The following is a 72,089-nucleotide window of genomic DNA, read 5'->3' on the forward strand; positions in this document are numbered from 1 at the left end:
TCACATTTTATAAAAGCTAATAGGCAAAAATAGGGAAAACTACAAAAATATGGCCAGATGAAAAGTTTTCAGGAGATGATATGAAATTACATTAAATTAAACATGAGATTTGAGGATTTTTATGACCATGTCCATAGGAAATATGGATGCAGTGGTTTATAAATAAGGGTATGAAATGGATGGTTTTGAAGGAACTGACATTATCATCATGGTGAATTCACTCAGATCTGATATTAATCAAGATTACCACTTTTCCCCAAGGCTTAAATAGCCTCATGTCTTAATTGTCCAATCGAAATTCTCCAGGATATACAGACTGTGTGTTGGCTCTTGCTAATGTTTTGGACTCACAGTGGCACCTAAATCTAGAAAACAAATGGCAAATTATGCCAAATTTATTCCTTAAGTTAATTCTTTGCTTTTAAATTTCATTCTACAGAAAGCACACACTACATCAAAAACTAGCATTTACACATAGCATCACATGTGCATCCTGAGGTAGATTGTCACTGTTCCGAATCTTAATAGTGGATGTCAAATGTTAACAAAAGACAAATTATAGTGGGACCAGGAATATCAACATAAGTTCATCCAACCCCTTTCGATAATGCTCATATCTTAGAAATAATTCTTAGGAATAAAACCAAGGCGGTTTTACATTTTAGTTGTTTATCATTTCTTTTTAATCGAAAGTTGAAGACTTTTCTCTAAAATGTAGAGTCCAGGTCTTCTTGCATTTCTTGGTAATCATCAATATCTATAGCTGTTTATTCCAAAATGTCTACTACTTTTGCTCCCATCCATGATTTGTATGTGCACTCTGACCAATAAAATAAAAATAAAGACTGTTCATTGTAATCATGTTTTTCATGAGCAGTCATGGTTGTTACATTGTCCAGAGGCTGGCTCTGGGATTTTATTTGGATCACACATCTCTGGTTCAACAGTCTTCCCCATGTAGTCTATGCAGAACACGCTGCGGCGGCGCTCGCCCTGACCGCAAGTTCGTGAGCAGGCAGACCAAGGACCCATCTGCCAGATGGGACACGGTGCATCTCCGCAAGGCCGGATGTCTGTGGGCTTCAGCTCCCTGTCGCATTGGCTGGAGAAGAAGCCGTCACCGTCTCTGCATTCGATGCTCCTCCTTGACCACCCAGAGCCACAGCTCTTGGAGCACTCAGACCACTCTCCCAGCACCCAGTCAGAGACATCGCTGATGATATGCAGAGACAAGTACAAGCCCTTTTTCTCTTTAGATTTGTTAAATGCTATGTCCTTAGGGATGAAAAAGGTATATTTAATCTTGGGGGGATTGGCATCCCCTCCTGTGGCCAGGACCTGGATGGTTATGGCTTCCTTCAGCTGCCTGAAGCTCTGGATCCTCTCTAATGTGGTGGAGGATCCGCTGTACTTCAGCACAGCTCCCAGTATGGGAATATCCTGCTCCACTGTGGATACGGAAAAGTTACCATTGAGGATGTAAGCTCCGTTTTCTCGCTTCACAGCCAGGTAGTTCCCATCATGCTTGATTCCTCTATGGCTCCTCTGCTTGATGTCAATGTTGGTGGCACCAATGGGAATGGTGACAATGTCGCTGTAGCCATAGCTAGTAGAGCAAAAAGGAAACACATTTAGATAACACTCCCACTTGCTAAATTTATGTTTCATCAACGTCAGGTGCTAAGAAAGTTTGGTGGCACTTTATAATAACTACACTTTATTTAGCCATATTGAACTATTAATAAAAAGTTCATTAACAACATTAAGGATGATTTATACTTAATAAGCTATAAATTAACACATTTATGAATGCTTTACCTATAATGACTAATTACTCCCAAAACCAACACACTCAATGCTTATTCATGAATAAAGATTGAGTATTAACTATTTATTATTGGCTATTTACGGCTAAATAAGGTCTAGTTATAAAGTGCTACCAAAGGTTTTTTACTTCAGCTGATATATTAACTGTTAGTAAAGTCTTATATTACTCTACTGTATGCTAAGCTAAGCTAGGTTATCCTGTGATAACATTGATAAGCTTCAAACTGCCTTTCTAAAATGAGCTCACAGGGTTATTGCTGTTTTGTTTGATTAGCAAGCAGAGACTTCAGTAGTTGTTCCAACTTTTGTCATTTCTAATGAAAGCAGATTTTAATGTGTCCGCTTGTTGTTGTGGTCTTACATTCCTTTGTTGTAGGAGCCTGTTATCTTTCTGCAGCTGAGCCCAGTTCCTCCACACTCTCCACACTTATCCACCCTCTTGTTAGATCCTATCACCTGGTCGCAGCCTGCTTTCACACACTGGCCTTGAACGCATACTGATGTGGTGTCAGGGCCACAGGTTGTCCCGTCAATCACCTGCTGGGGCGCGGAGAGAAATTGCACTGGTATCATTATAGATGTAATGCACCAGCAGTATTCAAATAAAACCGCATTTTTATTTAAAAAAGAAAAACAACAAAAAAACTTAGCAATGATACAGGGAAGACAACCTTGTTAAACTTTTCACAATGACTGTCTCATTAATGAGACAGATAATCTGTGAAAAAATTGAGCAATTCTGCTTCCTCTAACCTGTGGAGGCAGAAATCCACCCCTGTCGCTCACACCCTCCTTCTTGCTCTCTGGATAGTTAGCTTGGCCACCGATTATGACAAATAAACAGTTTCCTGTAACTGTTGGTTGTTTCTCAGCCATTAGCACATTGAGCAAGGAGTACACAAGATTGATTGACAGCACTAAGACCCTCCTCCTGGCTCTGAGTGGACGTTTCTGACTGAGCAGTGCATTTCTGCAGTTGGACTAAAGGGGGACCGGGGGAGATCAATTTATTTCACAGATGATCTGTCATATAGTCTACTGTCATGACATAGTTGACAAATATGTAAAAAACATACTTTTATAAAAGTTAAATACTGAAGCTTTAAGGATAGTTTTAACTCCAAGATTTCATCAGCGAATTCAGATGAAAATAAACATTCAAGCTTAGGTCTGATTATAACCCTCACAGTTAAAGGTATAAATGAGAGCAGAAAGCTAATGAAACAGCTACTGAATCAGTAACATTTTTCAGAAGACCCCCCAAATTTTCCTAACATTACAATAAAGGACATTAGTGCAGGCTAGATCTATACTGTGAAATAAATCACTACTTAAAAATATATCTGATAGCAAATAATATAAAAAAATATGTTTGCACAATTATTTTATTAATCTCAAAAAATCGAACCAAATTGATATTTCACTTGTGTTGCGCAGTTCCATGTAGATACTGTACCTTTGACTCAAATACTTTAAACTCACTGCTGCCCCTGGCCCTGCAGAACAGCTTACAGCGGTCTCTGGGGGAAACTCCTGCATACTTTGGGATCCATTGTTTGACATTTCCATTGTAGTCCAGGTAGTTAGGGCTGTTGTATTTCTCACACTGCTCTTCTCTGAAACTTTTACCTACACATGGGATATAGAACTTTTGCTTAGAACTCTTATAATCAAATCATCTCATTATTAGCAAAGATGTCACAACATGTCTTTTTTAAAATGTATTTTGAATTGCTCTAGAAATGCTGCAGATTGACTTGCAGTAAAGGGTTCATATGTCAAAAACTTTCAACTCTGAAGTTGGGCTACTGACTAATGACTTATGACCAAAAAAATCCTGGATTGTTGTATGAAGTTTCCACCATCACTTAAAGCATGGATTCATTTTTGTTGTTGGGACAACCTGTAATAAATCAAAATAAAAATCAGTTGAAAAGCTGGAGACCAATCATTAATACGCCATGCTGGTAAGGCCAGAAGAGGTTACTTGACTCTTTTGATGCCAATGGAACTGTGATACTTTTTGTGTACAAACTTGATCTTGCTTCTAAACTTGGCTCTAGTATAAATATAGATGTTCCGTGAACAAATATATGTGCTCCATTGCAGTGGTCTGGTACACAAAATTCCAATAAAATACAAACTATGCCTGTGTGTGCGTGGGCGTGTGTACACAGCAAATTCAAAAGTGTTAGATTTCCAGTGTTGGTGCTGTATGTTAAAAATCCAGTGTTAATTCAACACTTGTTTAGTTTAATTCAACAACATCAGTGTTAGTTTCCCTACAGAGTTGGTGTTATTCCAGAGAGTTAAATTTAAGCAACTCTTGTCTGGTGTTGATTCTGAAATCAATTTATTTATTTATGTTGATTCTGAAATCAACACCAGACAGAATTGCTCCCACAATTGTAACGTATATGTGACGTCACGTGTTAGCAGGAGCGGGGACAGCAGCATGGCGTCTTCTCTGGAGCTTATTGTAACAAAGTAAGTTCCATATTAAGATGATCATGTTTTTCATTATTTTTTATGGATGCATTAATTTTCTGTTTGAGAGTATCGAGTCATATACATTGCTCGCTTAACATAATTTATTTGTTTGGATATCACGGTATATACGACACAGGGGAGTTCAAGTCCAGTCCTCCGGAGCTACCATCCTGCAACTTTCAGATGCTTCCCTGCTCCAACACACCTGAATCAAACGAATGGCTCGTTAGCAGGTCTGTTCTGATCCTGGTCTGTTGGAATAAGGATGCATCTAAAAGTTGCAGGATGGTAGCTCTGGAGGACTGAACTTCAGCACCCCTGGTTTGGTATTTTTGTTAGCAGCTAGAGCTAGCCAAGCAGGTGTAGCACAAGGTGTTGGGTGGTTAACTAGTGATGAGCAAATAAAACATCATGAAGCAATGAAGCTTTCCAACCCTTTGCTTTGCAAACAGGTTCTTTACTCGATGCTTCACTCATCACTCACTAGTGACATCTGCTGGTGAAACTGTAACAGCCTCGTCACTCAGTTGGATCATATTTCCAAAAATTAGTAAATGCAATATTGTCACAAGGTTTTCATCAAACTCATGTGGAGAATCAATTAAATCATATTTAATTGTCATATATGGTGGCCCTGAGGTGCAAACTACTTCAGCAAATTGAAAGCACAATTACAAATGACAAAAGCACTACAACATTAACAAAACGGAAGAGGTATGTCCCAGTGGGAGACATAAGAAATAGCTGATTGGACTACAGCTCTTTTTAAATTTTGAACAGGAAGTTACTCTGGTGTGCTTCGTTTTAATGAGAAGCAAAGCAAGCGGGAATACGGTCACGTCGCCATGTATTGCCCAAACTGTGGAAAAGAGCTGGTTGAGCCGTTACCAAACTTTTCTAGCAGTTGTGGCAAGAGGCTTTGGATCACTGAGAACATTCATGTTTTTAAAAAACACGTTAAAGCCAGAATAACTTCCGGTTCAAAAGTAAAAACAAGCTGTAGTCCAATCAGCGGTTTCTTAGGTCTACCACTGGGACATATTGTACCTCTTCTGTTTTGTTAATGTTGTAGTTCTTTTGTAATTTGCAATTGTGCTTTCAGTTTGCTGAAGTGGTTTGCACCTCAGGGCCACCGTAGTCATATGTTTTAATTATGAAAATGATTTGTAGCCAATCTAATCCTGGTATATGTTGACCATCAGTGGTTGTCTTGGGTTTTCTTTTATGTCATATACTGATTTGACAATAAATACATTTGATGTTTTAGTGTCTTGGGAGTGCAGTGCTTGTTGGGGAATTCACTTTTTCTTGGATTTCTAATTGGCTCTGATCCCTTATATTTGGCTACATGCAGAATTTTAGTCTTGCAACAGCATTAAATTTGTTTCTGCTGTGCAAGACTGATATATCTTTGCTGATCAGATTACAAATAATAGTGGAAATTTCCAGAAGGTGAGAAATTGGGAGGTGGAGGGGTTAATTATTTTTACTTAAGAAGAATTTTATTGTGAGTGATCATCTCAAAGTATTCCCATATGTCAGAGATTTTCCTCTTGCTGTCTCCATTTCAGACAATCAATCGAGTTTATTTGTGTTACACATTTCAACAACAATGTAGTTCAAAGAGCTTTACATCATAAAGTCATAAAAAACACCATAATCGACAATTGAGAAAGCCAGTACCAAACATTACATTTTGATGAGTGCCATCATCAGTACACATCAAATATGTTGGTCAATGTTACTTTTATCTTGGCCACTGAAGACAAATATTCTCCTCTGATGCGTGATCAAATGACCTACAACAACCCATGAAGCAACATGGCTCATTGTGCTTTTATTTTGAAAACCAACACGCAAAATGAAGCAGTCAGGTGATCTATGCGATCAAAAGTTTCTGAGTTTTGATTTTGCATGAAATCAAATTGTACATGCGATAAGTAATTGCAAATTACACTGTTAGCCTTTGCTGTATTTTCTACAGTTAAATACCACAAAATGCCCAGTGTAGCATGTAATGTAATTATGTAGCAGAATTAATTTTATTTATTTATTTTATTTTTCTTTATGAACCTTCTCAAAACTAATTTTCTTTGAATTGACATGTATGTAATATATTATTTCTGTTTTATCTTGCTTTCATTTTTGGCCCCTAGTGTGTAAAAGGCCATCCTCATCTATGAATATTGGTTTTCCTTTGTTTTTTAATTGTATTTTGTTTTGGTGGGGAAGCTTTTATTTTCTTACTTCCTGTTTGTGCGCTACATCCTGTGCGTTCCCGCTGCCCTCCTCAGTTCGCGCCAAGCTGCGCTGGGGAGAGGTAAGTGTACAGAGTTGTCTTTCATTCGAGTATTAAAATATTGAAAACGTTCTAAAAATGTTGTAAACTCACATATATATATTCATGTTTAGCGCAGCACTATGATGGGCATTTGTCTCCCACATTGGTGACACCCATCAAGTTTTCCGTATCAACGTGGTTATTTTTTTTTTCCTTTTGGTTGATTAGGGTACGGTGGCCGACAGGTGCAAATGCGCAGCAAAAGAGAAAACATGCAAACAAAAAAAAAACACGCGCACAAATTAAATGCGGCAAGCAAAAAGCGAACAAAATGCAGCAAACAAAAAAGAAAACACCCCCGAATGAAATGCAGCAAACAAAAAGAGAGACGCAAACAAAAAAAGAAGACACCCCCGAATGAAATGCAGCAAACAAAAAGTGTTGAAAACGGAAGTGCTCCAGACCACTAGGGGGAGTCAAAGAAAATCGAGACCGAGCCCAGAACGGTATGACTGACACAAAGTCTATCACGCTACCCATAAATTATTCTGTTATTCTATAATATTATAAAAGACGGCGTATCTTTTTATAATATAAGTACGTATAGTATTTATACGTACTAAATATAGTTATATAGTACGTATAACTATATTTCTGAAAAGAAATATAGTTATACGTACCTTTACTTTCTTTCAAATTTCTTTCTCTGAATCTTGCATCTGGTCCCATAGAAATGAATACTATTTTCTTTGACTCCCCCTAGTGGTCTGGAGCACTTCCGTTTTCAACACTTTTTGTTTGCTGCATTTCATTCGGGGGTGTTTTCTTTTTTGTTTGCGTCTTACTTTTTGTTTGCTGCATTTTATTCGCTTTTTGCTTGCCGCATTTAATTTATGCGCGTGTTTTTTGTTTGTTTGCATGTTTTCTCTTTTGCTGCGCATTTGCACCTGTCGGCCACCGTATTAGGGTGTTTGGAGAATCCGAAGCCCAGGAGCTGCTGTGCTTAAAATGTTCTTGTTTTGAACAGGTATGTGGGTTGTTTCAGATTTTATTCTGATGTTAAATTAATGTATTTAGCATATTTCTATGTTATGGTGGAAAATTGTAATTGTAGGGCAGATTATTTCTGTTTAGGTTTTATTTTAATTGCTTTGTATGTCAGAGAATTTTAGTTTTGTTTAATGCATTTCTATGAGTTCGCGCCAAGCTGCGCTGGGGAGAGGGTGTTTGGAGAATCCGAAGCCCAGGAGCTGCTGTGCTTAAAATGTTCTTGTTTTGAACAGGAATAAAATTATCCTGAATCCTGGTTCCGAGGTGGTCCTGACTCCCTGTTCCACAACCGTTACATCTGGTGCCGTGACCCGGATACTCAGATCAGCCGCTGCCGATCACCAGCAGCCGTGTGCTTGGAACATCGAATGCTCAAGTTGGTGGACAAGTGGGTTCTGTCAGGCTCCATGCTGGTTGCTATTCTGCAACTGTATGTAACTGTTTATGAGCAAAAAGAAAAAGAAGTATCTACTGCCTCCTGTATATTTACCTTTTGTTAAGGGACGTTTTTATAGCAAGATTGTTTTCTGTGTTTTGTTTTATACACTATGGCAGAGAAACATAATCAAACATATGATGTATTTTCATCCCCTGTTGGAAGAGGGAGAGGTTTACTTAGCCTAGAGAAAACCTTTGTTAATGACACTCCAGGAGCTACCTCTAAAGCGCAGTTTGCGTCGGATGATGGTAGAGACAGACATGAACCATTGTATTCGACACCCATTGATTCCAGTGAGCGCACCACTACACATCAGTTACGTGAACTTATTGGAGAATTAGGAAGTCAAATCGGTGAATCCATAGCTAGCCAGCTCTTAGCTCACAGGCTCCTCTCAATAAATCATCTAGAGCTGAATCATTCACAGCAACTGCCGACACCTCCAAATTGAGTCTGATAGTCAGACCTGATATTAAGAACCCATCCATGTTTCGTGGTGATGACGCAGACAAGTACTCCATTCATGAGTGGATAGACACAGTTGAAGTGTACTTACAGAAACGAGACCTCCCACCTTGTGAACAAGCAGAGGAAGTTTTAAACCATCTCTGTGGCAAAGCTAAAAGTATTGTCAAAGTGGGCCTGAAGAGTAGCTCAACCGGCAACACCCCAGTAGCACCGGAGGCGATATACAGTATTCTGAGGCGCTACTTCAGTGATACTCCTGGCTCGTGTCTACCTTTGGCCGATTTCTACGCCACCCAGCCGAAAGCTAAGGAAACGCCTGTTGACTATTGGATCAGATTAAATACTGCTGCAGAAGTGGCAGACAGGCATCTAAAGTCCCAGGGGGGTAAAATGGACAACATGGACTCAGAAATTGCCATGATGTTTGTCAGAAATTGTCCAGACCCCAACCTTGCTAGTGTCTTTAAATGCAAGCCCACAAGCAAATGGTCCCTGGCTGATGTGCAAGAAGCTATTGATGAGCATCAGAGGGAGTACCAAGCTAAAAAACCAACCACAACCCTGCCCAATACACATGCTCTTCGTGTAGCTGCTGCTGCAATGGCCAGTGAACCCCTAGAAAATAACGCAGAGTACACCAATGTAAACACAGCCAAGCTCTCTGACCCTGTTAAACCAAGTACAGCTGTTGTTTCAGAGTCAAATGCTTTGGAGAGAGTACTTAGCATGCTAGAAAGAGTACTAGAGCGTACAAGCCAGTCTAGTCCTTCTGTTGTCCGACCAGAGACTGTCACATTCAGCCATGGTTCCCCCTGCAGGGTCTGCAGACACACCTCACATTCCACACGTACACATTGTATGAGGGAGAAAAGATGTCTGGAATGCTTAGAGATTGGGCATCAAAGAAAGGACTGTCCCAAGGGATCTTCAAATCGACCAGGCAACACCTCACCACATCAGGGAAACTAGTACACTCACATGAGGGAGGGGATAATGTGAGTGGGAGAGACAAAACCCTCGAACTTGAAGATGATGTGCAGACCGTATATTCTGAGTGTGTAAATTCCTTTCCGCCTAACACCACTGTTCTATTCCAGAACATAAATAGGCTTGACAAAGTTGACAGTCTGTTCTATACAGACGCTGAGGTGGAGGATGAAGTGTCATTGAAAGCCCTGCTTGACACTGGTTCGATGACATGTACTATCAGCGAAGGAGCTGAACAGATGTTAATTTGTTCAGATTCAGTCTCCATGTCCAGAGATGTTTGCCCTGACATCACGCTTGTTGGTTGTGGCGGGATGAAAATTAAGCCTAAATGCATTTATGACCTAAAGATGAAAGTGTATGGCTGCACCTTCAGGGTCCCTGTACTGGTTGTTCCTGGGCAGCAAGATGAAATTATTCTAGGAACAAATGTTATCAAGTACCTCCTTAAGCAGTTTAAACAATCTAAACAGTTTTGGCAGGTTCTGAGTAAGCCTGATTCAGAAGAAGCACCCGAAGTAATGCAATTCCTCAACATGCTGTCAGGCATTGAGAGATGGAATGGAGAAACCATCCCTGATGTTATTGGGACAGCCAAGTTAATGCAGGCTGTTACTCTTCTGCCCAGGCAGGAACATTTAATCTGGAGCAAGTTGCCGGCAGCTTCATCCTGTTCTGAAGGCAGTGCTGTCTTGATAGAACCAGCCAAAGCAATGACCCATAAGAATGACATAATGGTTTGTAGATCCATTGCCACTATGAACGGTGAGAGGTTGGTTCCAGTCAGAGTCCTAAATACTTCAAGTCAGCCAGTACCTCTGAGACACAATACAAAGGTGGCACAGGTGTCGGTTTGCATTGCTGTGGAGGATCTGGACGAAACCTCTGAGCTGACTGAAGCTAACTCATTTGAGGTAAAAAACCAGGCAATGCACAGTGAAATGACTGATGACGCAAAAGACTTTCACTCATCGGACTACCAAGAGTCCTTAGTCAAACTTGGACTCGTGAGTTTGGACATTGAATCCTGTGAGGTGTCAGACTATTGGAAGGGCCAGCTGTTGCAACTCATCCGAAAGTATGAGACTGTTTTCTCAAAAACTAAGCTTGACTGCGGCTCAGCAAAGGATGTTGTTCACAGGATCCATCTGTCTGACTCCCGACCCTTCAGGCTCCCATACCGCCGTGTGCCACCTGGGCACTACCATAAACTCAGACAGGTGCTCTCAGAGATGGAAGAACTTGAAATAATCCGCAAGTCAAAGAGTGAATGGGCATCACCGCTGGTCCTTGTGTGGAAAAAGAATGGGGACCTTAGGATCTGTGTAGATTATCGATGGTTAAATGCTCGCACAATAAAGGATGCCCATCCTTTGCCACACCAAGCAGACTGTCTCGCAGCCTTGGGTGGTAGCACTATATTCAGTGCTATGGATCTCACCTCCGGCTTCTACAATGTTGCTGTGGCAGAAGAGGACAGGAAGTTGACGGCCTTCACAACACCCATGGGGCTCTATGAGTTCAACCATCTTCCCCAGGGATTGTGCAATAGTCCAGCTAGTTTTATGCGACTGATGATGAGTATATTTGGAGATCAAAACTTCCTGACCCTTCTTTGCTACTTGGATGATGTGCTAGTCTATGCATCCAATGAGGCTGAGGCCCTGAGAAGGTTGGAAATGGTCTTCAGCAGACTGAGAGACCATGGGCTAAAGTTAGCCCCTAAAAAATGTCAGTTTCTTAAAAAGAGCGTAAAGTTCCTCGGACACATTGTGGACAGTAATGGTGTCTCGACTGATCCAGACAAGGTTAGGGCTATAACATCAATGACGGTTGCGGACCTTATGATGGAGGACGGGGTGACACCCTCTCAAAGGAAAGTCAAATCATTCTTGGGCATGGTAATGTACTATCAGCAGTTCATTCAGGACTGTTCCAAGCTAGCTAAACCCCTTTTTGCTCTTACAGCTGCCCCGAGAGGGAGGAAAGGCAACCCACGTGGTGTCGCTTCATTCAAAAAACTACATGCAAGTGACTGGAAGCAGGAACAGGAAAACTCATTCGAGCTGCTGAAGTCTGCACTTTTGAAATCTGTTGTTCTTGCACATCCTGATTTTAACAAACCGTTCATCCTCTCAACTGATGCCTCCACTGATGGACTCGGGGCTGTATTATCCCAGGTTCAAGAAGGGGAGAGCAAAGCCCGACCAGTCGCTTTTGCTAGTAAAGCACTGACCCGTGCCCAGAGCAATTACCCTGCCCATCGATTAGAGTTTCTTGCACTCAAATGGTCGGTTTGCGATAAGTTTAGTCATTGGCTCAAAGGACACACATTCACCGTTTGGACGGATAACAATCCCTTGACGTATATCCTCACTAAACCTAAACTCGACGCATGTGAGCAAAGATGGGTGGCGAAGTTATCCCCTTACAGCTTCAGCATCAAATACATACCTGGAAGTAAAAATGTAGTCGCTGACGCTTTGAGCAGACAACCATTCATCAAGAATAAAGTCTCCCAAAGGTTGGTGACTGAGTCCTATGAAGCTTTATTGGAAGAATCACAACAAGTGAGGCAGGATGCAGTTCAGGAGGTCTTCCGGGTCAGTACCGACCATCAAGGGGATGAATACCTCCAGTCTCTTCAACGCCCAGAACATCAGTCGCTGAGTGAAGAAGAGGTATCTGCAGTTCTGCTGGGACATGCAAAGTGGGACCTCAGCCACGAGCAAAGGGTGTTGACTTGGCTGGCTCAAGACGTAGAGGGGTTAGTGCCGACTGGTTCGGTGCCTCTACCTGTGCTCTCCCTTCAGGCCCTCCAGGAGGCACAACAAAATGACCCTGTACTATCGCAGGTCATCCCGTTCGTCATGCAAGGCAGGCGGCCATCCAGGAGAGGAAAATCTAGCTTGCTGCCAGTAGCTGTGAAGCTCCTGAAACAGTGGGAGAAACTAAGGATGCTTGACAACATTCTATATAGGGTGTGTAAAGATCTAAGTACTGGCAAGAAACGATACCAGTTTGTGACTCCCTTGTCTCTGATTGACCAAGCACTTCATGGCGTTCACAATGAGGCTGGACATCAAGGCCAACACCGGACATTACACCTGGCCAGGCAACAATTCTTTTGGCTCGGTATGGAGCACAGTGTTCGTGAATATGTCAAATGCTGCAAATGTTGCGTTGTGAGCAAAACTCCTGAACCCGAGGGTCGAGCCCCCCTAGAGAGCATAAAAACCACAAGCCCTCTGGAGTTGGTGTGCCTCGACTTCTGGTCTGCAGAAGATGCAAGGGGTCGAACTGTTGATGTGTTGGTGGTAACTGACCATTTTACCAAGATGGCCCACGCTTTCCAGTGCCCGGATCAAACCGCCAAACAAGTGGCCCGCAAGCTATGGGACAGATATTTCTGTATTTATGGTTTCCCTCAAAGAATCCATTCGGATCAGGGGGCAAATTTCGAGAGTCAGTTGATCCAAGAATTGCTGCAAGTGGCAGGGGTAAAGAAGTCGAGGACCACTCCATATCATCCGATGGGCAACGGTCAGACCGAGAGGTTTAATAGAACCCTTGGTAATATGATCAGAGCCTTGCCACCCCGCGATAAGTGCATGTGGCCACGGATGTTACAAACATTGACTTTTGCTTACAATTGTACTGTCCATGAGTCAACCGGTTATGCGCCTTTCTATTTGATGTTTGGTCGGATTCCTCGCCTCCCAGTCGATGTCATGTTCCACAATGTGGAAAGGGATAATGAAGTCACGGATTACCACAGCTACACAAAAAGAGTCAGAGAGGACCTTAAAGAGGCTTTAGCTGCTGCTCAGGCTAATGCCTACTCCAGCCAGCAACATCAGGCCCAGTTGTACAATCTGAAAACAAGGGGCACGGACATAGTTGACGGGGATCGAGTACTCTTGGCTAATAAAGGGGAACGTGGCCGTAGGAAGCTTGCAGACAAGTGGTCTTCTAACATCTACATTGTTGTGTCTCATGATCCCAGATGCCATACTTACCGCATCAGAGATGCAGCAACTGGACAAGAGAAAGTAGTCCATCGCAACTTACTTCTGGCAGCAAACTTCCTGCCACTTGAGTTGGACACAGAGCAAGAGTCGGTGTTTTCCTCTGACATCACCCCAGATCCAAGTACTGCTAACGGTGGTGGCCAGGATGTCTCAGTTGTGTATTCGGAGAGTAATGGATTGGACCGCACTGCTGATTGGGTGGCCAATACCACCTCAAACCCTGAAGACCTCCAGGATGCTGAAAGTTGTGTCGGGAATCTCCAACCAGGAGCAAGCGATGCTGAGAGTCTTGGAGAGACTAAGTGCCCAGACTCGCCACATAACCAGCCAGGAACTGACGAAGAAGCAGTTGCTATAAGTCCTGGTAGGCCAACAACTCCAACAACTGGTGCTGTAAGTCTTGTCAGATCCAGGGCTGGCAGGATAATCAAACCAGTTAACAGACTGATACAACACATGGCACAAAGGAACACACAGACACGTAATGCAGTCTCTGGATTTGCAAGGAGTTTATTTTTGTAGGAGTAAACAACTTTTGTTTGTGAATGGAGTATGGTAGTATTACACCTCTGTAAATAAGTCGACACCCATTAGCTAAACTGCGTGGGAGAGTAACAGCCACTGTGAGATTGTGTTTACGGCACAATCTTTTAGCAAGCAGGCATTGTTGAGTCTGGCCAACTTTCCAATGTCGCTTTTCCTTTCCTAGAGGAAGACCTTTAATGTCGCTCAAGTGTGTGTGGTCGTTGTCTGTCAGATGGCAAGAATGTTATTCTGTGTCCAGTCTTGATTAATGTTGGGACGGTTTTGAGAAGTTCAGGGGGGAGTATGTAGCATGTAATGTAATTATGTAGCAGAATTAATTTTATTTATTTATTTTATTTTTCTTTATGAACCTTCTCAAAACTAATTTTCTTTGAATTGACATGTATGTAATATATTATTTCTGTTTTATCTTGCTTTCATTTTTGGCCCCTAGTGTGTAAAAGGCCATCCTCATCTATGAATATTGGTTTTCCTTTGTTTTTTAATTGTATTTTGTTTTGGTGGGGAAGCTTTTATTTTCTTACTTCCTGTTTGTGCGCTACATCCTGTGCGTTCCCGCTGCCCTCCTCAGTTCGCGCCAAGCTGCGCTGGGGAGAGGTAAGTGTACAGAGTTGTCTTTCATTCGAGTATTAAAATATTGAAAACGTTCTAAAAATGTTGTAAACTCACATATATATATTCATGTTTAGCGCAGCACTATGATGGGCATTTGTCTCCCACATTGGTGACACCCATCAAGTTTTCCGTATCAACGTGGTTATTTTTTTTTTCCTTTTGGTTGATTAGGGTGTTTGGAGAATCCGAAGCCCAGGAGCTGCTGTGCTTAAAATGTTCTTGTTTTGAACAGGAATAAAATTATCCTGAATCCTGGTTCCGAGGTGGTCCTGACTCCCTGTTCCACAACCGTTACACCAGTAAAGCTACCATAAGACATCTTTACAAGTAGTTACTGTAATTTGCATTGCATTATGGGTATAGTACATAGTATTACAGTAACTTACTGTATGTTTTGAATTTGCAGTAATTTACTGTTTACACATTACAGTAGTGGTACTGTACTTATAATATACAGTAAGAATTGTATTTGATTTCCAACGGTCATCATAGCTGCTTCATGTTTCTCCCTGTTTCTGTATTTTTACTCCTTTAGTGGTTAACATATTTTTAAGGCAGAAAGAGAGCATGTACTTTTGTTTTTTTCACATCCTAGCTAACATTAATGCAGTTTATCTAGCTACGTCATCAAGGGTGACTTCGCTTCCAACCAGCTTTTTCTCTCCAAGTGCAAGTGCAGCTCTGTCTCCGTGCTGTGGGCTCACAATGCTTCAGCTCTTCAAGACAGGTAAAAAACCACTTCTTAGAAAACTGTTTGAAGCCAAAACCTAGTCTGGAAATGTACATTTTAGATGGAGTTAACGTAGCTTATAGCATCATGCTATAACTTAGCATGATAGCATGAGCTCGTTTGTGCTGGTTAGCCTGGTAAAATAGTTACCTTTACGTTACTAACTCTGGTGTTTTATATAACTGGCATATTGTAACGTTATAAGTTACGTGTCTGTAAATGAGGTGAAAGAAAGGAAAATATGATGTTGTTATTTTTTGAGCTGGTTCGGAATTAACATTAGCTAAGGTGCTAATTTTACCGTTGAAGGTTTTAGCTTGACTTTTGCCTTTTAATCTTCCTCGGGCGGCTTTGGGTTGAGATGAGCTCAGTGCTGAGTGTCTGTTAGCATTGTTGTTACAGCCTTTGTCGAACAATATAACCTTAACTGATAATTGATCCCCCCCTGCCCCCCATCGTTTTCTTTTTTTTTTTTTTTACATCTAATGACTGTTCATTTGTTTAAACCATGACCTTGCAAATGTTAAAAGTGCAGATTAGCTACGTAGGTCAGCAAGGATGAATTCTAACGTTGTTCTTTTTTTTTCTTTTCTTCATATGACTTTTTGTTTTAACTCCCAAGCTTTTTCCCTCCAAGTTTCTGTGCAGTTCTGTCCTGCTGACTGCTAACATAGCTTCATCTCTTCAAAAGACAAGACAACAGGTAAAAAGACAGCTCTTCAAACATATTTGAAGCCACAAAATAGTCTGGAAATGTAGAGGAGCAGCTAACCTAATCTATAACTTTGAGCTTGCTACAGCTGGTTAGCCTGCTAAAGTACCATTACATCTCCAACATAGTGTATAAGAGTCTGTAAATGAGGACAAAGGTGAAAAACATTAAAGTGGTTTCTGTTATTTTTTGAGTTTGTTCAGCCACAGTGGCAGGTGGACAAAAAAGTTAATTTCCAACCCTGGTTACATATAAGGACTGTTCACATGTTTAAACCATGCTCCTGCAAATTTAAAGTTAAGTCAGTACTAACAGGTGCAACTATGTACAGGTGTAAATTCTGCAGCATTTGTACTTCAGAATTTACAGAATTTTGTAGTCATGTGAAGAAACATCAACACACAGCTAATTATCGGTTTGCATGTGGAATACAGCAATGTCCTGCTTCCTTCAGAACATTTTCTGCATTCAGGTCCCACATGCACAGGAGTCACCGCCATTGCAGAAGTCAGACTGAACACTTGTGGAACTGTACTTGTGGAATGTAATGCTTTAAAAAATACATTTAGCCCCACAAACTGTCATTCACATCCGCTGTTTCAGAGTGGTAGCAGGATGTAGGGGTAAAGTCTAGTCTAGTCTCCGGGATGAGGTTCTCAAAAACCTGTTGTAATCTGGGTGAACTGGCCCTTTAAATATAAATTACTACCAGTAATTCATATTTAAGAGAGTTTTCCTTTTATGTTTTAAAGGTATCTTCCACCAAGATGTCTGTTGAAATGGAAATGACCTTACCCACTACACCAAGGGTAATCATGCTTGGTAAGAGGAATATTTTCTATCACTATAATTTTTTTGTAGCAATGTATGTAATTGTTATGGTAGTCTGTACTTTTACTCACTAGCGTTAGCCTGACAAGGGTTTGTCTATTTTAGGAAATAGCTTGATGTCTGCAACCCGGTGGATGGTCAGTATGGAGGAGAAGGTATTTTTCGAGCCTGAGCAACTACATGACTTTGCCAGCGTCCTTGCTGTCGTTTTTGGGTCATATTATGACTTCAATCTGGAGTATCAGGAGTCAGCATCCACCACGCTGGAGATGATACAATGGCAAGTACTCTACACCAAGCCATTTATGAATTAAATTTAATGACAGTTTAACTGATGATGAAGAACCATAGCTGATTGCTGTATTGTACGTCTTCATTAAAAAATACAATTAATATATTTTATTTCTGTTAAAAGATTCTTTGTGAGGATCAATCCAGATGTTGGTACCAAATGCACAGCCAAAGTCGGTACAAGCAGCAAGACGGGAAGTCTTGTCAAGAGGAAAGTAGTCAGTGTCAACTCCCAGATCACCACCTTCTTCCAACAACTTGCTGAATTTGAATGGAGGACTTCCAACTAGGTAAGTATTTTACCAAATGTAAATGTTTATTATTTTGTTGTCTTTTCCTCCTATCTTGCATGCTCTGACTTTACTTTAGCCTTTTTAATCTGATTTTAATAATTATTTATAAATGGCATGTGATTCCTACACAATAGCCCTTTAGAGTAGCCTGCATCTTTTCTGTGTCCGTGGTAAAAAGTGGATGTCGCTGCATCTCTTAATAAATCACAGAAATGTATAAGTGTGTAGTCGTTTAAGTGTGGTGTATGTTTATACTATGCAGTTTTCAGTTTATTAGGCACACCTTTGCAGTAATCCGTCAGCACCAACAAAATGACTAAAAAGATTGTTGTACTTCATCGTCCCCTTGGGGACATTTGTAGGACGCAATCTTTTGAATTACTGAAGACTGACTGACTGCTTTTGCCATAAACAATCCAAAAACCTGAAGTGAAGCCAGTCCTGCTCATTCTTTATGCAGCTTCTATTATCACTTCAGTCCAATTGATTTTTTTTTTAAACAAATTATCAACTTAATGCTGCTTTATGACAAAGATTTTATGCATGTGAACATTGTCACTTCAGCTTAATTTGTCAACCTTCCTGTCGATTTGAAAATGTAGATAACGTCCTGACCATCTCATGACCTCCCACATTGTCTGTCTTATTCTTTACAGTTCAGCTTCCACAAGATGGATCCCACTGATTTTGTTTGACGAATGAAATAAAAGTTCTTCTGATGTAGGAAATGTGTTCTATGGTTTTGTTGTTTTACAGCACATTATATTGTATTGTGACATTGTTCTTTATGACATTGCAAATATATAAATGGATTTTATTTCTACAAATCTGCTGAAAATAAACACCTGTTATTCACAGTACTTGGACTAAAATTTCTTTTATGAAATTTTTCGGTTTATGGTAAAATATTCTTATATTAAAAAAATGTAAACTTGAATTTACAGTAAAACTCTGACATTATGTTGTGAAACAAGTTTACAGTAGACCAGCTTTCCTATAAAATACAATTACAGTATTATACTATAAACTACATTTACAGTAAAGCAGTTATAACTGTAAAGCACACTCACAGTAAAAATTAACTGTGAAATATCATAACAGTAAAGGTACTGTAGAATGGTAATTACAGTATCCTTACTGGAGTTACCATTCTACAGTACCCTTACTGTAGAATGGTAATTACAGTAACTTACTGGCAACAGTGTTGCCAGTAAGTTACTGTAAAATTACAATAAAAGGTCTAACAGTGTATGGCAGTGATGGACGTACGTAAGATATATTCATAATTCAGCTATTCTGCTAGCACTCCTCATCGATCAGCAACTTATTCAGGCGTTGGAGCATCATACCCCTTATACTTTCAACCAGCTTATGCGACATTTTGGGGAATCTGTCGGCCATTTTACAGAAGAGCTATGGAGTCGAATGATTCCATAGCTCCTACATCCAACCTACATCAGCATACCGGTGAAATGCTATGTATCCTAATAGTACCCTCAAAACAAAAGTTCTGCAACTTAACCAGAAAAACGAAAAAATATTCCTGCAGACATGCATTACATGGCGTTGTTTTCTTTCCACTCAATAGCTCTTCTTTTGAATGATCTGGTTTTAAGCCACTTATCCATTGTTATTTTTAAACACAATCCTTTGTGTTTGCCATGAAGTGAGCTCATACTTTGAGCTCACTTCATGGCAAATAAATGGCCGTTGACATGCTGTATCTTGTGAACCACTAGGGGGCGCCCGCGGACCCGCTGTGATCTGGGGACCACAGTTTGACAGACAGTTCTAGTGTAAAGTGTCCATTGACCTTTTTAAAGTTAAATTGATATTACCTTCACTGGTGTCACAAGACTCTGTGTTGCAGGACTGGTATCGAACTCTCTGTCCCTCACAGTACTTCCCGCCATTCTGAGGCACAGGATCAGTGCACTCCCTGTAGGAGAACTCCACCCCACCTCCACAGGTCCTGGAGCACTGCTGCCATGGTCCCCATAAGCTCCAGCTGCCATCCACAGCCCTCTGTGGTTAAACACAGAGAACGAAAAGAAGGAGTCACAGTGGTTGGTTTGAGCTCCAAGCCGTAGGCTGTGCAGCCATAACCACAGTCTGGGCTTCTGGGTTTGAGGCTGCACAGTGTGTTAGAATGCTCAGACTCAGGGCTAAATTTGTGTTGAAGTGCGGCACGCGCCCCGTCTCTGTCTGCCCACATTCTTGCCGCATGTGTCACTCACAGCTAGTAGAAGCTGCCCATGTTTTAAGACTTTATGTGGCAACTAAGTGTGTTTTTGTTTGGTGTTGCGGTTTTGGTTTCATTTCTGGAGGCTTTATAAGTTCAGACCAGCAAATATCCCAGCTGGATCAACACAGAGATGTGTGTATGTATCAGAACAATCAAGTTCAAATGGAACAGGGCGATGGAACCATGCAGGATAAACAAAAGCGTAAAAGGTACCAAGAAATCCTTTTTTTCTTTTTTTTTTTTTGCCACTAAGGGCCCCATCAGTGGAGCTGATTGGGGTTTTTTTGTAATAATTTCTATGTCATCATGATTATATCAAAAACATACAATTTCACTATGAACTGATTTGTTTTTACAATAATATATATATATTTGATAATGTATGTAGAAATCATTATTTTACGGATAAAAAGAAAAAAGTGGGTCTTTGTGTTTGTGTGAAACTGAGTTTAAACTGTAAATGAGTCGATTCTCATGATGGCTCTGGATATTTCTGAGGTATTTTTGGCTTCAAAACACCGTGTTTGATAAGAATAATTCAAACTTCTCAATGTTTGACATTGTCTAAATAAATGTTTTTACGTCAGGCTACATGGCTGCTACATGGATGAGCTGCTCTAAGCTGCAGTTGGGATTTGTTGTTTGCTACTCAGCAAAATCATTTAGTGGCTAAAACAAACATTATTTTTACATCAACTTCTAAGTTATGAGAAACTTCTGTTAAAGTCATTTAAATGCACAGAATCAGTCCAGTACCTGTTCTCAGGAGAGAAAGACTCATCTGGTATAAATTACATTTTCAGCTATTGGAGTAACACTGAAGAGAAATATATTTAATCAAAGAATGTCATAAATATGTGTGTAGAGCTGCACCGATTGCAGTTTTCTAGCCGATCCCTGGTTTCCGATCTTTAAAAAGCCTGACCTGCCGATTTTGATTTTGGCTGATATGAATTTTTTTGTCTGAAATGTTGCTAAATATAGGAAAAAAGTCACTGAGTTGGCAACAGTGGGGTGAATATTGTTAACTGTAAACGTTCAGACCTGACCTGGTGGGTCAGTCTGTCAAACCTCTCACTGTAGAGCAGAAAAGAACAGAGATGATTTATAAACCTTTGCTGACGAAGATAAGATCAGGGGTTAAGATGGGCTTCACGTGTAAGTATCGGCCGATCACGATCCCGGAAACTTTGGGGCCCAGAAATCAACTGGTCGATAAATCAGTTGGCCAATAAATGTATCCTATATTATACATGTATATAATGTAAACAGCACTGCCAGAGATACAATAAGTTTATAGCAGGTGTGTGAATGATCTAATGAGCAGACTGCTGACTGCAGCCAGTCCACATTGTTTGCAGAACTAGAGGGCCAAAAAACCAAATTTCGCTTAGGGCCCCATGGCGGCTCGGGCCGGCAAAGGTGAACTTCAGAGATCAAGCCACGACAGCACACGCGAAGCGGCCAATGCAGAGGTGTCAGTGTTCTGATTGGTGTGCGCTCCCTATTCAATGCATCCACTATTAAAAACTATAATCTCATCTTTCTTTCAGGAATAATTCTGCCCTGCCAGTGAAATGTTCACCGCAGAAGAGACGCTTGCAGTCCGTCCTATTTAAAAACAATAAATAAATTTTAAAAAATGTTTTTTTCTTTTTAATTAAAACAAAAACACACAACACTTATCCTGGTGGGGGGCTATGTAAAGCCTGGCAGCCCGCCAGGCCTATAATGCACTGGGGGAAGTCCTGGGTTTCGTCTCTGGCTAGAGGGGAATTACATTGATGTCAAAGTGTTCCTGACATGAATTTCTTGTAACATGTTTTGGCCTACAAAGTCAACAATCATGGTTTCTTTAAAGAAGGGCATGTTAATTCCATTAGTTGTTTTACTTTTCAATGTAGCATCAGGATTTTTTAAAATATTTTTTATATATGCCATATGTTTGTCCTTAACTTGACGCTTGTTAGCACATTAGTTCCACTTTATAATACATTTATGCCAAACTAACTTTTAGCCACATAAAATACATGTTTTTGAGGAAGAGCTGAATATTTAATCATGTCTCAAATTAGTTAAATCGCAGATTGTTAAACTGAATATTAATACATTTTAATGCATATTTTTGTCATCTTGACTGTGTCTTCCGCAAAGAAAGAGAAAAAGTCAGTCTTCAAATGTAAAGTACTGAAATATTTTTTGTGTCACTGAGAATGCGTGATTACATCAAATTTTGCTCTGTATTCAACAAGTCATAACAAAACACATTTGTACAGTCAAATATCTCAGCGGTAAATTAGGAAAGCAAAAATCCCTATACTGTACATGTCAAATCGATTTTTCTTGTAGTTGTACTTTTTTAGCTGCACAAATGGTTAAACAGTGACCAGTGCCGCCATTTTGGATGTTGAAGTTATGACACAGGGGCGTACTGTCTCAATTCTCAAATCTTTGCACACTTGTAACCTGCGCACTCAAACCCTTATGTGCACTTCGACCGAGTCCACACTTCATAGAGGGGCGAAGGGTGCAGCCGAGGCCAAACAAAACTGTAATGGCGTTGGGTTTTAGAGGTTGGATGATTTCTCTCTTGTCTTTGGCTAAAGATCACAAGCCATTTCTCAAACTAGCACTCGACATGTGCGTTTGTTTTGGTTGTATTTGCCCAGAATACCCTGCACTGTAATCTGCTTCTGGCTTCTGGTCTCTGGTACACTGACATTCATATATGCATTTGAAACGCACCAGAGTTCACTTCAACCAAACAAACTGTTTTCTATAAGTGAGTTTACATAACTTTAGATTAGAAAAATGAAGAATACAAGTGGCTTTGACTTCTTCAATGGTTTTTCTGATTTATTTTCTTTACTGTAGGGCACTGTGCTAAATGAATAATACCGACATCTCCAGGTTTCACTCAGTTAACTCAGTTAACGGTTTCACTCAGTTGGCTATGGATGCAAGTAAAATAATAGCTTTTTTGCCCTCCAGCATTGAGCACATGCACAACCACCCATTGTGTGTTACTGTGACAATGGTGGCAGGGTGCAGCACTGAATCTGAAACAATTAAAAACTGATGTTTTACCTTTGCAAAGATATCTCTTTGAAATCAAACATCAAAGTAATGATCATACCAGTGGTTGCATCACTTCCTCTGTCATCTTGCATGCTCCATGTAAACAGGTCCCATTGGACCTGCAAGGAGTGCCATCGGCCCAGGTCAGGCTGCCGTTCTTGGTGGAACACTGCCCTGTACCATCCTCTCGGCACCAAAGCTGGCTGCAAATGTCGCTGTCTGATGTGTTGGGGCAGTGGACAAACTCCTCCCCAAAAATCTGCTGACACTGTTGGTCCAGGTTGTAGACGGTACCTGGCAGCTCTGGTGGCAGGGGAATGGTGCTCTCCGGGACATCCAGGAGGCAGTCTCCTAGGGTTAGAGAACACATCAGCACTGGATTCCATTCAGGCTGGTAGAGATCATCAGGTTTTGTGTTGCTGTGGTGGTTGTAAATGTGTTTCTTTCCCCATGTGGTATGACACTATGAGGCAAAAATTCAGGGCAAGTCATGTCCTGAAATAAATTGCAACCCTTACAGATGCATCATGCTTACTACTTAGAATCTGAACTTGCTGGCTAATCAAAAAACAAGGCATTTCATCATTCCTCAAATGAAATTTATTACATTCGAGTGTAGGTGATAATCACATTAGCATTTCAGAATGAACACTTCGAGCAACCTGATTTTTTACTAGAGATGTTTTCCATCAGATAAAGAACAGCTTTTTTTAGCACCAGCTGTTGCATTTGGCTGTTGAGGTGGAGAACAGGAAGGAGTCCATGCCATGACTCAGTGGAAAGAAAGGTTCACCAATTGGTCTAGTAAGGACATAAACAATGCAAAACACATGACACAGTAGAGGAGAGGCAGAACTGGAGATGGACTCTCAGTGAAAAAAAAGCCTGAGACCCAAAAGGGAGAGAAGAGGATGTGGAAAGCTCGCGCAAGATAAACTATCACCAAAACCTGCAATTTGGGGGGAAGCGGCATGTTTAAGCAGGAAAGACATCACTCATGAGAGCAAAACATTCTGAATCCTGAATCAGCCCCATAAGAAAACCACAACCGATGTCCAAGTTGGCAGAAGTTTTCCGCTCTGAGGCATAAGCCTGAACCACAGCATCACTCACCATGGCCGTTGTCGAAGAACTCAGTGATGTAAAGAGAGCTGCAGGGAGACCACGGCGCAGATTTGTTGAGACTAACAAACAGAGGGGCCATCAGGTAATGCCCTCCCAGATCTCCGAACAGCTTTTCGCAAGTCTTGGAGTCATCGTGGGGCATGCTCAGCACATGGCCTGCATAGGGAGAGTCAGCAGGTTATCAAAACAATCTCAGCCCAGCTTTTCTACTTCACCCTGTGGTTTCTCTCGCCCTCAGCAGCTTAATCGATGACTTTAAAAAAGGCTCACCGAGCTCATGCGCAGCCGTGAAGGCGGCCTGCAGGCCATTGTCCTCGATGACTGAGCAGCTTCTCTTGGGATCGCACATCGTCCCAACATCTGCCACACCCAGCGTGTCACAGCTCTTCTGTCCACAGATGTCCTGCAATGATAAAGCAGAAAATTTCTGATCCAGTTGAGGGTAAGTAATTAAAAAAGCAAGTCCAAACAATTGGGATTGTGTTTACTGCCTCATAAGGAAAATGTTTTCCCCAAACAGCTGTGTTGTTTACGCTCTCTCTTCAGTAAAAGACCATAGCTTCATGCACCATCTCTTACATTCACACTGTATTCCGAAACTTTGGGTCATATAGTGTACAGAAGTATTCACAGGCCCTAAACTGAGGAGGCACCAATATGGAAAAGTGCTCCTATATCAATATCCCATATGGTCACATTCCTAAAATAATGGACTAGATCATTTTTTGCCAAAACAAATCACTTAATGCAAAAAATGACTGAGGCCATTATTTTAGGAAGTTGACAATATTATTTTTCCTCTTATGGCTTATGACCAATATTTTCCTCATCGTCTATATTATATGAATTTCCCCACACATCTGATACCACCTAAAGCACCTACATTGCTTTTCTGCTTGAGTTAAGCAGCCCATTTTCTTGTGCTGTGTCATTATTATGACTGTCACATGACCAATCAAACGCTACATGACCAACACCCCCATAAAAACACATATACAGTGATCTGCTGTTATTAAGCACAAAAGAACACAATCATTCCTTTCTACATGTTTATAAAGTAATTGTCTTTTCTGTTATGTGAAATGCAGACATGTTGTGTTATGCAGATTCTGTGATAGTTTTGCTTGACTTCTCAAGTACATTCAACATCATCCTTCCAGCTCTACTGGGTGAGAAACTGACGGTGATGCAGGTGGACCCCCCGCCCCCCTTTGTGTCCTGGATTGTGGACTATCTAACAGGCAGACCACAGTCTGTGAGCCTGCAACACTGTGAGTCAGACAGGGGACTGTCCTCTCTCCCTTTCTCTTCATGGTCTATTCTTCCGACTTCAGCTGTTGCACTGAGACCTGTCGTCTCCAGAAGTTCTCAGATGACTCAGCTGTAGTTGGATGTATCAGAGAGGGTGATGAGACTGAGTACAGGGCTGCTGAGGACAACTTTGTCACATGGTGTGGACTGAACCACCTGCAGCTCAATGTGACAAACACCAAGAAACTGGTGGTGGATCTGAGGAGGAGGATCAGGAGACCTTTGACCGGTGACCCCTGTTACCATCCTGTTGACTACACATTTAATTTAACAATAATCAGTGTGGACATTGTGGAGGACTATAAATATCTGGGTGTCCACATTGATAAAAAAAAAAACTGGACTGGTCAAGAACACTGATGCTGTGTGCAGGAAGGGACAAAGTTGTCTCTACTTTCTGAGGCGGCTGAGGTCATTCAACATCTCTTGGACTTTGCTCAGGATGTTTTATGATGCTGTGGTTGCCAGTGCCATCCTGTATGCTGTGGTGTTCTGGGGCAGCAGGCTGAAGGTGGAGGACACCAACAGACTGAACAAACTGATCCAGAAGGCCAGTAGCGTTGACGGAGTGGAGCTGGACTCTCTGACAGTGGTGTCAGAGAGAAGGATGCAGGCCATCTTGGACAACGAGTCTCATCCACTGCATGACGTGTTGGCCGGATACAGGAGCACCTTCAGCCAGACTCATTTTGCCAAAGTGAACCACAGAGAACAGAAAGTCGTTTCTGCCTGTATAGGGTAGGGTTATGGTTTCTGCCTATATATATATATATATATATATATATATATATAGGCACTTTGTCTCATGGTTATATTTGTATTATTGATATTTAATAGCAATTCCCATTGGGGATCAATAAAGTACATTCTATTCTATTCTATATAATGAAAGGGCAGCTCCTCCTAATCTGAAAGACCAACACAAAGTGGTATATAATTGTGAAGTAGAAAAAAAAATTGTACACCATTCAGAATTTATTTTTACAAACAAACTGAAAAATGTGATGTGTAGTAGTATTCACCCCCTCTGAGTGAATACTTTGCTGTAATTCCAGCTACTAGTCTTTTAGGGTTTGTCTCTATCAGCTTTCCACATCTAGTAAAGCTGAAGTACAGTCAGATTAGATGCAGAGCATTTGTGAACAGCAGTTTTCTGATCTTGCCACAGACTCTGGATGCTCCTTCAAAAATATGTAATGGCTCACCGGAAGGCATAAAGTCAAATCTATGATAAATACATTTGCCTGCCTTGATATAAACATGTTGGGACTGTTTGCACAAAATGCTGCTGGTTGTTTAATCTTTTAATTATTAATGTTTTACCATCTGTCATACTAACCTATTTTCAAACAAACATGTTGCTCAGAGCATTTGTTCTTTAGTAAAGATGTTAAATGTCAGCATGCAGCTGTCCACAGCTCTGATTTGGAAAAAAGAAGACGGTAGTGCAGCAGAAATCTTTCCCGTGGCGACAGAAGCCTGCCCTTGCATTTATGACCTCACCTCACCCCAAACTCTGGGATTCAAAAGACATCTGGACTCGAAGATGCAGACAGTTAATATGCTCCCCAGCATGCAAAGGTACACAGTGTTCCACAATAGTAGCAATCACACTGGTAAGCATAACTAGATGCAAAACTAGATCTAGACGTGAAACACTACGCCATCATAGAAGCATACTAGGAAGCAGTACTGCTAAAAAGAAATACTAGAAAAAAAAATTTCCACTAAATGAAATACAGTTTAACAGCACAATTATTATAGGTTTACAACAGCAAACAGAGTTTCCTTCTGACAGATCCTTGGCATGCATTCACAGCCTTGAGCCAGCCAGACATTTAAGCTCTGACCCTTGAAGTATCTTCAACATAGCAGGGAATTGATTTTTAGTGAAACAAAAGTCAGCTTGTCCACGAGGAGTCTTCTGCCCTCTACATTTCAAACCGTATTGCTACATAAATGGAAAACAATCAAAAATTGGGTTTGCATGACTGATGATTTCCTCTGATTGAAAGCTGGTCAACAGATCCAACACAAGACAGAGAGAAGCCATGTGTTCTGTTCACCGTTCGCTTGATCCAGGTGCCAGATTTACTTTCTAGCATCAAGCAGAGAGCAAATAAATGCCAGGTTTGTCAATAAACTAACCTCAACACCAGAGAGCTGATCTATAAAACTTTAACAATAGATGACCTATTCACCTAAAGCATAGTTAGCATCTTCATAGCAGCTAGACGTTGACAGAAGAGCCGGTTTCTCACAACTCAAACCCTCAGGATTTCCTCTTGAGACCTCCATAAAGCAGAATTTGTTTGTTCTGTGTTGACATTCCCCTCAGCTTGGAATGGATTCCAGCTTTTCCATTTCAATCTGTTTTCTGCATCCATAATTGACCTGTCTGTCTTCGTTCTATTTCCATGTTTTGTAATCCCATAGACCACAACACAAGACATGAAGACAAGAATCCCTTAATATGACAGCAGCTAAACTTGGCTATTTTTCTTCCATAAAACCAACAATTTCCTAATGTTGCTGTCATGTTCCGTGTTTTTCTGTGTGTTTATTTTGAGTTTCCTGTGTCTCTGAGTCTCCGTGTTGTCCTGTCTCCCCTTGACTAGTTCCCAGGTGTGTCTCATTCCCTGATTACCTCCTGTGTATTTAGTGTCACCTGTATCTCTACGTCTTTGTCGGGTCCTTGTCGATGCTTCTAGTCAGTGTCGTTTGTCCATTCGTTGCCTCCAGTTGCTACCAGTGCTGAGCCCTGGCTTTCTGCTCTGCCGTGCTGCCTGGTTGTTGGACTTTTTTGTGGACTATTTTCATCATTAAACCATTCATCTCTCACTGCTACCTGGGTCTGCTGCGTTTCCCTCACCGCTACCACACCACTTTATGACAGTTGTAGAAAATATGCAGTAGAAACATTTGTGCTATGTCTTCTTTTAGGTTTAACATCACTACCATCGTCAATGAGCAACAGATTTGGCAACATAGTTATAAGAATGAAACCATAGTCTCCTCTGAAAGGTTTGCTCCAGAGAATCACTTCCTGAAGTACAGGTTGTGTGAAATAACAAAGTTGACTCTGTTGAGGGGCCTCTAGTCATTTAGGGTAAGTGAAAATGACTTTTTAATTTGCAATGCCTACCACTGAAAAAAATATATATACTGAGTAATCTAAATCAGATATTTTTCCCATGGAATTTCATTTCAGTCAAACAGAACTCTTTGGATTGAATCCAAACATTTCAGTGACTGAAACGCATGTAATTGGATTTGAACTGGGCTTACTTGTTTTTTATGTGAAGTGCTTTTAAGCAACTTTTATTTTGATTTGGTGCCATCACATGAAAGAAATTACCTGAACTGAACCAAGTTGAAAACACATAGTACTGGAATTAGATTAGCAGCCTAGTGCCCAAATGATTAATTACAGAAATTTCTAGAAGTAGAGAGAATTGATTTAGGTAATAATACAAGATTAGTTTAAGATCACGTATGATTTACCCTTCAGAAGGCTTTGACACTCAGAGAAATATCTTTTTATTCATTATCACAGTGTTTCTTGCCACTCAACTTCTCATAAAATCCCATTGTATTGGGCAAATGTTCATTTATTCATTCAGCCACTTTAACAATTCTAGATGTATTAAGTTGCCTACTGTAAGTCTATGAGAACAAACAACTGTCTGGAATTGTTTTTGTCTCTCGGGATCTTTTGTGGTGCTTTGCTCAGCTGTCCACAGCCCAAAGATGACTGATTCACCCCTCACATTCTGTTGACAGTGTAGAAGCTGGAGTAATTTATGAAGTCTGTTTGCACACACCACACCCATTCAGAAAAAAAGAGGGTGTATATATAGACAGTCATGTACAGTAATTTATTTTTTTCACGTCACTGTAAGTCAGTAAGACCCATACAGTTGCTCTTCCATTCAAACTTCAATCTGGCCTTCACAGTTATGCAACTCAGTGGCGTCGCAGCATTACATAAAATACATGTGGCTCAATTGCTATGAAATATTCCAGCTGTCAACAGAGAACACTGAAGTTCACTCACATGGTGAAATATGACTGCTTTTAAGTTCATGAATATGCAATTGAACTCTGGTACAAACAGAAAAAATGAACTCTGGTCTGCCTACAAACCTCAATAATGGTACAGCTGAAGTGAACTGTGGTGCGATTTGAATGCCTGTCAACACCAAGCAAACTGAAGACCACTCCAAAGGCAGGAAGGAATACAGAGCAGGGCATTCTGGGTAAATGCAACCAAAACATACTTGTGTAGGAAACTGGAAAATATTTAAATTAATTACAATAAATAAACAAAAAACTGAAACAACACATAAAATCAATGATGAAGTCTCCGTAAACGAAATCATCCTTCAAAATAAGGATAGTTGAGACCAAATATCCAGTTTTTGGGAGAAAAGAGAAAAAAATCATGAATCATGCATATAGACATTTTTAATTTATTATGCCGTTAATTGATTTATTACTTATTGTGAAAGACCTATATGCTAGTGAGAGAAATGGCTTGTAGTCTTTATCCAAAGACAAAAGAGAAATCCTACAACCTTTAAAATCTGATGCCCCTCCACTTTTGTTTCCATTTTGTGAAGAAGGAAGTTGTGCTCAATGTCTTCTTCTGAGGTTTTCCTGTTATTTCCTTCAGTGGCTCTTGGTGCAGCGCCACCACAGGTGAGGGCGGGAACCATTTCTTCAAATGGTTTAGATCAGGGGTCTCAAACTCCAGGCCTCGAGGGCAGCAGTCCTGCAGTTTTTAGATGTGCCACAGGTACAAAACACTGGAATGAAATGACTTAATGATCTCCTCCTTGTGTAGATCAGTTCTTCAGAGCCTTAATGATCTAATTATTCTATTGAGGTGTGGTGCAGCAGAGGCACATCTAAAAGTTGCAGGACAGCAGCCCTTGAGGACTGGAGTTTGAGACCCCTGCTTTAGATGGTTTAACACAGTGCAGTCTGGAAGAGAACTGCAGCAGCTGAAAATGGAACAAATGTTGGAGTTTTGGTCCTGAATAGAACCAAGTATACTGGACTATGAGGCATGAAAATGCCCGAAGATCAAACTGTTAAGTGGACAAAATTATTATGTGAAAAACGATAGTCCTCCTTTGAATGAGCCAAAAAATGATGGTATTGGAGTGTCAAAGTCAATACGTCAATCTAATTTCACTTTATCTGATGGCAGTTGTTGCCATCAATATAACCATTAGTTTTACAGAAAATTAACCTTTTTACGGGTTGGTCTGGATGTCTGCTACAAGCAGTTGCCAGATGCAGAATGTGTTTCATGGATGTGATAGACAACATTACTAATCGCTCTGTTATAACTTAACCTGGCCGCTTAGCTTAAAGCTTTTCCAGACAGCTTTTCCCCTGAGTGCAGGTGAGACTTTTTAATACATCCACAAGCAGATCTTAGCTCAGTGATTGACTATTAAACACATCCCTCCACTCATGATACTTCACCTCTACTTTCTGATGCCTGGCACACAGTATGCAGCAGTTCCATCTGGATTAAACCAGTCCATCGTATTCTGAACAAATTTCACTAAAAGCACAGCATAAGGTAAAACCCTGAGCTCATCACAAGCACACAATAGACCAGTGGTCCACCCCTCACCTCTCTGGTGAACAGCATTGCCGTGTCGTAGTGCTCAGGATGCCTCTGGCTTGGTGGGTTGAAAAGCTGCTGCCAGGAGCAGAAGTTGCGCAGAGCTACGCCTCCGTTGCTGGACAACTCCGGTCCAGCCTCCTCGTCCTCCACCACCAACATCTTCACCACCACTATGTTCACTGAGTTCTTGATGCTGGGGTGCTTGTACAGTTGGGCCACCATGGACATGAGGGTGAGGACATAGTGCTGCAGAGAAAAGCAAAAGAACAAAATGTTTCTTTCTATTTAGTAAAACTGGAATGTTGCGTTTCAGACTTTTTTTGAGGTAAACAATTTTTTGACACAATCTCTTGCTTACTAGTTATGCCTTATAAGTCATTATTTAGTATGTGTTACACAGAATATGCTTTATTTAAGTTAAATGAAAAAGGTTTAGTCTAATGCAGGGGTCTCAAACTCCAGTCCTCGAAGGCCGCAGTCCTGCAGTTTTTAGATGTGCCACAGGTACAAAACACTGGAATGAAATGACTTAATTTCCTCCTCCTTATGTAGATCAGTTCTCCAGAGCCTTAATGACCTAATTATTCTGTTCAGGTGGTGCAGCAGAGGCTCATCTAAAAGTTGCAGGACTGCGGCCCTCGAGGACTGGAGTTTGAGACCCCTGGTCTAATGCAACATATTTTGCTTGTTTTATTAATAGAGCTGAAGTATGTAAGTTTTATATAAATGTAATTTTTTACATATTTCTTAAAGCCTTTCACTATGTCATGACAGTATAACGTGAGACAGGTAATCTGCAAAAAAATGTGGCTCCTATTGCTTTCTGCATCGTTCCCCACAGCAGCAGGCTCTGTTCCACTTTATTACAGATTACGTTTCTCCTACTATATCATCATGACAAAGAAAAAGTTTTTAAAAATATGTAAAAAACACATTTTTATAAAAGTTGGACACTGCAGCTTTAATGCCAAATGCATAAAGATACAGGTTAATCATATGATGCTCCCATCTTCTTAAATCAAGGTAGCAATAACTATTGTTAGATAGATCATTCTAATATTATAAAGTCATAGCTTGCCTTTCTGCGTCTAACGGGAACAAAACATCTTGGTCTAAAGTCAGTTAGAATGTAAAGTCAGAGGCACGTGGAGAAATCAGACACTGATCAGCTCTAAAACTGGGATGCCTTGTCATGCCACGCCTGGAACAGGTTTTCAGACACTAGAGCTCAAATGATTTGCTTGCTGACTGGGAGTGTGTAAGAGAAAAAGCTGAAAAACATGCTATGATGTGGCTGACATCACTTTTCAGAGTCCCACATAGAAAGTTTTCCACATCTACATGAACAGCTACAGGTGGGGGGGGATGTGTTTTAAATTTGAAATGTGTGTTTGTATTGGAGAGATTTAGTTCATCTGATCCTGGTTGTATGGATGCCTAAGAGGGCTTGGCAGTCGAGGACGGGGCTAAATGCAAACAGACAGAGCTCTCCGAGGTTTAAAAAAGTCTGCTGATTTTGTTTTGCTTAAAGGCAGCAGAGCCAGGATGTTCACGTTACATCATCCTTTTGAACTTTTTCACATTCTGCCGCTTGAACTTCAGTGTGTTTTATTGGGATTTTATGTTGCAGTTCAATACAAAGCAGCTTCTAATAGTGAAGTGGAAGAAAACCACACCTCTTTTTATCTTTTACTAATTGAAAAACATGAAAAATGTGGCATTTTTACTCATCTTCCTTTACACTGATGCCTCTAGTAAATAAAGCCAAGATGTGAGTCACTTAATTTCATATTTATGTGCACACTGTAAAACATTTGAAGGTGGTTTAACTTGAAAATAAAAGCCCACTTGCTACCTTGAAAATGCAATTTAAATCAACAAGAAAATTGTATTGTATTTAACTCAGAAATTAAAGTTCATGAAGTTTATTTAACAACAAGAGACAAATTGTCTAAACACTGTTTTTTAAGTTAATTAATTTTGAGTTGTGAGTTTTGACTTAATGACGCAATTTAGACCAAATAATTATTTCACAGTATGCAAGAAAAAACTTCCCTCACCTACTTAAAGAGCACACACTATTATTTTCACTCACAATATCAAGTTAAAATAACTATTTATTTATTTTAGAATAATTTAAATTTTTGTTTTGAATTGCATGAACTACATTTCTGATCTGATAATGAATTCTATTAAACATCACAATGAATTCTGCTCATAAACATTTAGTGTGAACACCACATTATCCTCAAGCTTTGCAAACTGTCAGTTGCATTAAAATGAACATTTGCCTAAATAACACACTAGGGTCAGATCAGGGTAACACACTTCCATCTGAGCAGCGGTAGACTACAGATCTCTATCAGAGGCCAAATCTTTATACTATACCGTTTATATTGTGTGGGGAGGTTCATTATTTGGATTAAACCAAGTTCATGCATTAGAAAGGTACAGTCAATATTGAGACTGAAATCAAACTGAGAATCTGTGTTGCATCCAACCTGACTGAGCTTCAGCTGTTTTGATCAGAACAGTGGAGAAAACTTTGAGCTCAGCGGTTGGAGTTGAGGCGTTCTCACCTTGGTGAAGCAAGCTGTACATAAATCAGATTTGAAACTTTGTGAACTTTGGCCAAAGTGATGGATATTCAGCCATTCAACAGACAAAGAAAACCTCTGAAATCTCTGCAGTGTGAGGAGAAAGCTGGTCAATGTGCAAACAGAGTTCCTTCACAAGCTCACCCCATCCCCCAGCTCCTGATACCTAAATATAGCCAACATGTGTTTTATTTCATTTCATATAACAAACAAGACACTATGTACCTTTTTCCATGCAGCAGAAAACTAAAACTGCAAATACCCAATTACTAGAGAACTATTGTATCTTGGTCTGTCACATTTACATATTATGTAATGTGGAGAAGTTCAAGGTGTGTCAAAACCTTAACAAAGAACTCGTTCTTCATTGTAGATATTGGCTTTAAGCAGTTTCTGATGCTCTGAAAGGAAAATGGCATTCTATAAATCTTGCAAACCCCATGAATATGTTGGGATGATGGTGAAGCAATGCCGCCAATGTGTTACAAAGCTTAAAGTAATGTGCTCCAGCATTTTTTGCATTTTTGTTGCCTGACTCCTTCTCTCAGCCTGTGGAGATCAGCAGCCCAGCGATTTCCTCTCAACCTCGCTCTGCGCCAAAAGCATGTTCTAAGAAGCACCCGAGGAAAACAAACCGATGCCTGGTGTATTTTCTTCCAGCATTGAATTCAGGCTCAACAGCCTGATAGGTTGGGGGAACTAAGGTGATGAGCATCGCCAGGAAAGTTAGTGAGATATTTGACGAAAGTGATGTTTTGCCATCACATTAACGTTTGCAGGTTGTAACATCAGACTGAGACAGTAATTGGTGAGTTTTATCTGTTTTGTTGAATTGTGGAACACATCATATTGATTAATATTCCTTTAAGTGGCTGAAAGCTGCACAAAAAGTATCATATCACTCAATTTTAGGCCTCATGTACTGACTGTCAGTCCATTTCAGAACTCAGCCTGAATTTTTACCATTTACCATCTTACCATTCCGGACTTTGACAAGCTTCTACCAGACATTCCTCAATCCTGGACGGAACCAGATGTGACCATTAGTGTTTGGGGGAGGCTGTTTTTCAGAAAAACCTGTTGTTGAAAATAGGAGCCTCTTAAAACAATAATCATTTTAAGTCTTTACATTTAAGCTGGGGTGGAGCAGAATATCTTGGTTTTCATCACATAGTTAATTTGGTTTATTTATTTAGTTGTTAACTTGGGTTCTTATGGTCCCTAAAAGTTTGCTATTTTTTTACTGGAGCCGTCTTATACACTGTAAAGCAGGTTCATCAATCTATAATCTATAATATGCTGTTAAAATGAGTTTTTGATTTTTCGGGAAAGCGCAATCTAAAAGCTGGAGTTGGCAGTGAAAGAGAGAGAGATCTCACGTCTCCTGACCTTTATTTCATCTCCATAGAAGTGGGTCATAGTCGAGTCTGCTACGACCAGGGTTTCTATGAAGCGTGGCTCTGAAACGAAGCGTCTCCGGCGAGCTTCCCTCCGTGAATCACTGCCGCCGCGCATAAAACTTTCAGCTCCGAGCGTCTCCTCAGCGCCATTAAGCAGGAGGGGAACTCCGCGGTTCTCGGCGAGTATCCTCCTCCTGATCACATGAAGCTGCTCTGCAGAGTCCGGCCGCTGGCCGCTGCGGAGTTTGGGCTCGATCAGATACTCCTTCCCTTCTGTGATGAAGGAGCCGAAGATGCCCGAGCACAGGCTGACCGCTACAAGCGAGTTCTCGTCCTGACCGACGTTTCCGGAGAAGAAGCATCTCCGCAGGCGTCCTTCGCTCTCCTGTGTCCGGTTCTTGGAGCCATTGTGGTCAGAGCGCAGCTCGGGCTGGACACCTGAAGCGCTGCGTAAAGTGGCCGTGTATCCGGCGCTGACGCCCTGGATGTGGAAGGCCGGCGACAGAAAGCTGGAGTCTGGGATGAGGTTCAGAGTCAGGTTCCTGCCGAACGCGTTCAGGGTGAAAATGGGGTTCTCTTCGCTTCTCTTCCAGAAGCGGCCGCCGACTCTGCCGTTAATCCGAACAGGTACAACATCCTCCCACTCAAACTGGGAGGCAAGTGCTGCGTTAACTAGGCAGAGGAGCAAAGAGACGAAACGCGGCGTGACGCGCATCTTCTGACACAAAACGCAGAGAGCTGCCATGAGGAAAATGCAGCTTGATGTTTAGGAAGTTGTGCGTCCTCCCCAGTCCAGTCCAGAGACTATTATCCTTAAATCCCCTGCACTCCCAGTCAGCGCTCTGTCCATGAACTGTCTGCGGAAATCTTTCTGTGTTCCTCTGAACAGCACTGCAGTCTGGACACATCAGGGGTATTTATACGTCTTGCTCTTCCCTCGGACATGACGGGGGTTTATTTTTGATATCCCTGCTTCCTGGAAATTCTCCTCCCACCAGCACTTCACTAGAAACTCACGGGAAAAAAGTCATCCAATGAGAGCGGGCCGACTCTCCGCCCTGCGGAGGGGACTGACAACCGCAGTCCTATTATTAACCAGCCCTGCTGCAGGCAGCGGCAGCGGCGGGATCTGGAAGTCAGCTAAGGGGCTTATTTTGGAGATATGTGAGAGTGTACACAAACAACACCCCCCCCCCCCCCCATCACACACACACCCACGCGCTCACAGATCAGTCCACAGGGGCGGCCTGCTTTATTCTCTACACAATAGACCATCACTACACTGTAAAAAAGAAAAAAACTGTTTTGTAGGTGTAAAGTTAGTCATTTTTAAAATTATTACATTAGATCATATTATTAGCTAATTGCCTTTTATTTAAATGACTTAGACACTGCTATAGGACAAAAATGTTTCACCTGACTCTATTTTCCCAGCTAGCGGTGCGTTTCAGACAACATTCTCAGAACCTTACCATTACCATCAGAATGAAACCAGTTCGTAAACAGACAACGTTCACCGAATGTTTAATAGTTTCATTTTTACATTCATCAAAAGTTTTCTAAGCAAATGTCTATCATACATCTGCAGACCACATCTGTCCGTTTAATGGCATTTCATTTTGACAAATGTCTGAAAACATTCATCGAAGTTTACAGACAATGTACAATATTCACCAAAAGTCAAAATCATACTGATCAACAGTTCATGCAATTTCCACAGCACGAGGCTGTATCTATGGTGACATGTGTCCCAATGCCAATGAACAGGACGTACTGACACAAAAATCATGACCAAATAACATTTACTTATTCCAACACAACTCTCTGCTGTTTGCCCAGATAAAGATTCGATCACCTGGAATGATTGAATTTGATTAAAATGTCAAAGTAAAATTGACATTTTGACTTTATTTGACTTCATTTAGGAAATCTGACCTCTTGGGGTCATAGCTATTACATTTCACTATAATGTAATCGATACTATATTGAAATAAACATTTCAATATAATGTTTGGATACATGTTAATTTGGAGATGCTAAGCTGATTTTTGAATAATTGTTTTTTTTGAAATAGTAGAACAAGAATGCAGTGATTTAGCTTTTATTGTACAGTGAGATGGCATGTGGCAGGAAGGATTTCCTGTATCTGTCCCTACAACAGCGGAGCTGGAGCAGCCTATGTGAGAAGGAGCTCCGCTGTCTGTCCACTATGTGGTGGAGAGGGTGCTGTTTATTGTCCATAATAGACAGAACCTTCTTCAATGTCCTCCTCTCCACCACAGTTTCCAGGGACTCCAGCCTTAGTCCCAGTACAGAGCCAGCTTTCCTGATGATTTTGTCTAGTCTATTAGAGTCGCTGGCTCTGATGCTGCTTCCCCAACACACAGCAGCAAAGAAGATGGCGCCGGCAACAACACTGTGATAAAAGGTCTCCAACATCTTGCTGCACACATTGAAGGATCTCAGCTTCCTTAAAAAATAGAGTCTGCTCATCCCCTTCTTGCACACAGCGTCAGTGTTACATGCCCAGTCCAGTCTGTTGCCGATTACAACTCCCAGGTATTTGTAATCCTCCACCTCCTCCACCACTTCCCCTTTGACCTTTAGTGGCCGTGAAGGTATCTTCTTCCTTCTGAAGTCAATCACCATCTCTCTGGTCTTACTAATGTTGAGCCTCAGGTGATTCTTGTCAGACCACTCCACAAAGCTGTCCACCAGTGTCCTGTACTCCCCCTCCCCTCCATCCCCTATACACCCAATAACCGCTGAGTCATCAGAAAACTTCTGTAGGTGACATGATTCAGAGTTGTACTGGAAATCAGTAGTGTACAAGGTGAAGAGAAAGGGAGAAAGCACAGTTCCCTGTGGAGCTCCTATGTCACTGACCACCACATCAGACAGGACACTGCCCAGACAGACAAACTGTCAAGTAGTCAGTCACCCAGGAGATCACTGAGTCGTCGACACCCATCCTCCGCAGCTTCTCACCCAGCAGCAGAGGCTGGATGGTGTTGAAGGCACTGGAGAAATCAAAGAATGTGATTCTCACAGTGTCTCCTCCACCATCCAGGTGCGACAGTGCTCGTTGCAGCAGGAAAATGAGGGCATCGTCAACTCCTAAGTGGGGCTGGTAGGCAAATTGCAGGGGGTCTAGAAACGTCCTCACCTGAGGCCTCAGCAGGGCCAGGACCAGTCTCTCCATGACCTTCATCACATGAGATGTGAGAGCAACTGGTCTGTAGTCCGCTGGGTTGGATGGCCTTGGCTTCTTGGGAACAGGAACCACATGTGATGTCTTCCACCGCAGTGGGACTCTCTCCAGCCTCAAGCTCAAGTTGTACATGTGTGCTAGTACCGGGGCCAGCTGGATGGAACAGGTCTTCAAGATCCGTGGTGTAATGCCATCAGGTCCTGCAGCCTTCTCCTGGTGTAATTGCTCCAACTGTCTCTCAACCTGGCCTGTAGTCACCGTTAGCTGGGGGTAGGTGTTGTTGTCTGCAGTGGAGATGGGGGAGGAGGTGGGATGGGGGGCTGAAGGAGAGGTGGTGTGCAGGAGAATGCCGGTAGGTGGATTGAACGACTTGGGGCAGTGTGGATGTGTGGGGGGCTGGTGGTGGTAGGGGAGTAGCAGGAGGTGAGCTGAACCTGTTGAAAAACTGGTTGAACTGGTTTGCTCTATCCCGGCCCCCAGACATCTGTCCTTCCCCTTCATTCCAGCGATATTCTTCATTCCTTTCCACACATCTCTCACACTGTTCTGCTCGAGTTTGGACTCAAGCTTCCTCCTGTAGTTGTCCTTGCATGTCCTCAGTGTCTCTCTGAGTTCACGCTGGACTCTCCTCTGCTCCTCCTTATCTCCAGACCTGAAAGCCATCTTCTTTTTGTTTAAAAGTGCCTTCAGGTCACTGGTAATCCAGGGTTTATTGTTGGAGAAGCAGCAAACGGTCCGGGCTGGGATGACAGTGTCCTCACAGAATCTGATGTAGTCCGTGATGCAGTCAGACATGTTGTCGATGTCTTCCCCATGAGGCCCACAGAGCACATCCCAGTCTGTCGACCCAAAGCAGTCCTGCAGTGCCTCAGCTGCCTCCTGTGTCCACCTCCTCACCGTCCTGATGTGCACAGACTGCCTACTCACTAAAGGGACATACTTGGGAGTCATCCTTACCAAGATGTGGTCCGACCTGCCAAGGGGGGGCAGGGCTGTGGCGCTGTATGCATCTTTGGCATTAGCATACAGGAGATCCAGCATTTTGTTTTCCCTGGTCAGACAGTCAACATACTGCTGGAAGTTGTTTAGAGTTTTGTCCAATGAGGCATGGTTAAAGTCACCTGTGATGACCATGAAGGCGTCTGGGTTTTTAGTCTGTATTTTGGCTGTACTAGCGCTGATGACGTCACAGGCCACCGCTGCATCAGCTGATGGGGGAATGTAAACAGCGATCAAAATGGCGGACGTAAACTCCCTCGGTAAATAAGACGGCCGCATTCCCACAGCCAGAAGTTCAATGTCCGGGCTACAAATCTGTTCCTTCACGTTAACATGACCGGGATTACACCACCTCTCACTCACATAAAGTGCAATCCCGCCGCCCTTCTTCTTCCGATTCTTGGAAAAGTTATTAAATTATTACTCACAATTCAAGATTAATACATTTAAAATAAATTAGATAGCTTGACTCTTGTTAAATCAACTTCATGAACTTTAATTTCTGAGTTAAAACCAAAACAATTTTCTTGTTGATTTAAATAGCATTTTTAAGGCAGCAAGTGGACTTTTATTTTCAAGTTAAACCACTTTCAAATGTTTTACAGTGTATGGTTCTTAAGGACAACACATATTGACAGTGTAAGATGCATATGAAAAAAAAACAAACTTGCACCTGTAACAGTTGAGCCTCTAAAAACAAGTTTAATTTGTTCTGACACACACAGTTTTTACCTACCTCAAAAATTCTTGTTTGGAAATACATTTTTCTACTCAAAATAATGGAGATTAAAATTATTAGTTCCTACCCGTCATCCACAACCAGCCCAGACATATTCAGAAATCAAAGTCAATGTCAATTTCAACATAATAAAGCCATTTCTTTATGTTATAACATGGAAGCATTGCATGGGGAAAAAATAAAACCATATAAGCGATCATTTCTTTTAAAATAAAAAAAATTATTTTGGAAGGGCAATTTTTCATTATGATCCAAGGAAACATGGAGTGTTCTTCATCTCAGGGGATTCTATCTAAAACCTTCAAAACCAGGAGACATTTCTAGCAGTGCTGTTACAAACACTGCCATAAAAAAAAATCTTCAAAAACACTTTCTTCTCTGTATGACAACATATTAGGAAAAGTCCAATAACTTTGTTACTGTGCACCAGTGATGTCATAGTTACTTTGAAAAAGTAACTTTAATTACATTACTGATTACTCATTGAAAAAGTAACTTAGATTACTGACTACTTGATTTGGAAAGTAACTAAGTTTCTTGTTGTTAGCATCACTGCTGTGTATGTGCTCCCCAGTGCTAACACTAAAGAGGCTATGAGTGTTCTCTACCGGACCATCAGTGAGTTGCAATCCTCACACACAGAGGGCGTTTTCATCATTGCTGGGGATTTTAACCAGGCCAACATGAAGACTGTTCTCCCTCACTTCAACCAGTATGTGGATTTTCCAACCAGGGGAGTGAATACTCTAGAATTGGCCTACACCAACATCAAAGAAGCATTCAGAGCAGCCCCCCGCCCCCACCTTGGCTCTTCAGACCACCTATCTGTCATGCTAATTCCTGCATACAAGCCCCTGCTGATCAGAACAAAACCTACAGTGAAGCAGGTGAGGGTGCGGACTGAGGGGGCCATGGAGGCACTTCAGGACTGTTTTGAGTGGCAGCAGCCACTTACAACGACCAGATCAACATCGATGAGTACGCCATGACTGTGTCAGCCTACATCAACAAGTGCACAGAGGACGTCAGCATCACTAAGAACATTATCACCCGGGCCAACCAAAAACCCTGGATGACTAAGGAGGTTAGGGAAATGCTAAAAGCACGGAACTCAGCCTTCAAGTCTGGCGACAAGGAGGCACTGAGGACAGCGAGAGCAAACTTGAACCGTGCTATCAGGTTAGCAAAGCGAACCCACAGTCAGAAAATACAGGAGTTCTTCCACGACACCAGCAACATCAGGAGTATGTGGCAAGGCATACGGGCGATCACAGATTACAATCCATCCTTCCCCCAGTGGGCGAAGTTGATGCTGACTTTCTAAATGGACTCAATAACTTCTTTGGGAGGTTCGAGGCACTGAACAGTACTCCGGCAAAGAAAACTGTTCCCCACCAGGAAGAGGAGGCATTCTGCCTGGACACAGCCGATGTGTTGAAGACTCTGAAAAGAGTCAACCCACGGAAGGCCCCAGGCCCCGACAACATACCTGGGCGGGTGTTCAGGGAATGCGCAGGTCAGCTGGCTGGTGTCCTAACAGACATTTTTAACACCTCACTGGACCAAGCCACAGTGCCAGCCTGTCTCAAAACTGCCTCCATCATTCCGGTGCCAAAGAAACCTCAAGTCACCTCTTTCAACGATTACCGGCCTGTGGCACTGACTCCCATAATGATGAAGTGCTTTGAAAGGCTGGTAAAAGAACACATCGTCTCCAGACTCCCCCCCACATTCGACCCGTTCCAGTTTGCCTACCGCCGAAACCGCTCCACTGAGGATGCCATCTCCTCTGCCCTACACCTGAGCCTGGCTCACCTGAAGGAGAAGAACACTCATGTGCGGATGTTGTTCCTGGACTTCAACTCAGCGTTCAACACAATCATCCCACAGCATCTGGCAGGAAAACTGGGACACCTGGGCTTCAGCACCCCCCTGCGCAACTGGCTGCTAGACTTCCTCACCGACAGACCTCAGTCAGTCCGGATCGGACAACACACCTCCGATGTCATCACCCTCAGCACAGGCTCCCCTCAGGGCTGCGTCCTGAGCCCTCTGCTGTTCACTCTGATGACACACGACTGCGTCCCCAGGTTCGCCACCAATCACATCGTGAAGTTCGCAGACGACACAACGGTGGTGGGCCTCATCAGAGACGACAACGACCTGGACTACAGAGAGGAGGTGGAGCAGCTGGTGGACTGGTGCAGAGACAACAGCCTGATCCTGAACGTTGACAAGACGAAGGAGATGATCGTCAACTTCAGGAAGAACCGGCCCAGCCACGCTCCACTGCTCATCAACAGCTCGGCTGTGGAGGTGGTCAGCAGCACCAAATTCCTGGGGGTGCACATCACAAACGACCTCACCTGGACTGTGAACACCACATCTCTGGTCAAGAGGGCACAGAAACGTTTGTATTTCCTGCGGAGGATGAGAAGAGCACACCTGCCCCCGCCCATCCTCAAGACGTTCTACAGAAGCACCATAGAGAGCATTCTGACCAGCTGCCTCTCTGTGTGGTGTGGAGGCTGCAGCACCTCCGACTGGAAGAACGTGAGGAGAGTGGTGCAGACAGCAGAGAGGATCATCGGGGCCCCCCTTCCCTCCATTCAGGACATTTCATCCCAGCGCTGCATGTCCCGAGGCCAAAACATCGTCAGTGACCCCTCACACCCCCACCATGGACTGTTCTCCCTGCTGCCCTCTGGAAAGAGGTTCCGCAGCATCCAGTGCAGGTCCACCAGGTTCCGAAACAGCTTTTTCCCACTTGCCATCAGACTGCTGAACTCTTAACTGGACTGCACTCAAAAACTGGTCTCCACTTTATACCTTGCACATATACATAACTAAATAACTTCCATTTTACTGTCAGTCCTGCACTTTATATTTTATATTTACATTTATATTTTATATTGTATTTTATTTTATTATGGAGTAATCTTATAACATTGGAACCTCAAACATTGTTCTGAGCCGTATGCAACGTAATTTCGTTCTGTATACACCCTGTGCATGCAAAATGATAATAAAGTCAGTCTAAGTCTACATTAAAAGTAACTTTTTAGTTACTTTCAGCAGCTGCTAACAACAACGCTGTGAAAATTACATTGATCTTTGCCAATACTTAATTGTAAGTTATTTTATAATAGCAACTTCAACAATGTGTCTCTACTTATAAGGTTGAACTGAAGGGGAGATTTTTTTAATGGTTACAGTACAAAAATAAAAACTTTAGTACTTTTGTGTGTTCCACTATTGTCTGGAAAATAGGGAAATAGGAACTCTAAATAAGATTTTAGACCCTCCAGCCTCCAGGTTGTGTTACGGCCCTGCGTTTGCTGTCCCAGCGCAGCCAGAGTTTCTCCTGCAGCTCCACAACTTGGATGGCTGCTGCACAGATTTGTTTTAATTTATCTTAATATTAACAATTCTAATAGTGTTTAGTTGCACAACTTTACGTTTCATTCGTGGCTGTTTTCACGTTTATTGCGCTGTTCATAGTAATCTCGATGTTTACAGTTTTCTGGAGGGGAGCGCAAAGCTCGATGTCATCCATATATTAACTTGACATTAACAAAGACACAGCGGGGTGGATCATCCGGGAAATGATAGACAGGGAGAGCCTGACTAAAACTAATTGGATGTCAGACAAATTCTGGGGTTTTTTATATGTCTCTGCTTATTTCCAAGCCCAAATAAGTAACTTTAGGTTCAAAACCAAACCCAAAAAGCGCAACCCGCAACTCCTTACTTTTGCTAGCGACTTTTTTAAAAAAAAGCCCACAGCTGCTTATAATAATCGGAGTTGGCGACAGAAACTCAAAATAGTTTTGTCATGAATTGGTACGGTGAGGGGTGGTGAGGCAGACGCAGCAGACCTAGGTAGGATGAATAATGAATTTTAATAATGAGTGTCCAAAAGGTTCACACAACCAGGCAGCACGACTGAGCAGAAGCCAGGGCTCAACGCCAGTAGCAACTGGTAAAATGAATGGACAACACGAACGCACATTAGACGAGGACCTGACAGAGACACAGGTGACACTAAATACACATGGGGTAATCAGGGAACGAGAAACACCTGGGGACTAATCAAAGGGAGACAGGACAACACGGAGACTCAGATACACAGGAAACTCAAAATAAACCAGTGACGTGCGGTCAGGGGAGGCAGGTGAGGCACTGCCTCACCAGCCATCATGGAAAGAAAGAAAATATATAATCATAAAGTAATTTAAATTGTTATATTCATCCGGTGGTTTGTACTAAAAAATATTTATTTTTCATGTAGCTTCACCAATTTCGATTTTTATTTGTTCAAAATCGCTGAATTTTCTTATTTTCCCATTCAAATGCTTGGAAGCGATGCCGGTGAGGCAGCAGCGAGCTCTGCCTCACCTTGGATTGCGCAACCCCTGGCTCTGCGCTGGCTGCTAAGCGGAGAGAGCATGTTGCTGTACGGCGTCAATAAAATGGTTTAAACAAATTTAATATGTGAACTTATTTCCAATAATTTAGCTTATGTATATAATGTACAGTGCTTTTTGTCACCAACTGTGTTTGTGTAACGTGTTTCGTGTAATGAGCGATTATAAACGGCAGAGAACAGGTTCGAGGTGAGGCAGGCAGTTCTCTTGCCTCATGGCAGGGGGCGCTCAAGATCCCAGACGTTCGTCTTGTTCACTCCTCAACTGCCGAGTAAGTGACAGCGAGCTAGGCTAAACGATTCGGGAAGCAAGTCAAGTGCAGCGATAGATTATAATAGAGATAGTGAAACATAACCTGTAAACTGCTGTCAATCTATGCATCTATTTGCAAATCTGATTCTGATGACGTCAGTGCCTCACCAGCTATGAACCTCACCGCACGTCACTGAAATAAACACACAGAAAAACACAGATCCTGACAAGTTTCTGTTTTTCCAGCAACAAAATGCGCATGTCCCTCCTCCCTCCATTGTTTACGTTTCTCTCATTGCTGATAACTGTCACATAGAAATGGCGATCACTACCCAAGACGCGTAAAGAAAATTAAATTGAATTACAAAAAACAATAGTAAAGCACAGTGATTTGGATAAGTAACTTTAATCTGATCACTGGATTTGAAATAGCAACGCGTTAGATTACTTGTTACTGAAAAAAGTGGTCAGACTTCAGTAAGGTCTTATGAGAACTGTGCACTGTGATTTGGGAGGTAAAGCATGGAAACGAATACTGAAGAGGGAACAGCACACATAGCCTACCAGCTGTGTTCACAGCAAATGTTGTCTGTTCTGCATTCAGACTGTTAAACACACATGATCAGACAGCAAAATAATAAATACATTTACTCCACCAGAATGTCTCTTTTGGAAATCCTAAACCCAGATGAAGGAGCAGGATGACAATATTAACATTAAAAAGCAGAAGGTTCATTTGAAGTTTAAATGTCACCTTACTAGGACAGATTTCAATAGTTTGATGTAATTTTTAACAGTATTAATGTTCCAGAGGTTTGTCATGCTTGAACCACAAACCAGTTCTTCATTTTGGTTTTGGTTTTCAACACAGAGGAAAAACCAGATGACTTGACAGAAGAAACAGTGAAGATCCTCATCGTTTTTTTTCACAGAGAGAATCCTCTGCACTGATTTTCTTGTGCTGGCTGCAGATATTACTATGTACAGACAAATTTTATATGTCCTTGTCAATCAGGTATATTGTCAATCTAGTTTGTAGGTGTTCAATTTATATTATCTCATATTTTGAGTTGGGAAATTTTAAAATATGTACTTTTATCCTTATGTTTCTAAACTGTTGATTGTACAAATACATCTTACATCCATTTGATTAATACACTGCTCAAAAAATAAAGGGAACACTTAAACAACACAATATAACTCCAAGTAAATCAAACTTCTGTGAAATCAAACTGTCCACTTAGGAAGCAACACTGATTGACAATCAATTTCACCTGCTGTTGTGCAAATGGAATAGACAACAGGTGGAAATTATTGGCAATTAGCAAGACACACTCAATAAAGGAGTGGTTCTGCAGTTGGGACCACAGACCACTTCTCAGTACCTATGCTGTCTGGCTGATGTTTTGGTCAGTTTTGAATGTTGGTGGTGCTTTCACACTCGTGGTAGCATGAGACGGACTCCACAACCCACACAAGTGGCTCAGGTAGTGCAGCTCATCCAGGATGGCACATCAATGCGAGCTGTGGCAAGAAGGTTTGCTGTGTCTGTCAGCGTACTGTCCAGAGGTTGGAGGCGCTACCAGGAGACAGGCCAGTACACCAGGAGACGTGGAGGAGGCCGTAGGAGGGCAACAACCCAGCAACAGGACCGCTACCTCCGCCTTTGTGCAAGAAGGAACAGGAGGAGCACTGCCAGAGCCCTGCAAAATGACCTCCAGCAGGCCACAAATGTGCATGTGTCTGCACAAACGGTTAGAAACTGACTCCATGAGGATGGTATGAGGGCCCGATGTCCACAGATGGGGGTTGTGCTCACAGCCCAACACCGTGCAGGACGCTTGGCATTTACCAGAGAACACCAGGATTGGCAAATTCGCCACTGGCGCCTTGTGCTCTTCACAGATGAAAGCAGGTTCACACTGAGCACATGTGACAGACGTGACAGAGTCTGGAGACGCCGTGGAGAGCGGTCTGCTGCCTGCAACATCCTTCAGCATGACCGGTTTGGCAGTGGGTCAGTAATGGTGTGGGGTGGCATTTCTTTGGAGGGCCGCACAGCCCTCCATGTGCTCACCAGAGGTAGCCTGACTGCCATTAGGTACTGAGATGAGATCCTCAGACCCCTTGTGAGACCATATGCTGGTGCGGTTGGCCCTGGGTTCCTCCTAATGCAGGCCAATGCTAGACCTCATGTGGCTGGAGTGTGTCAGCAGTTCCTGCAAGATGGAGGCATTGAAGCTATGGACTGGCCAGCCCGTTCCCCAGACCTGAATCCGATTGAGCACATCTGGGACATCATGTCTCGCTCCATCCACCAACGTCACGTTGCACCACAGACTGTCCAGGAGTTGGCGGATGCTTTAGTCCAGGTCTGGGAGGAGATCCCTCAGGAGACCATCCGCCACCTCATCAGGAGCATGCCCAGGCGTTGTAGGGAGGTCATACAGGCACGTGGAGGCCACACACAATACTGAGCCTCATTTTGACTTGTTTTAAGGACATTACATTAAAGTTGGATCTGCGTGTAGTGTTATTTCACTTTAATTTTGTGTGTGGCTCCAAATCCAGGCCTCCATTGGTTAATAAATTTGATTTCCATTGATGATTTTTGTGTGATTTTGTTGTCAGCACATTCAACTTTGTACAGAACAAAGTATTCAATGAGAATATTTCTTTCATTCAGATCTAGGATGTGTTATTTGAGTGTTCCCTTTATTTTTTTGAGCAGTGTACATTGTAAATAAACAAATAGTGCTTGTCTGTGATGCACTGCTGACCTTGTGCACCAGCTCCAGACGCCCAGGGATAAGCAGGACAGACGTATGGATGGAGGAAATATAGAGCATTTATTATGAATATTGTCATTTTGTACAAGTGTTTTAGTACAAGTCTGTCTGTCTGTCAACAGATAGATAGATAACTATTAATTTTTTAACTTAATAAATTGCAACCAGAAGCATTCATTAAATTTTACTCTTATAAATCTATTTAAATATTTTTGATTTATTTTTGTAGAAGGAGTAAAAGAGTGAGTGTTGAGAGCTGCTGTGACCAAGCCAAGGTTGTTATTTTCTGGTTTTGGTTTCTTTTTAATTTGGACTAGACAGTGAACACACACACAGAGGTTCAGGTCAGAAACATGTCAGCTCTGATACTGTGGAGGATTTTCTCTTGTGCTGTTAGAGCAAAGCAAAGCTGCTACCAGCATCATGTAAATCAACACAAACACTTCAAAATCCAAAACCAACCTTCACTAGGCACATTGTCATATTTCTAACAGCAGATGGCGGAAGACGACAGCAATAGAGAGGCATCTTTAAACTCTGTCACCTATTGGTGTCGCTGTTTCCCCGCAATTACACTTGATTTGTTTTAATTGCTGTCATTGAAATTGTGGTCCATAACCTTTGAAACTGATAATGTTAGATTTCTTTTTCTGCTGCTTCTTATTACTGCACTGCACTAATAAACCTCTTGTTCCATAAGCTTCCAAAGAAAAACACTTTATGTTTCTGTAAAGCTTCTTTAGGTTTTGAATGGGATTAAAATCTTGTAAATTTTCTGGCCAAAGAGACAAAAATTTTAATGTTCGACTGCAGGGTCAATTAGTAATCACTTTGCCTTATAATATCGCATATGAAAAATCCTTGTTCATCATCTAATCACTCTGGATCATTGAGCAAAGTGAGTGGATGCTTCACTTTGAGCAGGCTTTTTGTCCTGATGTCCAGAACAAGCTGAGGAGGTTTCACCATAGAGAACACCAGAACCTGACCTCCCCTGCAGTCCAGTCCTGGACTTGGTTTTTCCTGGCCTGATTGATGCCAGGCCAGCATTTAAAAGAGCTTGTAGAAACACTCAACACGGCCTTGCTGCCATTCCTGAGCCAGCTCTGCACTGGTTGCAGTGCGAAGCCTCAGTTCAGCTCAGGAATCTGAACCTTTGCTGTCCTACAAGCCGTTTTACTCAGTACAACTTCAAATAATATAAAGCCGCAAACATCACCTTCTGAAAATAGACAACTTCTCAGTTTTGTAGAATATCTACAGCGATGTTGAAGGAGTAAGTATTTTATTTCTGGGTTTTGTGTTTATGAAAACAATTATATGTTTGCAAAAAGAAGAAGTTGATATTTGTGAACAAACAAAAAAACCAGCACATTTGAATACAATAAGAAAAATAGCATATTTCACATTTTACATACATATATACCAGGCTTCATTCCTTTCATTCTGATCCAGCAGGGAGGATTAGAAGCTGAAGTTCCTGATTTACATGAAATGCAGAAACAAAGTAATGTGGAGAGTTAAAGCTCTCAGGTTTCACTGGACAGCAGACAGCTATAAAGCTCTGCAGTTGGAGAGGATCATGGCCAGAGTGGAAACTGTGTAAGATGGATAAGAAGAAGCTGCAAGGAGGCGCGCGGGCAGAAGTTTAGAAAGACCCGCGCGACTGGAGCGCAGCGGCTCAGTTTGACGCAGAAATGGCTGCGTTTCCTGCGTTTTTACTCTTTTTCACAGCGTTCACGCTTCGTTTGACTCTAACATCATGCATGGAGGTAGATTTCTGCAAACCTTTTTGCCTTCAGCATGAAAAGCATCCGAAAGGAGCGCGTGTTGGTTTCAAACTGAGGGCATTCAGACAGGACTTCTACCTCCACCTCACACCAGATTCCACTTTCCTGGCCACTGGCGGCAGATCTGCAGCATCCAGGGCTTCATCTGGCCTCAGGGAATGCTTCTACTCCAGGGACGTTAACGCAGACCTGGACTCCTTTGTGGCGGTCAGCCTGTGCGAAGGTTTACGGGGGGGCTTCACCTATAAAGGCATGGAGTATATCATCACTGCAAGCACCGAGGACACAGCAGCTGAATATGGACACATTTTGGAAAAAACGCACAGGATCAGCCGCAGAATGAGCTCCAGGCATCCAGGGGCCAACTTCCCCAGCAGGTGTGGAGTCACACCCGACACTAACTTCAGCGTTTCCATGGAGAAATACAAACACCTGGATCAGCTGGACGCCGGTGGCTTCATGGAAAGCGTGCTGAAATCCCTGGGCAGGTCCAAGAGGGTCGTGTCCATCGCCAGGTTCGTGGAGGTGGTGGTGGTGGCGGATCAGTCCATGGCTGCATTCCACGGGGTTGACCTCGAGCATTACCTCCTGACACTTATGTCAGTGGCAGCCAGGCTGTATAAACACCCCAGCATACTGAACTCCATCAACATAGTGGTGGTGGGGTTCATGGTGATAAATGAAGCTAACAAGGGCCCAAAGGTTTCCAGCAACGCTGCTCTGACTCTGCGCAACTTCTGGTCCTGGCAGAAGAAGTTAAATAAACCCAACGATAAGCACCCAGAGTACTGGGACACGGCCATCCTGTTCACCAAGCAGGTGGGTACCACAGAGGCAAGCCGAGTTTCACCCCGACAGCCATGTTTTAGTCTCACCCTCAATCCAGCTGCGTTAAACTCGTTTATAGCCACAAATGTCACATAATGTTTGGTAACTTAGACTTTTTAATGAGTATCTACTGCAGAAAACTTTGGGTCACTTTTAAAAACTACTGTTGTATTTCTGGATATAGGTTTAAAACTAAGAAAAATACTAAACGTTTCCAAAAAGAGGATTGTTTCAGTTTCTTCTATGGGATGTTTTTAATGATTTAAACACACACAAAACCTTCAGTTGAAAACGTAATAATGGGTAAAAAAAACCCAAAACATTATTGATATTTGTCTCGTTCGTTTGTGGAAGTTTAATGTAGGATTTTTCCCATACAAAATAAAATTTGTTTGTTCTGCACTTTTTTATCCAAATGAATAAGGGCCACTGTGAAGCTCCACAGAGCCACTTGCAGACTGCTGTGTTAGATGTTGCATCTTTGAGTAAACTGCACTATTTTTTTTCTCTTTTTTTAATGGTTGGAATCTGGGCAAATAATTATTCACATCCTCCTACTTTGCAGATTTTTGCTCATATTGTGCTTGAAAATTCTTGCTGGATTGAATGTGACCATTTTGTATTTCATCCAGGCTGTTAAGCAACTTTATTTTTTCAGCTTCAGTTCAGAAACTTGATCTCCAGCTGCGCTGTAAAGCACTGCTGGGTTCATTCAAATATGGCCGTCTTCACACAGCAGGTTGCTTAGGTTTGCCAGCTCCAAATGGATGAAAGTGATTAGTGTTAAGGCTTCCAAAAAGTGGGATGAGAAGAAGCTCCCACAACAATTACTAAACATGTCATATGTGGATTAAAATGACTAATCTATCAATTTCTTTTTATACCTGGCTAATCGGTCAAGGTCAGTGGTCAGTTATTGGTCAATGACATGGCAACATGGAGACACACAGGGCTAAAAATCATGCACATGTCACAAACCCGGATACAGAGGTGTGACAGACAAGTCATTTGTGGTTTCTTCCATATTTATTTATTCTGTAGAAGACAATAAAGAAGACAATTTGTAGGTGGGCCCAAATCCCAACGACAGAGGCAAAGAGTAGAAGATGATGAATTTAAAGGAAATATGAGGACAAAGACTTACAAAAATCCATGGAGAAACAAGGAGTAAGAACAAAATCAAAACTACACAAGAAGCAAACCAGCAAGGGGACACAAGGAGAACACGGGGACCGAGGAAGGGACAGGAAGAAATGAAAGGAACTGGTGAGGATTTACTGAGATAAAGGTGCTTAAATACTGGGAGGTTGAATGCTGAACAAAATACCTCAACTGATTAGCTAACTGATTACAGGTGTGAGGGGAAAGCAGAAGAGAGAGATTGACAGAGAGAGAGAAAGTGGCACAGGGGGCGAGGGAGGGTACCCAGGGTAGAAGGAAATAAATCTGGCACTACAGAATAACTATGAACAAGATATAAACATGACTAGAAGCACTAAGAACTTCATCAAGAAAAACATGAATAAGACAGATCTAACCAAAATAAGAAGACAAAATAATAATGAAACTAGAATCAAATCAAACTACAAAAACAACTTAACAACCCGGGATCCTAACATTTAAATCCTATTTTGTACTTATATTTTGTGTATTCTAATATTGTGTTTGGTTTTGTTAAACTATGTATTATAGTTTATAATACACATCTATGCGCAGTGCAGCGGATTTAACTCATCATGCAGGGCGGGTCCGAGGCTATATGAGGCCTGGAGCAGAATTTGACTTAGGGGCCCCTCTTGCTCCTAAAAACATCAGCACCTCTAACAGCTTCTGTGTTCGATTTAATCTGGGGGAGAGAGAGTAGATTAACTGGCCAACCTGAAAACAATCCGTTATAATTACTGTTTATTAATTTGTATTTGTGAAGAAACAGCTCAAACTCAAAGATTAAACTCACAGCATCAGATTGTTGCTATGGTAACAAAACAATCTAACTATGAATATTGTTCTTTGAACTTTTACAAAGTAAACTTGCCAGCTCCTTAAAATCTTACATATAAATGTTAAACAATTTAAAATATTTTAATTTATGTATGCTGAAGCCATTAAACCAAATATAGCAGCGTTGATAATAAACAAATGTTTTACTTATGTATATGTGGTCTGTGTTAAAATATTAGCATTTATGGGGCCCCTGAAGCCCTGGGGGCCGGAGGGACCCTCTGAACTTAACAGTAGTGCAAAAAATCGATATGATAGTAGTAGTGATAGTATTTTCATCTTATCTAATCTTGACTCCTTGTCTATCTAGCAACGTACTTTTACTAATTAATTCACAAAGGCCTGTGATGGCCCAGGGCCACATGCTTAAGTCAGTAACTCTTTTTGATGCACAATTTATTTTTTTCATACAAACACAACAACCTTTTCATTTCAATAAAATGTTGATTAGTTGATTTGGATACAGTTGTTCTATTTGTTGGCAGCACACAACTTAAAGTTAATTTTGTTTGCTTAATATTAATTCTTGTTGGGTTTTTTGCCGGTTCTTACCTGCTTTGGATTGGCCAGACAAAAGACGGGGCCGGGGATCAGCAGGCTTAAATGCTGATTGGACTGCACCACTAATTCCTGCTGGCAAGGGGGAATTTGTATTATTGGGGCCTGCCATGCAAAGCAATGGCAGGAACCTATTACTCTACACCCAACAAGCGTCTCTTTATTGGGGCCTGCCCATAGCAATGCATAAGGAGAGCAGTACTGACTTGCAAGTCAGTACTGCCTCCATGCATTGCATGGCAGGCACCTATTATTCTACATCCAATAGAACGTCTCTTTATTTATTTATTTTTCTTCCATCACCGTTAATGCGGCTCGTACCGCTGCGTGCACCCCCACAAAAGTGGTATCAAAACGTGCGGCTCGATGCCGAGAAGGGAGCTATTATTTTTATAAGGAATTGGACTTATGATGGCGACATAAAAAGCGTCAAACGAGCCAAATTTCCAACTGCCAAAACGCAGAGCATAACTGACACCAACTGCCGCTTTTTTAGAGTGAGAAATGAAGAGAATTTTTGACCCCAAAATAATTTTGAAATCGCCGTCACGCCCACAAATATCGCCCAATTGGTATCAAACTCGGTCACGACATTGATACGCATGCCTGCTCCGGTAAAATGTTTTCGAAATTTCTCTAGGGCTTACGGTTTTCTGTCAAGGTGCTTCAGAGTGAAATCATGCGCCAGGATAACTGACGCTCTCCCAGATTCACTTCCATGTATTTCTGAAAAATTTCTGTGCTCTGCATACACCATTTTTGTCTCATCCCTGCAATTACTGTGAGTGAGCTACAAATATGAATCGCGGTACTATGGGAGACGACAAATAGCCCTCTCATATGCTTCAAACGGTTTTCCAATACGTCTCTCGGTTCCTGAACGGCAAGGAGTTGTTCGGATTGCTTTTTCCATATAAACCAATGGGGTGTCTCACAAAGATAGAATTTTTTGTCCACCTTTCTCTCTCACACACACATGACAGTTAGCAGAGGATTGATAACCATAGCAACGGAACACAGGAGAGGATTGGCTGCTGGTTAGGACTACAAATACGCATCACTGTAGTTCTAATCAATACTCAGTTAAAACAGAGGGCTGAGCTGCCATTTAGAGCTACAGGCTGTTTTGGACAGTAAATAACGGATTTAACCCAAACACTGTTAGACATTTTAATTAGTGTGATCATTTAATAAGAAGCTTATGTTTTTTTTCAAAATAAAAGCCTCAATATCCCCCTCAGGTTAATGCACCGCCGTAGGCGGTGCAATAATATTAGCATGCATTATATTTTTCTCTCAGGTTAGGGAACTGCCTTGCGCAGCAAGGCAGTTCATTAGCATTAGCCTTTTACCTTAAATAAGCTATTAGCTATTTTCTTACTTGTTAGCCATGTTTAATATACTGAGTGCAGTAAGTCAATTACAGACAACATTCTAATGATATCCCACATGCTATTGACAGCATTTAGAGAAAGATATGTTCAGCCTGCTTTGATCAGAAAAACTATCTGCTTCAAACAGTTACAATTCTGTCTCTCCCTCTCTGTCTCACTAACATGACAGCTGAACTGCTCTTTAGAACTACAATGACTGAAGGTTAGAACTACAACATGGCGGACACTGAGTGCCTACAAAAGAGGTCTGAGCTGAATGTCAGAACTACAACATGGTGGAACTGTCAGTTACTACACAGGAGGACTGAGCTGGCCTTTAGAACTACTTGTGTTTTGGGCTTTTTATAACTGATTTTACCCAACCATTGTTACACATGGGATTAGTGTGGCAATTTAAAATGAAGCTTACTGAAAATTTCAAAATAAAAGCCTTGAATATTTTTACATCATGTAGTTGCTCTTTTTGGCTTTATTTGACTTTTTCATCCAAAGCACTGTTACACATGATATTAGTTTAGCTCTTTGAAATGAAGCATACTGAAAATTTCAAAATAAAAGCCTTGAATATTTTTACATCAGATAATTGCTCTTTTTGGCTTTATGTGACTTTTTTATCCAAAGCACTGTTACACATGGGATTAGTGTGGCAATTTAAAATTAAGCTTAACAAAAATTTCAAAATAAAAGCCTTGACAATTTTTACATCAGATAATTGCTCTTTTGAGCATTATATAACTGATTTAACCCAGCAATTGTTACACATGGGATTAGTTTGGCACTTTGAAATGAAGCTTAACAAAAATTTCAAAATAAAAGCCTTGAGAAATCTTACATTAGGTAATTGCTCTTTTGAGCAATAAATAACTGATTTAACCCAATGACTATTAGACATGGGATTAGTTTGGACCTTTGAAATTAAGCTTAACAAAAATTTCAAAATAAAAGCCTCAACATGCCCCTGAGGTTAGTGCACCGCCGCAGGCGGTGCAATAATATTATTCTGCATTATCTTTTTCTCTCAGGTCAGGGAACTGCCTTGCGCAGCAAGGCAGTTCATTAGCATTAGCATTTTAGCTTATATAAGCTATTAGTTATTTATTTGACTTATTAGCCATGTTTAGTATACTGAATGGAGTAATACCATTATAGAAAACATCCTAGTGATGTCCCACATGCTACTGACAGCAATCACGCTAACATTAGCATTTTTGCTAATTTTAGCTGATACACTTACTTTATCATACTGAATGGTGCAAGTCAATGTTAGTAAACATTCTTGTCATTGTATTCATATGATTGCAGCTTTCTTTAGCATTGATGCTAATTTGTAGCATCAGAACGCTGGGTTCAAACCAACGGGCACACTTTGGCAGGCCCCGGTTAAATTTCTTCAGGAATTTTCTAGTTATTATAGTTACTTATTCCGTTACCGTTAATGCGGCTCGTACCGCTGCGAGCCCACCCACAAAAGTGGTATCAAAACGTGCGGCTTATTCCCGGCATTGGAGCTATTATTTTTATAAGGAATCGGACTTACGATGGCGACGTAAAAAGCGACAAACGAGCAAAATTACCAACTGCCGAAATGCAGAGCCTAACTGACACCAACTGCCGCTTTTTTAGAGTGAGAAATGAAGAGAATGTTTGACCCCAAAATTATTTTGAGATCGCCGTCACACCCACAAATATTGCCCGATTGGTATCAAACTCGGTCATGACATCGATACGCATGCCTGCTCCGGTAAAATGTTTTTGAAATTTCTCTAGGGCTTACGGTTTTCTGTCAAGGTGCTTCAGAGCGAAATCATGCGCCAGGATAACTGACGCTCTCCCAGATTCACTTCCATGTATTTCTGAAAAATTTCTGTGCTCTGCATACACCATTTTTGTCTCATCACTGCAATTACTGTGAGTGAGCTACAAATATGAATCGCGGTACTATGGGAGACGACAAATAGCCCTCTCATATGCTTCAAACGGTTTTTCAATACGTCTCTCGGTTCCTGAACGGCAAGGAGTTGTTCGGATTGCTTTTTCCATATAAACCAATGGGGTGTCTCACAAAGATAGAAATCTTTTTCCACCTCTCTGTGTCACACACACATGACAGTTAGCAGAGGATTGATAACCATAGCAATGGAACACAGGAGGGGATTGGCTGCTGGTTAGGACTACAAATACGCATCACTGTAGTTCTAATCAATACTTGGCTAAAACAGAGGGCTGAGCTGCCATTTAGAACTATTGTCTGTTTTGGCCAGTAAATAACGGATTTAACCCAAACACTGTTAGACATTTTAATTAGTGTGGTCATTTAATATGAAGCTTATGTTTTTTTTTCAAAATAAAAGCCTCAATATCCCCCTCAGGTTAATGCAATAATATTAGCATGCATTATATTTTTCTCTCAGGTTAGGGAACTGCCTTGCGCAGCAAGGCAGTTCATTAGCATTAGCCTTTTACCTTAAATAAGCTATTAGCTATTTTCTTACTTATTAGCCATGTTTAATATACTGAGTGCAGTAAGTCAATTACAGACAACATTCTAATGATATCCCACATGCTATTGACAGCATTTAGAGAAAGATATGTTCAGCCTGCTTTGATCAGAAAAACTATCTGCTTCAAACAGTTACAATTCTGTCTCTCCCTCTCTGTCTCACTAACATGACAGCTGAACTGCTCTTTAGAACTACAATGACTGAAGGTTAGAACTACAACATGACGGACACTGAGTGCCTACAAAAGAGGTCTGAGCTGAATGTCAGAACTACAACATGGTGGAACTGTCAGTTACTACACAGGAGGACTGAGCTGGCCTATAGAACTACTTGTGTTTTGGGCTTTTTATAACTGATTTTACCCAACCATTGTTACACATGGATTTAATGTGGCAATTTAAAATAAAGCTTAATGAAAATTTCGAAACAAAAGCCTTGACAATTTTTGCATCAGAAAATTGCTCTTTTGAGCTTTATATAACTGATTTAACCCAGCAATTGTTACACATGGGATTAGTGTGGCAATTTAAAATTAAGCTTAATGAGAATTTCAAAATAAAAGCCTTGAATATTTTTACATTATGTAATTGCTATTTTTGGCTTTATGTGACTTTTTTATCCAAAGCACTGATAAACATGGGATTAGTTTGGCCCTTTGAATGAAGCTTAACAAAAATTTCAAAATAAAAGCCTTGACAATTTTTACATCAGATAATTGCTCTTTTGAGCTTTATATAACTAATTTTACCCAATGACTATTACACATGGGTTTAGATTGGCCCTTTAAAATGAAGCATACTGAAAATTTCAAAATAAAAGCCTTTAATATTTTTACATCAACTACTTGTGTTTTGAGCATTATATAACTGATTTAACCCCATGACTGTTATACATGGGATTAGTTTGCACCTTGGAAATGAAGCTTAACAAAAATTTCAAAATAAAAGCCTTGAGAAATTTTACATTAGGTAATTGCTCTATTGAGCAATACATAACTGATTTAACCCAGTGACTATTAGACATGGGATTAGTTTGGACCTTTGAGATTAAGCTTAACAAAAACTTCAAAATAAAAGCATCATCATGCCCCAGAGGTTAGTGCACCGCCGCAGGCGGTGCAATATTATTATTCTGCATTATCTTTTTCTCTCAGGTTAAGGAACTGCCTTGCGCAGCAAGGCAGTTCATTAGCATTAGCATTTTAGCTTAAATAAGCCATTAGCTATTTATTTGACTTATTAGCCATGTTTTTTCTACTGAATGGAGTAATACCATTATAGAAAACATCCTAGTGATGTCCCACATGCTAGTGACAGCAATGATGCTAACATTAGCATTTTTGCTAATTTTAGCTGATACACTTACTTTATCATACTGAATGGTGCAAGTCAATGTTAGTAAACATTCTTGTCATTGTATTCATATGATTGCAGCTTTCTTTAGCATTGATGCTAATTTCTAGCATCATAACGCTGGGTCCAAACCGACGGGCACACTTTGGCAGGCCCCGGTTAAATTTCTTCAGGAATTTTCTAGTAATTCTTTATTTTTCTTCCGTAACCGTTAATGCGGCTCATACCGCTGGGTGCACACCTACAAAGGAGGTATCAAAACGTGCAGAAAATTCACGCCATTGGAGCTATTACTTCTGGTGGGATTTGGGCTTAACGTGGCGACATAATTCGCAAAAAACTATGAAAAAAAACCCATTATAAGTCAATGGGAAAAATCCTGGAAATACCCTATTTTTGAGGATTTTCTGTGTCGTCACAAATTCACCTAGAAATGCCATTCAAATTTCATTTTGTAGATACGTCTGTGATCTCTTCGAAAGTGAAGACGGCTCGTCGATACCAGTTACGGTTTGTCCACAATTTGCCTCTAAGCGACCCAAAGTTTCTCATTTTTCCTAAAAGTAGAGTGCGTCTCTCGCTGATTAGAGTGAGAAATCAAGACAACTTTTTCAACCCAAATCATTTTTGAAATCGCCATCACGCCCACAAATATCGCACGATTGGTATCAAAATCGGTCCTCACATTGATACGCATGTCTGCTCCGGTAAAATGTTTTCGAAATTTATCTAGACCGTACGGTTTTCTGTCACGGTGCTTCAGAGCAAAGTCATGCGACAGGATTTTCTCAGGCTGTCTCAGGCTGTCTCCCATGTATTTGACTAAAATTTCAGATCTGTTCACAACATTTCTTTCTCTCATCACTGTTATTGCTGTGAGGGAGGTAGAGATATGAATCTCAGGACTATTGCAGAAGACACATTGCCCTATCATACGCTTCAAACGCTTTTCGAATATGTATTACGGTTCCCGAATGGGAAGGATTTGTTTCCAATGGTTTTTTTCAGTAAAACTTGTTGGCTCAAAGAGAGTATTCTCTGTCTCAGCCTCTGTCACTCACAGCTCACAACCTGCTGAGACCATTATTTACCATAGCAACGGAACTAAAGAGGCTATTGGCTGCTGATTAGGACTACAAATACGCATCACTGTAGTTCTATCTATAGTGGAACCCTCAGTTGAAACAGAGGTTGACTGAACTGGCCTTTAGAACTACTTGCTGCTATGGGCTGTATATAACTGATTTAACTCAGTAACTGTTAAACATGGGATTAGTTTGGAACTTTAAAATTAAGCATACTGAAAATTTCAAAATAAAAGCCTTGAATATTTTTACATGCCATAATTGCTCTTTTTGGCTTTATTTGACTTTTTCATCCAATGACTGTTACACATGGTATTAGTTTGGCCCGTTGAAATGAAGTTTAACAAAAATTTCAAAATAAAAGCCTTGAGAAAATTTTAAATCATACTGAATGGTGCACGTCCACCTTACTTAACGTTCTTGTGATTCTCCACATGCCATTGATTACGTTGCGGCGTTCTTTAGCATCGATGCTAATTTGTAGCGTGACAACGCCGGGCCCAAACCGACGGGCACGCCTTGGCAGGCCCCGGCTAAATTTCTTCCAAAATTTTCTAGTTTCTGTTTAGTTATTTAATAGTTTCTCCTCATGTCTTTGTCTCTTTCTAGTTGAGCATGTTTTCTTTAGTCTTAGTGTTTCTTTAGTGTTACAATTATTTCCAGCTCCCCTGTGTCTTTGTGTTTCCTGTCAGTTCCCTGTTCCACCTTGTCCTCTGCCCTCAGCCTGACTCCTGCTCCAACCAGGCTCATGAGGCCAGGCCCGTTGTTCCCACTCTCAACCTCACAGTATTTAAGTTCTTGATTCTCTGTCACAAATCTCCAGTCCGTTTTCGTCACTTTTCTCATTTCTCCCCGGTCTCATTGTTATCTCAACATGTCCCCAGTTCAGCTTCGTTTTTGGATTTTGTTTCCCTGAACGCTCATACTTTGCATGTTTGATTCTTTAATCTTTTTTATTACATTTTCAAACTCTACCATGTCTCTTGCTTGCTGCATTTGGGTCCATCATGCCACACATCATGACAGTCTCTAGAGTTCAAAATTCTTTATTTTCACTTTGGGTGTTTAGGTTAGCCAAATTTAGCTGTACTGTTATTTGTTGTTAGTGATTGTATTCTGTTTAGTTTTGTTTAGTTATTATTTTTGTTTTGCCATGGCTTCTGTGGTTTCTTTGTAAGTTGTTGTACGTTATCTTTTTTCATTAACTCATCATATTCAGTCAGGGGCGCTGCCAGGAATCTTGGGCCCCATGACAAAAAATTAAATTGGCCCCCAACACGCAGCTGCTGAGCACAATATTTACTGCTCATGAACTTTATATGCAACAGTCCACATACAGTATGCAAGTAGGTTGCTTAAATTTGTTCTATTAGTTTTAGATTACTGAAATGTCTCTCCCCACCAGTGATGGGTCTATTTTAGTTCATAACCTGCAATGAATCAACCAGAGACACAAATTACTTTTCTGCAGAAGAGGGGAGCAGAGCCAGACGCGGAGAACCCGCCGTCAAACACTGTCTGTGATCAACTCCGCCGGCTCTCAGTCCCCAACTGCCTTTTATTATGATTACAAGGAAGGAGGATGGGCTTTTTCACACAGTCACACAAACAATTGATCAATAATCTTTACCACAAGCTGTTCTGGAACCTTTTATGGACATGCCCTTACAAGGGCACGAAGCTGACCGTTGCAAATCACTTTCACAGGCAGCTGATAACAAAGAAATGTGTAAATGTTTCTAGCCTCCAGGCAAACATCCAAAAAACAGTTAATAGTTTATCACAAAAGATAGGAGCCAAGTAAACAACAAACAGAATAATAATATGAAAGCATAGCCTTTCAAATATGAAATGAACTTCATATGAACAATCCAGACTTCTCATAAAATGCTTTGTAGTTGCATTTTATTCAAGCTGCAGTATATAACTTTAATAAAAAATATGTTTTCTCAATATTTGTTAAAGCTGTCACCATGTTGTGACAGTTTGTTATGAGACAGATAATCTGTGAAAACAATAAATCTCCTCCACCTGCTCCCTGAATTACTATTGCTAGTAATGCAACGTTCTGGCCAAAACAACCAATCAGAACCAGTAGGAGGGTCTTAGCGCTGTCAATCAACCTCATTCACTCACTGCTAAACGTGCTAATGGTGGAAAAACAACTTATCATTACAGGAAAAATGTCTATCTGCCGTCACTGGTAGCTATGCTAACTAGACTGAGCATTCACAACAGGCTGCGCTAGCTACAGCATAGGGATGAGCAGCCACATGAGATTGTGATTGACAGCACTAAAACTCTCCTGTCTCAGATTAGCTGTTTCTAGATAGTACTGGGAGAAAGCAGAGGACGTAGATTTTTCACAGATTATCTGTCATATCATACTGTCACAACATAATGACAGTTTTAACAAATATGTAAAAAAAGAAATTATAAAAGTTACATACTGCAGCTTTAATTTCACTTAGGAGAGGACGGGTCAGGGGGGACATGAGTTAGAGCTGCTGCTGACTGACTCATCTGTTGTTAAATGTGGTAAAAGATACAGGGACAAGTTCAATACATGAATATGTTGGTAATTTCTTTCCTTAATTCATAGAATGCTAGTGAAATGGAGGCAAACAGTCTGTAGCTAAGCTAACTATGCTAAATGGTTGATAATCTCACACAGTCTACCCACCTCTCTTGGAGAAAAACTGGGTTACAAATTGACACTTTTATGTTTTTCTCTCTCTGTCTCTATTTTTTGAAAACCTGACTTTATTATTTTTCTTAGCAGCACAGTAACTGCCACAGTCATTCTTGTCTGCTGACTGCTGCTGAACACCGTCACCGTCAAGCTGAGCAGGAACGAACCATTTCATGCAGATCCAGGGGGGTTCAGGACAAATGTGTGCTTTTTGGTCTGGGAGGGGGGACATTTATTTTTTACTGCTAAAATCAATTTTAGAAAACACAGTATAATTAATTTTGTAATTGACAGGGCGCCATTTTTATTTTTTTTAATTTCTATAAGCAAAAAATAAATAAATTGTGGAGGGCCCCCTATTGGTCAGGGCCCCTTAGAGTTATCATAACTTTTCCCCCCTATACAGCGCCCCTGTATTCAGTTGCCATTTCCGTCTCTGCATTTGGGTCCTACGTCCACCTCATCATGACCCTGTGTCCAGTTATAAAATTTTGACCGCTCATGCTAAAAAATCCAAACATGTTAAAGCATCAAAATAAAATCTTGAATCAGGTTCTTGAGAGGTAACCACTTTGTCTGTGTACCATCAGGATCTCTGCGGCGCCACAACCTGTGACACACTGGGGATGGCTGATGTTGGAACCATTTGTGACCCCAAGAGAAGTTGTTCTGTCATTGAGGATGATGGCTTACCCTCTGCCTTCACAACAGCCCATGAGGTTGGTAAATTAGTTGGTTGTTGTTTATCCTTTTCAGACAATAGGTCAATTTTGGGCCCTTATTGTATTTTCCTATTATACTTGTTTCATTGGTACCTAGACTGACTTGGTTTGAAAACTTCACACCTTTCAGAATCAGAATAAGATTTAATCACCTACACCAGGGGTCACCAACACGGTGCCCGTGGGCACCCAAATAGCCCGAGGGGACCTTGTCAGTCACCTGCGAGCAAGTTCTAAAAATAGCCATTGTCATTAGGGAGAACTGCCAAAACAAATATTCAATTAAATGTTTTTACCTGGAAATAACATTTGTTTATTTTTAGAATATTTTTAAAAGTGAATTATAAAAATGTTTAAAATTTGCTGTATGTATACAACTCTTTTCTAGGGTTAAAGTTCAGAATTATGCGCAGACGCCTGCAGGATATTATCAGAGGGCAGCAGCGCCTGCAGCTGTACGGCTGCATCCACTCTGGTGCCTTGAGGTTTTCCTTTAAAAAGGAAAAGATTAACTTTTGGATTTTTTCTTATCTAACCCTCTTTACTATTAGCAAAATTGTGGAGAAAAAAAATTCTTTTGTGTCAAAACATTTTTTATGTAGCGAGTCTGTGGAGGTCAAAGGGCACATCAAAGCCTAAATGTTACTGGTCAGTTTACTTTTATTTGGTGGCTTGGCGCTTTTTCTGTAAGCTAAAAATGAATGAGCGGAGTTTGATCCCACTCGTAGTCCTATCAGCGATCGTTTGGATCCCGGCTGAGCTTTTTACCGTGTGCGCGGTTCTGGCGGGTCACCGGATGGCAGACATCTGCTGCTCCTACTGAGCATCTCAGACGAAACATTCCCCAAAAGAGTAGAAATTAAGCAAACAATGTTGCATCACCTTCTCCTCCTCTGGACTCCACCTGAACCTGGGAACCAACATCCCCTCTTTCCTTGGATCACACGGGTCGGCTTCGCTTTCATGTCTTTATTATTTAGCATCGTTTGTTTAAAAAAAAAAGTCAGCTTTTTTTGTGGTTTAGGTTTGTGCTGGTCAGGTGTACAGGTATGCTACTCTCCGATGTGTCTAACTTTTTTTTTTCGGCATCTGCTGGTGTTAGCCAACAGGTGACCCGTCAGCTTTTCAGTTCTCGAAACCACAAAAAGGCTAATAAACTGGCGACCCGTCAGAACCGTAAGAAGCTCAGGCGGGACCTTAGTCCAACGGGAGGAGCTCGTTCATTTTTAGCTCACAGAAAAAGTGCCAAATTAATAAAAATAAACTGAGTGACCAATAACATTGAGCCTTTTGCGCCCACCCCCACAAACTCACACTGATGTGCTCTACGTACAAGATGCTTTGACTCAGAATATATTTTTTTTCTCCACAATTTTGTTAATAGTAAAGAGGGTTAGATAATAAAACATACAGTAACTATTCTTTTATTTTTTTATGCAAAGGAATATCTCAAGGTACTCATACTGCGTACAGCTGCAGGCGCTACTGGAATAATTCATACTCTGTCACTTGTGGGCAATTTAGAATCACACAGAAAAGCTCCAAAAGGGAATCAAACTTAAAACTTTGAACTAAGAACTTCTGGTCACATAATAGCAATTAACCATAGCTGCCCTTACTGATAACTATGTGAGTAGTCCCTAACATTAATATGATTAATCCACATGTAATTATATATATGTATATGTATTATTGTTATAAAGGCTGAGCCAAGAAAATTTGTCTGTATCAAATAAGTAGCCCTTCGTGTTACTCTGTACCTGTAAAGTAGCTCCCAGTCTCAAAAAGGTTGGTGACCCCTGATCTACACTGAACAGAAATATAAATGCCCCATGTCAAATATGAGAGTTTTATGATCATTTGGGTTTCACAATATATAGAGAAACTCAAAATATATTTTCAGTGATTACTGATCTTCATATCAGCATTGATAACATTGTGGTATGCCCATTTGTAGTGGATTGACAGTCCTTTGAACATGATAGGGGTCGGGTTGAGGAATTTGATTTTGACCAAGTTGGCTTCTCATAGGTGGTTACGGACAGTCTGTGAGGTGCGATGCGTCTGTTGTGCAGACCAATAGAATCATCAGCTGTGTGTGTCGCTGGATTTAGCCGATCCCGCAGATGGATCAGCCGGATGTGGCGATCTTGTGCTGGAGTGGTCACACATGGCCGACAAGGATGAGGTCGATTTAGGGGCGTGCTGTGGTGGCGCAGCGGGTTAGCACGCCCCACGTTTGGAGGCCTTAGACCCGCGACTCCCGGTCCCAACGACCTCTGCCACATGTCCTCCTTCAAAAAATGGCGCCGGCTCAGCTGGCTGCCTGCAGACACAGCTCCTGTCGTGTGCTGTAACTGCGAAATAATTTCCCTGCTGGGATGAATAAAGTAAAATTATTATTATTATGATTTGCATTAGTGCCAGTCTGTTGGAAACCAACTCTTAAATGGCCAATGGTCCGATTATGGACATTGAGCCGTGCAGCTACTGCTCTGGTGGAAGTCCCTGCATCCAACATGTCAATGGCATGCTCCTGCATAACTTGAGACATCTGAGGCATTATGACTTGTGACAAAATTTGACATTTTCGGGTGGAAATTTCATTGTCTAGTGCAAGGATTGTCCAGTTTTTGCTCATTTTGTCTGATCACCCAGTGGACATGCCCCACCCATGCGCTGAGTAAAAAACACATCTCACTGAGTAATGCTCTCTGAGAAGCAAGTTGGATTAAAAATTATTCACAAATCAAGAGAAATATTACTTTTGTACAATAAAATGTCAGCAAATGCTCATTTACAGATGTTAACTCCACATGGCAACAATATTTGACATGGGGCGTTTATATTTTTGTTCTGCATAGTTTGAGCACAAAAACATGGAATGTGACTTTGGTTCTGCTTTGCTCTTGAAGAGGGTATTCAAAATCAAGGATAGATTGACATTCATGAGGAAGTACTAGGACTGGACTTCACACGCTCAAGTTTTCTCTGATGAAGCCCTGTTTGTCAACCCCCTCATCAGACCATAACCCTGGAATGATCCAGGAGCCATTTGGTGACAAACAGGGTTTTTCTAGCAAGACAGAGTACCAGGTCAGAGATGTAAGTATTGCAAATTTATGTCCATGACTTGGAAACATTCTAGATGTTTCCAAGTCATGGACATAAGGGTGGGGGTGGGTAGCGGTGGGTGATATGGACTTAAAGATTCGTTATAGTCTTTTGTGGTATTGTTGTGAAAATGACAAATGTGTCTATAATACCTAGTTATTACTTCTTTTTTAGGTAACTGTCTGGTTGTGACGGCATGCCAGAGTAATTACATTCCAACAAATACAAATACTGTTCTTGAAAAACATTCCCATTCATAACAGAACTCCAGTCACATAAAGAAGTGTAGTTTGTGTCACTTTGTTGATGTGCTCATTGAACAAACAGTAGAGAAGATAAAAATTAAAACCTCAAGCAGCTTGGAACGGATAAGCAAAATAAATAAAAAAGGACCTACAAAAAGTCTCTTGGAGCCATAGTCCAAACCAAACAGGAAGTCAGATATTTTGAATCAAAGCTGCATTTTGTCTTTTTTATTGACGTTTTATTGACGTCGTATCTGAGCGAACTCATCCTTCAGCGTTCGAGATCCAGGCTTCATACTCAGTTAGCACATTCTTGAGGCATTGAAGGTCAAAAGTTATCAAAGGAATTTTCCAATGTCAAAGCATGTGAGTGTGGTCAAGCCTCAAATTTGGCCATTCGCCATGAAACATCAAGATGGAATAACTTCCTTGGAATAATGGAATAACTTGGAACAATTCCTACAACTAACTGTTCACAGGAATCCAGTTGTTATAACTTGGCTTCCTCTGATCGTATAAGTAGTCCTGGAGTTGTTTTCTGTCCACTAGAGCGTGCCCTTGGACCACAAATCCTCCAGGGACCACAATTTGAGATGATAAATCCTTCTTTCAACACTGGCTGTTGGCGGGAGCATGTGATCATGTTTGAATTGCAAATTCTAATCCCTTGTAGTTTGCATATGTCTCTAAGTCAGTGTTTCTCAAACTTTTTCAGGGTGAAGGCCAGCTAACCCATTTAACAAGCTGTCAAAGATCACTTAATTTAAAATTGCCCCTGCAATAACACATCTTAATATATGATAAAACCTGAAATGAAACTCTTCACTCATGTATTTTTCTTTGTTCATCTTAATCTTAAGAGTGGTGCTGTTTGGTAAATGTGACTGGCCACAACAAAGCACTGAAGAGATCTCCTTGGGCATTTTGAGTTATTTACAAAATTAAATTAAAATAACAATAGCTGTTTACCTAAAAGCAGAGCATCATTCATTACCAATGTCGTTATGCAATAGTCAGCCCCGCCCTCAACCTCACAACATCCAGGGACTGACTACTGACCAGCTCTCCGTCCAACGGGTCCAGAAAATCTCTAAGCCTTCGAGTATTACCCTGAAGCAAGTCTAGTAGAGATGATCTATCTAAGCTGGTGTCGAAGGAGACTCAACTAGCCTTTAACTACCTACAATTCAAGAGTTATGGGCTTTTCCGGTTAAGAAGCAATCAGTTGAATAGCCCTCACAGCTGCATAACCTCAATAACCACTGCTGTTAACTGTAGCGCTCCCTCTAAGTACAACGTGCGTTTGTTACAACACCAAGCAAAGCGCAGTTCTGACTAACTGGAACGATTCCTATCACTAACCGTTCCAGTTGCTATAACTTGGCTTCCTCTGATCATATAAGTAGTCCTGGAGTTCATTTCTGTCCACTAGGGGGTGCCCTTGCACCACAAATGGTCCACTTACCACAGTTTGAGTAAGACTGCTGTAAGTCATACATGCTTGCTAGGATAGAGACTTTGTTAGTCTCTAAAGAGCCCAATAGCTTGAATTTCCAATTCAGTTCGACTGCGCTTGTGCGTCATCAGGGAGCACTGTCCAAGACGTCAGTGTGTGTCGCCTGGTGGACGGCTGGGGGAACTGCACGAGAGTGTCGGTGGTGGCGAGAGCGTGGGCGTTGCTGGAGCCTTGGGGGTTCCAGCAATAGTATATATATACACTGCTCAAAAAAATAAAGGGAACACTTAAACAACACAATATAACTCCAAGTAAATCAAACTTCTGTGAAATCAAACTGTCCACTTAGGAAGCAACACTGATTGACAATCAATTTCACCTGCTGTTGTGCAAATGGAATAGACAACAGGTGGAAATTATTGGCAATTAGCAAGACACACTCAATAAAGGAGTGGTTCTGCAGTTGGGACCACAGACCACTTCTCAGTACCTATGCTGTCTGGCTGATGTTTTGGTCAGTTTTGAATGTTGGTGGTGCTTTCACACTCGTGGTAGCATGAGACGGACTCCACAACCCACACAAGTGGCTCAGGTAGTGCAGCTCATCCAGGATGGCACATCAATGCGAGCTGTGGCAAGAAGGTTTGCTGTGTCTGTCAGCGTACTGTCCAGAGGCTGGAGGCGCTACCAGGAGACAGGCCAGTACACCAGGAGACGTGGAGGAGGCCGTAGGAGGGCAACAACCCAGCAGCAGGACCGCTACCTCCGCCTTTGTGCAAGAAGGAACAGGAGGAGCACTGCCAGAGCCCTGCAAAATGACCTCCAGCAGGCCACAAATGTGCATGTGTCTGCACAAATGGTTAGAAGCCGACTCCATGAGGATGGTATGAGGGCCCGACGTCCACAGATGGGGGTTGTGCTCACAGCCCAACACCGTGCAGGACGCTTGGCATTTGCCAGAGAACACCAGGATTGGCAAATTCGCCACTGGCGCCTTGTGCTCTTCACAGATGAAAGCAGGTTCACACTGAGCACATGTGACAGACGTGACAGAGTCTGGAGACGCCGTGGAGAGCGGTCTGCTGCCTGCAACATCCTTCAGCATGACCGGTTTGGCAGTGGGTCAGTAATGGTGTGGGGTGGCATTTCTTTGGAGGGCCGCACAGCCCTCCATGTGCTCACCAGAGGTAGCCTGACTGCCATTAGGTACCGAGATGAGATCCTCAGACCCCTTGTGAGACCATATGCTGGTGCGGTTGGCCCTGGGTTCCTCCTAATGCAGGACAATGCTAGACCTCATGTGGCTGGAGTGTGTCAGCAGTTCCTGCAAGATGGAGGCATTGAAGCTATGGACTGACCAGCCCGTTCCCCAGACCTGAATCCGATTGAGCACATCTGGGACATCATGTCTCGCTCCATCCACCAACGTCACGTTGCACCACAGACTGTCCAGGAGTTGGCGGATGCTTTAGTCCAGGTCTGGGAGGAGATCCCTCAGGAGACCATCCGCCACCTCATCAGGAGCATTCCCAGGTGTTGTAGGGAGGTCATACAGGCACGTGGAGGCCACACACAATACTGAGCCTCATTTTGACTTGTTTTAAGAACATTACATTAAAGTTGGATCAGCGTGTAGTGTTATTTCACTTTAATTTTGTGTGTGGCTCCAAATCCAGGCCTCCATTGGTTAATAAATTTGATTTCCATTGATGATTTTTGTGTGATTTTGTTGTCAGCACATTCAACTTTGTACAGAACAAAGTATTCAATGAGAATATTTCTTTCATTCAGATCTAGGATGTGTTATTTGAGTGTTCCCTTTATTTTTTTGAGCAGTGTACATTTTTTAAATCTATTTGTCTTGTCATTTTGTTGTAAACTATGTTCTTTTTTATTTTCCATAACTATCAACATAGAAGAAAACATATCCATCTTCTGTTTTCAAAAGTTTTATGTTTTATTTATTTCAAGACCTAAAAACAGGCGTAAAATTGTGATTATATAAAATAATGACAAATTTCCTAAAGGAGATGTTTATCAAAATGTATTTGTTGTCTTTTTAAAAAAGATTTGGCAACATTTAAAACTCTAAGCGACTTGCAGATCATTTGTCTAAATATAGAGAATTGTTACATTAACTCCATTACTCTTAGCAGTCTGACGGCATGGGGGACAAAAGAGTTCTTAAATCTATTGGTCCGGCACTTGGGAAGCAGCAGTCTGTCACTGAACAGGCTCCTCTGGCTGCTCATGACGGCGTGTAGAGGGTGGCTGCTATCGTTCATGATGTCCAGCAGTTTGTTCAGTGTCCTCGCCTCTGCCACCGTCACCAGAGAGTCCAGCTTCATGCCGACCACAGAGCCGGCACGCCTGGTCAGTTTGTCCAGTCTGGACGTGTCCTTCTTGGATATGCTGCCTCCCCAGCACACCACGGTGTAGAAGAGGACACTGGCAATCACAGACTGGTAGAACATCCAGAGCAGTTTGCTGCAGATGTTAAAGGACCGCAGTCTCCTCAGGAAGTACATCCTGCTCTGCACTTTCCCATACAGGTGGCTAGTGTGTTTTGACCAATCCAGTTTACTGTCCAGCCACAGCCCGAGGTATTTGTAGGCGTCCACGACCTCAACCTCAGTTCCCTCTAATTTGACTGGTCTCGGCTGTGGTCTGGACCTCCCAAAGTCTATAACCAGCTCCTTCGTCTTAGCGGTGTTGAGTTCCAGGTGGTTTGTGTGGCACCAGAGAGCGATACTCCTCCTCTCTGTCGTCCCTGATACATCCTACTATGGCTGTGTCATCAGCATACTTCTGTATGTGACACAGCTCCGAGTTGTAGTGGAAGTCAGAGGAGTACAGGGTGAAGAGAAGAGGGGCCAGCACTGTGCCCTGGGGGGCTCCTGTGCTGCTGACCACAGTGTCAGACACGGTGTCCTTCAGCCTGACATACTGCGGCCTGTTGGTGAGGTAACTATGGATCCAGGTGACCAGGTGCGGGTCTACTCCCATGCTGTTTAGTTTATCCTGGAGCAGAAGGGGCTGGATTGTATTAAAGGCACTGGAGAAGTCCAAAAAAAGGATCCTCGCCGTGCCACTGCCCTTATCCAGGTGGGAGTGGACCCGGTGCAGCAGGTAGAGGATGGCATCCTCCACACCAACATCTGACTGGTAGGCGAATTGCAGGAGATCCTGGGCATGTTCCACCTGGGGTCTGAGGAGGCCGAGGAAGAGCCACTCCAACGTCTTCATCAGGTGTGAAGTAAGTGCCACGGGCCGAAAGTCATTCAGCTCGCTAGGCCTGTTCTTCTTGGGCACTGGGACGATGCAGGATGTCTTCCAGAGGGTGGGCACTTCCCTTAGCTGCAGGCTGAGGTTGAAGATCCGCTGTAGTGGCTCTCCCAGTTCAGTAGCGCAGGTCTTCAGCAGCCTTGGACACACCTGGTCCGGCCCTGCTGCTTTCCTGGGCTTGAGCTTCCTCAGCTGTTCTCTGACCTGGTCTGTGGTGAAGTGGGGCGGGGGTTGTGCTGAGGTGTGTGGGGGGGTTGTCAGTGTAGTGTTGTCTGGGGGGAGGTGTGTGGTAAGGAGCAGGGGTGGCTGCAGTGAGAGAGGGGGTTGGGGGGGCATGGACTGGTTGAACCTGTTGAAGAAGTTGTTCAGTTCGTTTGCCCTCTCCATTGTTCCCCCAACGACTCTGGTCTTTGTGTTGAGGCCAGTGATGGTCCTCACACCTTCCCAGACCTCCTTCATGTTGTTCTCTCTCAGCTTCTGCTCCACCTTTCTCCTGTAACTGTCTTTTGCTTCCCTCACACACTGTTTCACCTCCTGCTGTGCTGCCTTCATGGCCTCCCTGTCTCCTCTCCTGAAGGCAGCCTTCTTCTTATTGAGGACAGTTTTGACTTCCCGCGTTACCCATGGCTTGTTATTAGGGTAACAGCGGACAGTCTTGGCAGGGGATACCACATCTGCACAGAAGTTCAGATAGTCTGTCAGGCAGTGTGTCAGCCCCTCTATGTCCTTGCTATGCGGGCTGAACAGTGCATCCCAGTCCGTGGTGTTATAACAGTCTCTCAGAGCACTCTCCATCTCAGGGGACCACCTCCTGATGGAGCGGGATGTTGTAGGCTGCTTTTGGACCAGGGGGTGTACAGTGGCTGTAAGTGAACGAGGTTGTGATCTGACTTCCCTAGTGGGGGTAGGGGTGTTGCTCTGTATGCATCCCTCACATTGGCATACAGGAGGTCGATTGTCCTGTTATTCCTAGTGTGGCAGTCAACAGCTTGGTGGAAAGTGGCCAAAGTAGAGTCCAAAGTCACATGATTGAAGTCCCCAGAAATTATAATAAAAGCGTCAGGATGTTGTGTCTGTAGCCTTGCTGTGACAGAGTGGATTTTTTCACATGCAGTGGTAGCGTCCGCTCTCGGTGGGATGTAAACGCAGATGGAGATCACGTGACTAAACTCCCTCGGCAGGTAGTATGGCCGCAGGCTAACGGCTAGTAGCTCGAGGTCCCGGCAACACCAAACAGTCTTTACAGTGATATGTCCTGGGTTACACCATCGGTTGTTCACATACATGATGAGTCCCCCACCTTTTCTTTTACCGCTCGCTTTCGTGTCCCTATCAGCCCTCACAGCGGTGAATCCTGGCAGGTCCACGTTAGCATCCAGCACGAGGTGGTTTAGCCATGTCTCTGTAAAGATGAACAAGCTGCTCTCTCTGTAGATCCGCTGGTTGTTCAGTGCAGACAGCTCATCGATCTTGTTCGGCAGCGAGTTCACATTCCCCATGATTACAGTGGGAATCGATGGCTTGTATAGCCTCCTATTTATCCCATGAAATTATCCATGGGATAAATAAAGAGCACACAGAGCAACTTAAGAAGTTTAGGAAAAAAGCTAAAAACTAAAAACTGTAGAGCTACTGGAGAGGCAGCCGTCTCCCACAGC

The 72,089-nt window shown here is 41.9% G+C and overlaps 2 protein-coding genes and 2 long non-coding RNA genes across 5 annotated transcripts in view; 3 read left to right on the forward strand and 1 right to left on the reverse strand.

Moving 5' to 3' along the window:
* Positions 1-225: 225 nt before the first annotated feature.
* LOC114149593 (A disintegrin and metalloproteinase with thrombospondin motifs 8) lies at positions 226-35,967 on the reverse strand. Of its 2 annotated transcripts, none has more exons than XM_028025588.1 (9): positions 34,981-35,967; positions 31,001-31,240; positions 24,310-24,442; positions 24,028-24,195; positions 22,973-23,265; positions 19,430-19,616; positions 3,284-3,456; positions 2,189-2,364; positions 226-1,606 (listed from the first exon to the last, which is right to left on the reverse strand). In XM_028025588.1, exons 1-9 carry the CDS (start codon positions 35,734-35,736, stop codon positions 868-870), a joined length of 2,865 nt encoding a protein of 954 aa, XP_027881389.1. In that variant the 5' UTR covers positions 35,737-35,967; the 3' UTR covers positions 226-867. The 2 variants fall into 2 exon arrangements, with proteins under 2 accessions (XP_027881389.1, XP_027881388.1); XM_028025587.1 differs by having other exon boundaries at positions 2,189-2,367.
* Positions 16,049-17,247, forward strand: LOC114149595 (uncharacterized). The gene is made up of 3 exons (XR_003596546.1): positions 16,049-16,167; positions 16,929-16,998; positions 17,113-17,247. It is a non-coding gene; the product is annotated as an uncharacterized LOC114149595 (long non-coding RNA).
* LOC114149596 (uncharacterized) lies at positions 17,423-18,463 on the forward strand. Its single transcript, XR_003596547.1, has 2 exons — positions 17,423-17,588; positions 18,248-18,463. It is a non-coding gene; the product is annotated as an uncharacterized LOC114149596 (long non-coding RNA).
* A 13,081-nt stretch (positions 35,968-49,048) lies between the features above and the next one.
* The window catches only part of LOC114149892 (A disintegrin and metalloproteinase with thrombospondin motifs 15-like), a 27,133-nt gene continuing 4,092 nt past the window's right edge, over positions 49,049-72,089 (forward strand). Inside the window, exons 1-6 of the mRNA XM_028025998.1 lie at positions 49,049-50,017; positions 62,200-62,328; positions 69,480-69,668; positions 69,983-70,110; positions 70,327-70,672; positions 71,866-71,937. Of these exons, the coding sequence (XP_027881799.1) occupies positions 49,106-50,017; positions 62,200-62,328; positions 69,480-69,668; positions 69,983-70,110; positions 70,327-70,672; positions 71,866-71,937 (1,776 nt within the window). The 5' untranslated portion in view covers positions 49,049-49,105. The remainder of the gene's footprint in view (positions 50,018-62,199; positions 62,329-69,479; positions 69,669-69,982; positions 70,111-70,326; positions 70,673-71,865; positions 71,938-72,089) is intronic.

The sequence above is a fragment of the Xiphophorus couchianus genome, chromosome 8 (assembly GCF_001444195.1).
Source record: "Xiphophorus couchianus chromosome 8, X_couchianus-1.0, whole genome shotgun sequence".
In the NCBI taxonomy this organism is placed as follows: Eukaryota; Metazoa; Chordata; class Actinopteri; order Cyprinodontiformes; family Poeciliidae; genus Xiphophorus; species Xiphophorus couchianus.

Coding starts and splice junctions, on each gene's coding strand:
- LOC114149593 (XM_028025587.1), bottom strand. CDS start 35,736: ATGGCAGCTCTCTGCGTTTTGTGTCAGAAGATGCGCGTCACGCCGCGT. Junction 31,241..34,980: donor TCTATGGAGATGAAATAAAG/GTCAGGAGACGT, acceptor TTTTCTCTGCAG/CACTATGTCCTCACCCTCAT. Junction 1,607..2,188: donor GGCTCCTACAACAAAGGAAT/GTAAGACCACAA, acceptor TTGCTCTACTAG/CTATGGCTACAGCGACATTG.